The sequence below is a fragment of the Haematobia irritans genome, chromosome 4, assembly GCF_050003625.1.
Source record: "Haematobia irritans isolate KBUSLIRL chromosome 4, ASM5000362v1, whole genome shotgun sequence".
NCBI classification, from domain to species: domain Eukaryota; kingdom Metazoa; phylum Arthropoda; class Insecta; order Diptera; family Muscidae; genus Haematobia; species Haematobia irritans.
Window position 1 is genome coordinate 56,300,509 of NC_134400.1, and position 72,089 is coordinate 56,372,597.

Here is a 72,089-nt window from a genome sequence, read left to right on the forward strand (position 1 = left end):
ATCCGATCCGGCTGAAATTTGGTACATGGTGTTGGTATATGGTCTCTAACAACCATGCAAAAATTGGTCCACATCGGTTCATAATTATATATAGCCCCCATATAAACCGATCCCCAGATTTGGCTTGCGGAGCCTAAAAGAGAAGCAAATTTCATCCGATCCGGCTGAAATTTGGTACATGGTGTTAGTATATGGTCTCTAACAACCATGCAAAAATTGGTCCACATCGGTCCATAATTATATATAGCCCCCATATAAACCGATCCCCAGATTTGGCTTGCGGAGCCTCAAAGAGAAGAAAATTTTATCCGATTCGGTTGAAATTTGGTACATGATGTTGGTATATGATCTCTAACAACCATGCAAAAATTGGTCCATATCGGTCCTTAATTATATATAGCCCCCATATAAACCGATCCCCAGATTTGGCTTGTGGAGCCTCTAAGAGAAGCATATTTCATCCGATACGGCTGAAATTTGGTACATGGTGTTGGTATATGGTCTCTAACAATCATGCAAAAATTGGTCCACATCGATCCATAATTATATATAGCGCCCATATAAACCGATCCCCAGATTTGGCATGCGGAGCCTCAAAGAGAAGCAAATTTCATCCGATCCGGCTGAAATTCGGTACATGATGTTGGTATATGGTCTCTAACAACCATGCAAAAATTGGTCCACATCGGTCCATAATTATATATAGACACCATATAAACCGATCTCCAGATTTGGCTTGCGAAGCCTCAAAGAGAAGCAAATTGCATCCGATCCGGCTGAAATTTGGTACATGGTGTTGGTATATGATATTTAACAAGCGTGTCAGAATTGGTCAATATCGGTCCACAATTATATATAGCCCCCATATAAAACGTTCTCCAGATTTGACCTCCGGAGCCTCTTGGAGGAGCAAAATTCATCCGATCCGGTTCAAATTAGGAACGTGGTGTTAGTATATGGTCGCTAACAACCATACCAAAATTGGTGCAATCACACAAAAATTGGTCCATATCGGTTCATAATCATGGTTGCCACTAGAGCCAAAAATAGTCTACCAAAATTTTATTTCTATAGAAAATTTTGTCAAAATTTTATTTCTAGAGAAAATTTTGTTAAAATTTTATTCGGTTCATAATAAAATTTTCATCATTGTCAAAATGTTATTTCTATAGAAAATTTTGTTCAAATTTTATTCGGTTCATAATCATGGTTGCCACTCGAGCCCAAAATAATCTACCAAGATTTTATTTCTATAGAAAATTTTGTGAAAATTTTATTTCTATAGAAAATTTTGTTAAAATTTTATTTTTGTAGAAAATTTTGTCAAAATTTTATGTCTATTTTGTCAAACTGAATTATATACGTATTGGATCGCTCTTTTTTGATTTAATATATACCACGTATGGACTTACATACAATTTAGAAGATGGTGTTAGGAGGTTTTAAGATACCTTGCCATCGGCAATCGTTACAGCAACTTAAGTAATTCGATTGTGGATGGCAGTGTTTAGAAGAAGTTTCTACGCAATCCATGATGGAGGGTACATAAGCTTCGGCCTGGCCGAACTTACGGCCGTATATACTTGTTTAACTTAAGTTTAATAGTGTTTTTTTCAGTCCATAATCAGTTTTTCAATATAATATACTAAGGTTATTTGCTTATAGATCTTTTGTAATTATTTTTTTCATGAAACCTAATATTTTAATTACATAATATTTATTTAATTGTACATTATGATTTTAAACTTCCCATGCTGAAATATGAGACTTTCGTGGTCTTGTGCATGGGAAAGCCAATAAAGGAAGAAAGAAAAAGAAAAAATCGTACATTTTTAGCTCAAGAAATGATTTTTCTAATGAAAAATGGACAAAAAACTAAAAATATAAGGATATCTCAAAAACTGTTTCATTAAAAAATTTTTAACCTCTATTTTCGAATTCAGTGGATGAAAATACATAAAAAGCAACCTCTAATCAAATACACGTTTGCTAATTCAGCAGCATTTGTTTGCTATTTTAGTTATTGGCACCTTTTTCTGTAATACAAATAATGTTGAAGAAATTATTCACTTTTATAAATTGTTTAAATTTTACCTTTCGCCTGCACGGAGAATCGAACCGAGGACCATACAGTTTGTAAGCCAACACACTATCCACTGGGCTACGTAGCTGTTATAGTCACCAGTAGATAATTATCGTTATAAGTTACATTTATATAGCATAGTTTGCAGCGCCCACGAGCCCATGCAAACATAACATTATTTAACAGAAACATACATTTGTTTGCCACGTGGAGCATGTCTGCCTTGCATACAAAGGGTCGTGGGTTCAATCCCTGCTCCGACCGAACATTTTTTTATTTTTTTTTAATTTACACATTTATATTTATACTATATTAAATTTTTTTAAATGAAACTTCGAAATGTGTGTTATTAAAGATTTATAGTCACTAACAGTGCTTGATATAAACGAAATTGACTGATTTTTGGATAAAATATTATTTTTATTGCAAAAATAACAATTTTTTAATAAAAAACTGTTTTTGTACAAAACTTTAAAATTTGGAAGGAATTCAAATACTAACAAAAGAAGAACGTGGAGTCGAGTATAAACATACATACATAATTTTATAATATAAACATAAATTCATTTAGGAGTGAACAGTTTTTTACTAGCATTTAACACCATCGCTCTAAAATTCCTTTTATTTTTCTTTAATAATTCATTTTAAAGAAAATAAACTTTTTAAATTGTTTTAGCTGTAAAACTCGAACTTAATGCCCGCTTTTATATTTGATGGTGTCCGTCAACTCCTCGTGGACTACTTTTTAATGAAGAGGAATTAAAGTTAGTTTTTTTACATTTTACTGTGTAATTTTTCACTATTTCCTCCTTATTTCATGTCCCAACTCTAAAAAGAGTATAGTGCCCTTTCGTTATTTTTATGAAGACCCCTGATTTATTTTAACGAAAAATTGTGCCCATAATGCCAAAATGATAAACAAAACACATGTTCACACATGCATAAAATTCTGCTCTCAAGGCGAAAACATATGCAGTTTGTTTTTCAAATGTCTATTCTCTTGGTTCCGAATGTCTATTCTCTTTATTCAAATTGAATAATATTTAGACTTAAGCATATCAAATTTTTAGCCTTATCATAAAACAGTTTTCCGAAACAACATAAAAGCGGTTTCACAGAAATTGTTCTTTTTTCATTCTCTCACTTTGTTATGTTGATATCTTTCGTCAACCCTCCCGGTTTCCATCTCTATTTCTTTCTCTATACTCTCTTTTTGTCGCTCTCTGAATAAAATATCACAACATATATATGTTTACTCGAAATTTGTTAATTTATATATGTTTACATTCACACATATTATTTTTATGAAACATTCATGTCCCAAACATAATATATTCTAACATATTAACATAGATGTCCCAAACATTTAGTGTTAGTTTAGGAACATTACATGTTCGCACTTAAATATATTGTGGTTTAAAATCGTGCCCGAAACACATTTTGTTTATATCGGAACATATGAAAAACATATTTTTCTAACAGTGTACATGCTACTGCTGTCCCTTTTTCAGCAAACAAAATCTGCTGTTTTAGCAAACATTTTTGCTATTATGAGTAACAAAATTTTTTGGGTGTATATATTTTTAAGGAGCCAATTGGTAACGTAAACTTTTTTACGTGTAGCATACTCTCTCTGTCTCTCTTTCTAAACACATGTATGTTTATAAGCAATTTCTATTTTAATATATGTTTGCATCCACACATATAATATTTAAAAAAATGTCATGCCCCAAACACCAAATGTCTACCATATTAACATATATGTCGTAAAGAAGTTATACTAGTTCATGAACATTGTATTCCAATTCAATTCAAGTCTTCTTTATTTTCATGTTTAAAGAAAATAAAGAAGACTTGAATATATATATATATATATATATATATATATATATATATATATATATATATATATATATATATATATATATATATATATATATATATATATATATATATATATATATATATATATATATATATATATATATATATATATATAGATATATATATATATATATATATATATATATATATATATATATATATATATATATATATATATATATATATACTAGCGTAACCCGGCCCGCTTCGCTGCGCTTTCCAAAGCGTATTTGTAGGAATATTTTGCGTTAACTTAGTGAACCACATCCTTCGCGCTGAAAACAAATTCGAAAAGATTTCAATTCTTTCAAACAAATTCGGCTGCGTGCTTTTTCGTTTATAGGTACAAATACGACGGATATGCATATGTAAAACGGTTCGTCTTAAAAAATGTCGGGGAGAGGGTGTACCCTTTCCTCTAAATGTTTTAAATAATGTTCTGTATTCAAGTAGTTGGACAATCTTCTATATTTCTTGTGAATTTTAAGTGTGGGTTGTCAAGGAAAGCTATCCTTCTCCTCAACATATCTGAAAATTAAGCACTATATTATAATAACATACAAAAAATTACTGTTTCCCATCCAATAAATCGGAAAAAGCAAAAGTAGTAAAAAATTTTACCACATTAACATTTGTTAAAATGTTGGAAAATGATGCGTTGGCTGCCAATTTCACGTAAATTTAAGTTCTTTACTAAAAAAAAGTCTGGCAGAAGCCTGTGCATAAAATATGTCATAAAATTATGTACCGAGTTCCCATTTACAGAAAACCCTCTACTTTCAATTTAAGAAAAAAAAAAACGGACAAAAGGGAACCCTCTTCCACCTCTGCTCTACTCCGACCTGATATCGGACTATCATATACCCTATATTAATTTCACAAACTATTCAATGGTCCCTATAAATTCTATCGAAGTAAATCGACAAAGTTTATTTGAATTTTCCCCTTCCCCAACCAGATATCGAAAAATCATATACTATTTTAAAAATCATGTATACATTTAATCACCTCCTCCCACGTTCCCTGTAAATTTCAAGTAGATCGGAGATGTTTAAATTTTGCTCTATTGTTTTAAAGGGACGTCACTTTCCCCGATACAATATCGACAAACACCGTAGTGAAGCACCCTTAACTTTCCCTGAAAATTCTTGAAACTTTCTTTCAAGTGTGGAGAAAGGAAGGTTGCCTCTTCGTTCATAACCTTCCTCCACTGCCTTTGTTAATTTCAAGAAAACTTAAGAATTTTTCTTTTATAGCTTTAGAGGAGGACCTCCTCTCCGACCAAATGTCGAAAAGTGATGTAGAGTATCTTTTGTAAACGTCCCAGAAAATGTCAAGCAAATTATAAGCCTAAAGGGTCGACCTCTCTTCCATTCAAATATCACAAAATCAGGTATCAACTATTACGGTTGACGGAGGTTATGATCTCTCCCCAGTCCTCTGTAAATTTCAAGTAACTCGGTAAAGTTTAATTGTTTCTCTGTATGTACTTAAGAGAAGCGGATGTCTCCCTATGCCCTTTTATTTTTAGTAAAAAAATCAGGAACCTGATATAAATTTCATAACCCATTTTTTCCGTAAAATTTCAGTCGGGGGAGTTTAGTTTTGTTTGAACTTAAAAAAATCGGGCAAAGGGGTGGTCCCCCTCCCCGACCAAATATCGAAAAATAATGTAGCGGATTTTTGTCTACATGCCAACCCCAACATTCAATGAAAATTTCAAGCAAATCGCATAATTTTGTTCCAAGTTTCAAAAAGTAGGGCAAGGTGGAGGTCCCCCTCCCCATCCACATATGAAATCATCGGGTACCCCATATTAATTCCATAACCTCACCACATGTTCTCTGTAAGTCTCAGATAATTTAGAGAATATTAGTTTTTTTCACTGTACTTTAAAAAAAGTCGAAAAAAGGAGAGGCCCCCCTCCGCCACCAAATATCGAAATAAAAAGTAGCGGATATTTGTCTAGATGCCAACCCCAATCTTCAACGAAAATTTCAAGCAAATCGGTCAACTTTGGTCCAATTTTCAAAAAGTCCGACAAAGGGGAGGTCCCCCTCCGCGACCAGGTGTCAAAAAATGAGGTACCCTATTTTCACCACATGAACGCCCCCTACGATCACTGAAACTTTCAAGTAAATCGTTTCAGCCGTTTCGGAGCCAACTCGGTACATACAAACAAACAAACAAACAAATAAACAAACATAGATTGAATTTTATATATATATATATATATATATATATATATATATATATATATATATATATATATATATATATATATATATATATATATATATATATATATATATATATTAATATATACATCTATATATATATATATATATATATATATATATATATATATATATATATATATATATTGATTAAAGTATCTTTGGTCGAGAGTAAAATTTTCGTTGCAATACATGACACCGACGTTGAGATCTAAATGTCTATAAAATCGAGTTTCACTTTCCTGAGCTTTTTGTAAGTCTGCATTATAAGAATGTGCAGTAATCTTATTAAGAATTTCCTGGCTTGCATACATCCAACTGACTTTATTAGAAGTTTATATGTTATTTATGGAAATATTATGGTTAAGAAGTTGTCTTCTAAAATCCTTAAACCAGCTTATATCTAATTCAACGAGCTTTGTTGCAAGGATATGTGGTAATCTGTGGTCGTCAAGATCAAACATCAGTTTTCCAAATATGACAAAATAATCAAATCAAAATAGGAATTTCCCCAAATCTCAGCCCCATAGCGATGTATTGCCCGGCATACCGATAGGAACAGCTTCCATTTCGCCTTCAGAGGGAATGATGATTTTACAATGAAGTTACTCCATGTTGAGTTTATAGACAATTTGGCTGCAACTTTGTCTTGTCAATGTGTTTTTTAAAAGTCATTTTGGGCGTCAAAATGAGTCCATGTTATTTATATTCGTTTACTATTCTAATAGATTCCCCCCATAAATGACAATTTTTCGTTGTTCGCCAGACAACCCCCTTTCCTAACCACCATGATCTTAGATTTGGATTGATTAACTTCCATGCCCCATTTTAAACAATATGTTTGTAGGTTGTTTATCATCTGTTGCAATGTACTTGGGTGTTCTGCCAGTATTACTATATCGTCCGCATACATAAGGAGACGTATATGGATGTTATCTATGAAAAGACATGCTTCGAGTTGATCATTGGTGACAGAATTGGTGACAGCAAGCAGTCTTGTTTAACTCCCGTGACAATTGCGAAGTACTCTGAGTATTCTGTACCTGTCCATACAGCCGACATCGTACTTTTATATATCTGTTCCAGAAATCTTACAATTTTCCAAAAAGGCCAATCTCGTGCAATTTATATATCATTGTATGCTTACACACTGAAAAAAATATTGTCGTGAGGTCAAAGATTTCATGTCTTTAAAATACGAATACAAATTTTGCTTAGCATAGAAGACGCATTTCTCTAAAATAAAGTTATTTTCCTTGTCCAAAAGTCGATAAACTTTTCAATGAAGTCGTATTGTCCTTATAATTAAGTGATTTGACTTAAAAATGGGTATCTTAAAATGAAAGAAAAAATTTATAGCCTAAGGTCAACTTGACTTTAATAATTCAGAAAAATTCTTTAAATTTAATGAAATTGTCTTTAAATTTGTTGTCTTTTTGCATCTTGATTACAAAGCAAAAAATCATTCAAATATAGGACAAGTTTTTCAACACTTTATTTTAAAGACGTTTTTTACTTGAAGCATAGCATAATTTCTACTGGAATTCGAGTCTTAATTTGGAAAATAAAGTTGCCGTTAACTCGTTTTTAAAGGTCTTTGATAGCATATAAAGAAAAAAAGCTGAGAAAGCGAAAAATTAAAATTTGCTTCCTAGAAGCAAGTACACAAAACCTAAATTTAAAAGAGAATTGTGTCTTAAAAGTATCCTTACTTGTATTCTCCGCTTCTTTGGCTCGGAATCAATACCAATTTTTTTAAAGTAAAGACAAAATCTTTGGAACCGAGTATGCTTTATTTTTCAGTGCAATTAAAAATAATGTGCTAAGAATTTGACTTCCTAATATAGTCAAAGGCTATAACAAAGTAGTCTTTTTCGTCCGTGAAGACTGGTATTCACTACTGCTCAATCGGAAATGAATCTCCCCCCGCCCCCTTCACGACTGATAGTCCACACTATGGAACAGGGTATTATAAGTTAGTGCATATGTTTGCAACACCCAGAAGGAGACGAGATAGATAGATAGAAATAGCTTCTATATATAGCTTTCGCTCGATTTAGACTCATATGGCCCCAGAGTCCAAAGTTTTACTCAGAGTTACGGGAAATTTTGAGCATAGTATAGCATTGATATTATAACCATGCATGCATTTGGTAGAAATCAGTTCAGATTTAGATATAGCTCCAATTTACACTCGCCCGATTTACACTCATATGACCAGAAAGGTTATAGTTTTACTTCGATTTACGTGAAATTTTGCACAGATGGTAGAATTGTCATTCTAAATTTGCATGCCAAGTCCGATTCAAATCGGTTCGGATTTAGATATAGCTTTCGCCCGATTTAGACTCATATGGCCCCAGAGGCTACATTTTTACTCCGATTTACGTGAAATTTTGCACAGGCAATAGAATTAACATTCTAGCTATGCTCCCATATATACCTTTCATTAGCATTTTGACTACACGGATGAAAAAGACTGTTTTTCATATGTTTGGCTATAAACATTATATGTTTGGAAAAAAAAATTTTAAACACAATATTTTTGAGTGCAAGCATATAATGTTCATAAACTAGCATAACATGTTTGGGACATATATGTTAATATGTTAGAACATATTATGTTTGGGACATAAAATGTTTTTAAATATAATATGCTTGGATGCAAACATATATTAATTTAGAAATAGCCTATAAACATATATGTGTTTAGTAGCTTGGAGCGCTATTTAACAGGGAGCGATATTGAATTAAGTTGGTGGTTGTTGCTTGTTATTACAAAATTAACATTTTATTTTTCCTTGGGCAATTGATCAGCTACTTTTACTGTGTGGTCCGCTGTTCGAATCCCCGTCCGGCAAAAGGTAAAATTAAAATAAAAAAAATCATAAAATTGAATAATTTCTTCTACAATGTTTGTATTACAGAAAAAGGTGCTAAGAACTAAAAAATCTCGTGGAAGTGAGAAAGATGTGGGGTAATATACAATTAGGCAGAAACAAAATTTTGAGCATTCAGGTCGAAAACCTATGTTGTTAGCACCTATATTACCTGTTTATTTTCATAATTCATTATGATTGTAAATATATAAATAAATAAATAAAATTTTGAGCACAATATTGTTTGGGAGAATTTTTTTAAGCATATAATATTTTTGGGTGCAAAATGCTTCCAAACATATTATATGTTCACATAATAACATATTGTTTTTTGGAAGACAACATTATTGAATTTGGATGCAAAAATACAAAATGTTTGGAAATTGACATATATTTTTTAGACCAATATGCTTTCAAACATATTATATATTGGAAGAGATCAAACATATAAATCTTTGGGCAATAGCCAAAAATGTATATGCTTGAAGCAAAATATGTTTGGGAGTATATGTTACAGAAGCAATTTTTTGTGAGCGTGTATGTATGCCATAATCGGATTTAAATATAGCTCCCCTATATATGTTTTCCGATATGGGTAAAAATGGCCAAAATACACACATTTTCTTTGTAAAATTGCCACTTCTAAGTCGAAAACTCAAAATGACTCAAAATGTTCTATACTTCTAATACGTATCTATCAAAGTTGCCTAAAACTTGCTATAGATTTAAATATTTCCCATATATTTTTAGCAACATTGTGTTCCACCCCAGGGCATTAGCCGACTTAAATTTTATGTCTACACCCTCAAAAAAAATCGCCTCTTTAACATATGTTCCAAACATATTTTGCAGGAAGCACATATATTATTGGATACTGCCGAAACATTAACATATTTGTTTTATGTGAACATATTATATGTTTGGAAGCATTTTGAGTCCAAAAATATTATATGCTTGGAAGAATTTTCCCAAAGACGATTGTGCTCATTCCCTAACATACTCGTAATTCTCACTTCCACGAAATATTTTAGTTCTTGGCACCTTTTTCTGTAATACAAATAATGTTGAAGAAATTATTCACTTTTATAAATTATTTAAATTTTACCTTTCGCCTGCACGGAGAATCGAACCGAGGACCATACAGTTTGTAAGCCAACACACTATCCACTGGGCTACGTAGCTGTTATAGTCACCAGCATGCAAAGGGTCGTGGGTTCAATCCCTGCTCCGACCGAACACCATTGTTTTTATACCCTCCATCATAGGATGGGGGTATATTAACTTTGTCATTCCGTTTGTAACACATCGAAATATTGCTCTAAGACCCCATAAAGTATATATATTCTGGGTCGTGGTGAAATTCTGAGTCGATCTAAGCATGTCCGTCCGTCCGTCCGTCCGTCCGTCCGTCCGTCTGTTGAAATCACGCTAACTTCCGAACGAAACAAGCTATCGACTTGAAACTTGGCACAAGTAGTTGTTATCGATGTAGGTCGGATGGTATTGAAAATGGGCCATATCGGTCCACTTTTACGTATAGCCCCCATATAAAGGGACCCTCAGATTTGGGTTGTGGAGCCTCTAACAGAAGCATATTTCATCCGATCCGGCTGAAATTTGGTACATGGTGTTGATATATGGTCTCTAACAACCATGCAAAAATTGGTCCATATCGGTTCATAATTATATATAGCCCCCATATAAACCGATCCCCAGATTTGGCTTGTGGAGCCTCTAAGATAAGCATATTTAATCCGATCCGGCTGAAATTTGGTACATGGTGTTAGTATATGGTCTCTAACAATCATGCAAAAATTGGTCGACATCGGTCCATAATTATATATAGCCCCCTTATAAACCGATCCCCAGATTTGGCTTGCGGAGCCTCAGAGAGAAGCAAATTTCATCCGATCCAGCTGAAATTTGGTACATGATGTTGGTATATGGTCTCTAACAACCATGCAAAAATTGGTCCACATCGGTCCATAATTATATATAGCCCCCATATAAACCGATCCCCAGATTTGGTTTGTGGAGCCTCTAAGAGAAGCATATTTCATCCGATCCGGCTGAAATTTGGTACATGGTGTTGGTGTATGGTCTCTAACAACCATGCAAAAATTGGTCCATATCGGTCCATAATTATATATAGCCCCCATATAAACCGATCCCCAGATTTGGCTTGTGGAGCCTCTAAGAGAAGCATATTTCATCCGATCCGGCTGAAATTTGGTACATGGTGTTGGTATATGGTCTCTAACAATCATGCAAAAATTGGTCCACATCGGTCCATAATTATATATAGCCCCCATATAAACCGATCTCCAGATTTGGCTTGTGAAGCCTCAAAGAGAAGTAAATTGCATCCGATCCAGCTGACATTTGGTACATGGTATTGGTATATGGTCTCTAGCAACCGTGCAAAAATTGGTCCACATCGGTCCATAATTATATATAGCGCACATATAAACCGATCCCCAGATTTGGGTTGCGGAACCTCTAAGAGAAGCAAATTTCATCCGATCCGGCTGAAATTTGGTACATGGTATTGGTATATGGTCTATAGCAACCGTGCAAAAATTGGTCCATATCGGTCCATAATTATATATAGCCCCCATATAAAACGTTCTCCAGATTTGACCTCCGGAGCCTCTTGGAGGAGCAAAATTCATCCGATCAGGTTCAAATTAGGAATGTGGTGTTAGTATATGGTCGCTAACAACCATACCAAAATTGGTCCAATCACACAAAAATTGGTCCATATCGGTTCATAATCATGGTTGCCACTCGAGCCAAAAATAATCTACCAAGATTTTATTTCTATAGAAAATTTTGTCAAAAGTTTATTTCTATAGAAAATTTTGTTAAAATTTTATTTCTGTAGACGTTTATGTCAAAATTTTCTTTCTATAGAAAATTTTGTGAAAATTTTTATTTCTATAGAAAATTTTGTGAAAATTTTATTTCTATAGAAAATTTTGTTAAAATTTTATTTCTGTAGAAAATTTTGTTAAAATTTTATTTCTGTAGAAAATTTTGTCAAAATTTTATGTCTACTTTGTCAAACTGAATTATATACGTATTGGATCGATCTTTTTTGATTTAATATATACCACGTATGGACTTACATACAATTTAGAAGATGGTGTTAGGAGGTTTTAAGATACCTTGCCATCGGCAATCGTTACAGCAACTTAAGTAATTCGATTGTGGATGGCAGTGTTTAGAAGAAGTTTCTACGCAATCCATGATGGAGGGTACATAAGCTTCGGCCTGGCCGAACTTACGGCCGTATATACTTGTTTTTTTTTTTTTAATTTACGCATTTATATTTATACTATATTAAATTTTTATAATGAAACTTCGAAATGTGGGTTATTAAAGATTTATAGTCAGTAACAGTGCTTGATATAAACGAAATTGACTGATTTTTGGATAACATATTATTTTTTTATTGCAAAATAACAATTTTGTAACAAAAACCTGTTTTTGGTACAAAACTTTAAAATTTGGAAGGAATTCAAAAACTCTAACAAAAGAAGAATGTGGAGTCGAGTATAAACATACATATATAATTTTATAATATAAACATAAATTTATTTAGGCGTGAACAGTTTTTTTTTACTAGCATTTAACACCATCGCTCTAAAATGCCTTTTATTTTTCTTTAATAATTCATTTTAAAGAAAATAAACTTTTTAAATTGTTTTAGCTGCAAAAATCGAATTTAATGCTCGCTTTTATATTTGAAGGTGTCCGTCAACTCCTCGTGGACTACTTATTAATAAAGAGGAACTAAACTTTGTTTTTATACATTTTACTGTGTAATTTTTCACTATTTCCTCCTTATTTCATTTTATTGTTCCAACTGTAAAAAGAGTATAGTGCCCTTTCGTTATTTTTATGAAGACCCCTGATTCCTTTTAACGAACCAAGAAAAAAATTGTGCCCATAATGCCAAAATGATAAACAAAACACATGTCCACACATACATTAAATGCTGCTCTCACGGCGAAAACACATGCTGTTTTTTTTAATGTCTATTCTCTTGATTCCGAATGTCTATTCTCTTTATTCAAATTAAATAATATTTAGACTTAAGCATATCAAATTTTTGGCGTTATCATAAACCAGTTTTACAAAACAACATACAAGCGGTTTCATAGAAATTGTTCTCTTTTCATTCTTTCGCTGTGTTATGTTGATATCTTTTGTCAACTCTCCCGGTTTCCATCTCTATTTCTTTCTCTATACTCTCTCTGTCGCTTTGAATAAAATATCACAACATATGTATGTTTAGTCGAAATTTGTAAATTTATACATGTTTGCATTCACACATATGATTTTTATGAAACATTCATGTCCCAAACATAATATATTCTAATATATTAACATAGATGTCCCAAACTTTTAGTGTTAGTTTAGGAACATTGCATGTTTGCACTTAAATATATTGTGTTTTAAAATTGTGCCCGAAACACATTTTGTTTATATCGGAACATATGAAAAACATATTTTTCTAAGAGTGTAGAGATTTTGTAGAGGTCTAACAAAATTTAGTCCAAATCGGGTCAGATTTAAATATATTTATGTATGTTATATGGGAACATAACCCTTTCCCACCCAACACAACTTGAGATGGTATCAAAAATTTAGATTTACAATGTGGTGCAGGGTATATTATAGTCGGCCCGGCCGACTTTAGACTTTCGCTACTTGTTTTTTTTTCGTTTTAGTCTAACTTGATCGTCGTTTATAAAAAAAAAAAAACATTTCACAATAGGAAATTGGGCATTACAAGTAGTAAATATTATTATATTTATTTTGTTATATGTGTATTGCAATTTCTTAATATTCCAGGGATTTTGTATTGTAACTATTGAAGAAACTATAATCGAAGTTCCCAAAGTTGTTGTATTCTTCCTTTGTATATTTTTCGAATATGTCATTGTGGTAGATCGCAACGTCCTTAAGGAACATATTTGGTACGAAGAAGTCGTATTCATCTATTTTACGATCAAAAGGATAATGCAATGGTTTGTTGTCGGTAAAGCGACCGCCAAATCCAAATCCACAATAATAAGAGGTCTTATTGTCTATCGCTTGGTCCACAGGAACTTCGAAAGGACTTATCATAAAGAACATTCTCATAGGCATACCATTCTTCCAGCCGTGGGGTAATAGCAAACGGTTAGGGAACAAACAGTTCGAATCCTTATTGTCAACAAACCAATCGGATTTTCCATCATAGGCCATCATAATATCGTGATACAACTCAGTGTATGTGGTATGATCCTTTCGTGTCCAATAGATATCTTCGGAGCTGTGGCTTATTACATTGCGACCAGTAGTTAAGTCAACAACAAATTTGTCAATGGAAAAGAAGTTTTCTCGTTCCTTGCCGATGGGAATAACACGTCCGTATTCATCATATTTGGGGGCAATGAAAACCCTAACGAATCCTTTTTGAGGTTTATTCGATTCAATGGTTAAATTAAAATGGAAAGGTTTATGATTCAAACGCGTGCCAATAGGGTTTTGTCCCAAACGAAATTGCCATCTACGAAGGTCATTTTATCGTTCAACAAATTGCTCACATCAAAATCTACCAAATCAAAATAAGTGGACAAATGACTGACGCTAACATCCTTGATTTCAACACCCTGGAATAAGAGTTCGTCCACGGCATAGGGTTGGAGATAGTCCTTGAAATGGAAGAACATCTGGGAAATCTTCTTGTGGAATATATAGAATAAAGGATCCCTCATCATGGTTTCAAAGTTCAATAACACATGTGGCTTCAATCCCCCATTGTGTTGGTCTACATCGGAGAGATACATGTGGCTAAGGACATAGTAGTAATTGAAGAAATATTTGTCGAAAACATCAATATTGCCTTGGACTAAATTTCCTATATGTTCAATTGCATTGGGGCTTCGAAGATCGATGATCTCACCATCAGATGTTTTGTAGTAGCCCAAGTCGATGATATTGTAAATACGTTGGAATGCACTGTGAATCTTATTAACCACATCGAGATTGGCATAGGTCTTGAGTTCATAGTAGTTTGGACGCTGACTGTAACCAATTCCATTGTAGGCAACCAACCGAGGATTGTATCCATAATCGATTTCCTTGATCCAAAATAATTGCGGAATTTCTCCCAAACCATGAGACAAACGTTCCATATAGTAACGAGCCAGGGTTTTTTGAATTTGATAAATCCAGAATTCACCACGACGGTGATTGGCTAAATTGAAATTGTCACCACTAAGGAAAAACGATTGATCCAAATTCATATAGAACCAGTATGCATTCAAGCCCAAATCCTCGGTGAAATATGATAGCGCGGAATGTCTGTTTTGGAAGTCAGTGTCGCGAGTGTAGTCAACAGGCATCCACCACATTTTTACGTCCTTCAACATTGAGTTCATTTTTTGTTCCTCATTGAATGCGAAAATGTTTCCTCGTAACGTGATGTTCTCTTCAGTGTACCAATATTCTCCAAGGCCCATTAACTTCCACCACTGCCACATCTTCCAATCTTTCTTATAGAAATAACTATTATTGTGGCTGATTGCGTATTTGTTGTCCTTAGAGTAAATGTCGTGGAAGAGTTCCTTCTCATACATGGTATATCTGCTCCAGACATTGAAATCAAATTTCTCTGCAGCATAGATGAACTTGCTGTTCAAGAATGATTGTGGAAGAACTTCGTAGGGGAAAGGTAGTTGCAAGCCTTGACAATCTTCCCTATGGATAACTGCCATGGTAAGGGCATACATAAATATACCCTCATTAGCATGCATACGAGCCCAACAGACATTGTGCTGAAAAATTTCCCAATCTTTAGCATAGAAGAAAAATTTGAAGAGACTCAAAGCTTCCTTATGATGCGAGAGTACCAAGGCACCAAAGAACTCTCCTTTGGGTAGAAGTGTACCCATTTTAGAGGTTTTCCAGAATTGTTCCATTTTATAGTCATAATGCTGCAAAGAAAACAAAAATATCCGGTTAATGTCAGCACTAAATTTAAAAAAATATACTTTCCTCTAAAAGGAAGCTTTAGATGAATAAAATACGCTTTCACGACAAACTAATTTCTTACGGTCATTTCCATGTAGCTGCCAGTTAACAGAAAGTAAATTACAAATACATATTTCATATTTCACCGATGGAATTACATACCATCCGGTCATTATATCCGAAAGTGTTGACGAATGCGATTTTTCGGAAAACCAATAGATTTGCTGATTGCATTTTTCGCCTCTGCGCTTTTTATTACGTTTTTATGTTCCACGCACATTTTAAAGGATACGACTTTATGTTTTTTTATACCCTCCATCATAGGATGGGGGTATATTAACTTTGTCATTCCGTTTGTAACACATCGAAATATTGCTCTAAGACCCCATAAAGTATATATATTCTGGGTCGTGGTGAAATTCTGAGTCGATCTGAGCATGTCCGTCTGTTGAAATCACGCTAACTTCCGAACGAAACAAGCTATCGACTTGAAACTTTGCACAAGTAGTTGTTATTGATGTAGGTCGGACGGTATTGCAAATGGGCCATATCGGTCCACTTTTACGTATTGCCCCCATATAAACGGAACCCCAAATTTGGCTTGCGAATACTCTAAGAGAAGCAAATTTCATCCGATCCGGCTGAAATTTGGGACATGGTGTTCCATAATTATATATAGCCCCTATATAAACCGATCACCAGATTTGACCTCCGGAGCCTGTTGGAAAACCAAAATTCATCTGATTCAATTGATATTTGGTACGTGGTGTTAATATATGGCCTCAAACATCCATGCAAAAATTGGCCAAAATCGGTCCATAAACATATATAGCCCCCATATAAACCGATCCCGAGATTTGGTTTTGGAGCCTCTTGGAGGAACAAATTTCATCCGAGTCAGTTGAAATTTGGTACATTGTGCTAGTATATGGCCGTTAACAAGAATGCCTAACTAGGTCTATATCGGTCTATAGTTATATATAGTCCTCAGATAAATCGTTCCCTAATCACACAAAAATTGGTCCATATCAAGTTCATAATTGTATATAGCCCCCATATAAGCGACCCCCATATATCAATTCTGGCAATACCGTGCAAAAGTCCATATCGATTCGTAATTATTTGTAGACTTATCTAACCATACCTTTTTTGTCTAATATATATCACGTATGGACTAACTCACAATTTAGAAAGCGATTTAAGATACCACAACTCAAGTAATTCGATTGTGGATGATAGTCTTTCGTAGAAGTTTCTACGCAATCCATGGTGGAGGGTGCATAAGATTCGGCCTGGCCGAACTTACGGCCATATATACTTGTTTTTTATACCCTTCACCACTACTGTGGTACAGGGTATAATAAGTTTGTGCATTTGTATGTAACGCCAAGAAATAGTGGTCATAGACCCATCTTTTAGTATACCGATCGGCTTAGAATTAAATTCTGAGTCGATTTAGCGATGTCCGTCTGTCTGTCCGTCTGTCTGTATATGTAATTTTGTGCACAAAGTACAGCTCGCAATTTAAGTCCGATCGTCCTCAAATTTGGCAGAGGGCCGTTTCTTGGGACAGAGACAATCGCTATTGGTTTTGGAAAAAATCGGTTCAGATTTAGATATAGCTGCCATCATTAGCGTAGCTAGACAATTTTCCTAGGGGGGGCTATAGCCCCCCTAGCTAAAACTTTATAGACTGAACTTATAGGTTCAACTAATGTTTTATTTCATAAAATTGAATAAAAAAATAGACAGCAAAATAACGATTTATAAAAAAGCAACTGAAAGTACCCTACGGGGAAATTGGTGCAAACCGCCACTGACGGACCTATCACAGAACTGGTACCTGTGCTCCAGTTAGTTGCAATTTTCACATTTACGGCCATTATCATGTAGCTCCGTTAGGCTTTAACTGCCAGTTAACAGAAAGTAAATTGCAAATATCTTCTCTCCAGTTAACTTTAAATGAAAAATTTTCGTCAGTTAAGTTCCTAACTGACATATGGAATATATATGCAAGGTGACAGCTTCGTCCATAATCCGGTTTAAAAGTTGGTTAGTTAACGGAACACTAACGGAGCTTTTTGAAAATGGGGGTTAAAATTATCAGAATAATGGGAAAAAATGGGAAATAAAATTATCAGAATAACCTTTTGTTCGACGTATTTCAAAAGTTTTTTTTCATTTCGGGTTCGATTAGGAGCCCAAATTGAAAGAGATTTCTAAGAGTTTGTCCGAGACTGGTTCCTGAGGACCTGTTTATGGGTTGCTCCTGCTAAATTGTCCCAGGACGTGTCCTTTGGGATGAGTCCAAGACGCGTCCTAAAATGTAAGTTTACTCCGTCAATGACAAACCCATGTTAAAGTGGACGGTCCATTCCATACGTTTTGATCAGAACTGGGACTGGTCCATACACACCAGGGACTAGTCCTGTACCAGTTCTGAGGTTGATCCATTTCCCGTAGGGTAGTTCCACACTTTTCCCAGCAAAAAATTGGGAGTTGTTCTAAAGGCACAACTTTAAAAGCACTTCCAAAAATGTCTTCACAAAGAAGTTAACTATTTTAACTACACGGGAAGTTTTTTTACTTCATTTTTTTATATTTTAATACGTAATTTTTTGTTTTCTTTTTTCAAATAGTTTAAAAAAAGAGTAAGAATAAATAAAATGGTACAAATTATTCAAATTTTGCCACAAAAATGCTAAATCCATTATAGAAAAATCGATAATATTTGAAAATATTCGAGGGAAAACGTTTCAAACAAGCGTTAGAATGCATTAAAAATCATAAAAAAGAATAAAAATTATTTATTTGAGAAAATATCACAAAATTTTTAATTCACATTCAAAACCCTGAATTCGGATCACACCTTAAGAAGTGATGCAAATTCATTGCAACGGTTGTTGAAACGGCCGACATTCGTTCATATTACATTCATCGCTTCTCCGCCAATTTTGTACCACTTCCAGACCCAAAAAGAACATTTTCTACCACAACCCAAGTAATTCGATTGTGCATGAAAGTCTTTAGTGGAACTTTGTGCGTTGTACGAGTATATACTTGTTTAATTTTTATAAAAATGTAAAATCGTAAATAGGTTTTCAAATTCTGGGGGGGCTAAAATTTTTCTGGGGGGGTCTAAGCCCCCTCCCCAGAGGCCTTCCTACGCTTATGGCTGCCATATATATTTATCCCCGATCTGGTCATAATTGGCGTGTTTATCAACCGATGTTCTTCAAATTCAGTACATCCGAATATTTTATGAGTCTCGAAAAACTTGCAAAATATCAGCTAAATCGGTTCAGATTTAGATAACTCCCATATATATCTTTCGTCCGATTTAGACTCATATGACCACAGAGGCCAAAGGTTACTACCGATTTTCGTGAAATTTTGCATTAAGAGTAGAATTGACATTCTACCAATGCTTGGTAAATTTGATTGAAATCGGTTCAGATTTAGATATAGCTCCCATATATATCTCTCGTCCGATTTAGACTCATATGACCACAGAGGCCAAAGTTTACTACCGATTTACGTGAAATTTTGCATAAAGAGTAGAAGTGACATTCTACCAATGCTTGGTAAATTTGATTGAAATCGGTTCAGAGTTAGATATAGCTCCCATATATATCTTTCGTCCGATTTGCACTTATATGGCCTCAAAAGCCAGAGTTTTGCCATGATTTAGTTCAAATTTTGCACAAGGAGTACGTTTAATAGTGTCGATAAGTGTACCAAATTTGGTTGAAATCGGTTCAAATTTAGATATAGCTCCCATATATATCTTTCGTCCGATTTGAACTTATATGGTCTCAAAAGCCAGAGTTTTGTCGTGATTTGGTTAAAATTTTGCACAAGGAGTACGTTTAATAGTATCGGTAAGTGTGCCACATTTGGTTGAAATCGGCCCAGATTTAGATTCAGCTCCCATATATATTTTTCGCCCGATTTATACTCAAATGACCACGGGGGCCAAAGTTAAACTCCCATTTAGGTGAAATTTTGCAGAGATAAACGAATTATTATTCTAACTATGCATGTCGAATTTAGTCGAAATCGGTTCAGATTATATATAGCTCCCGTTATATGTACACCAGAGTTGCGAAAATATGGTAGACTATTTTAGACCCATTTTCAATGGGATTTTCCTCCAATTGACTGCATAGTTTCCACGGAGAATATATTTAATATGATATTTAAGTGTGTCAAGTTTGATCTAATTTGGTTCAGAATTAGATAAAGCCTCCATATATTCGTTTTTCCTGTTTATACAAATATGGCCAAAATTCCCACACTTTACACAAAATTCTGTGATAATTTCCCCATATCTTAGTCATATCCTACACACTGTAATGTCAGACTTTCCACAGAACGGTTGAGTTTTAAATAAGGCTCCAAGTCGCCCGACTTGACCAAATAATATATCACAACCTACACTTGACCACATATCTTGGCAAGATCTAACCAATATCCCTGTAAAATCGTCACTGCTGAGTAGCAAAAATTGTAAATGTTACTCAAATTGTCCTATATCCCGAATACATAAGTATCGCCTCATAAATCGCAAATGCTCTTTTGAACAATTGCCTCAAAATTTCTATCGCTTCATATTTCCCATATTTTTTTTATTAACATTGTGTTTCATTCCAGGGCGTTAGCCGATTTCAATTTTAATCCTAGAGATTTTGTAGAAGTACAAAAAATTGTCTCCATTATAAGTATTTGTATCTGGAAATGCAAACCTTTATATAGCTCCCAGCAAATTTGAAGTAGTTGAGATGGTAACACAAATGTTGGTCTACATGGTGGTAAGGGTATAATATAGTCGGCCCCGCCCGACTTTAGTCTTTACTTACTTGTTTTTTACTAAAATTGTGTTCCAACCTAGTGCATTAGCCAACTTAAATTTTGAGTCTATAGGGTTTGTAAAAGTCTATCAAATTCTGTCCAAATCGAGTGATATTTAAATGTATGTATTTGGGACAAACCTTTATCTATAGGATGTGATATGGTATCGAAAATTTAGATCTACAAAGTGGTGCAGGGTATAATATAGTCGGCCCCGCCCGACTTTAGACTTTCCTTACTTGTTTTTTTTTTTAACTTCCTCAATAATTTCTCGTCCATAATTAGATTGTTTTTCGTTTGTTGATTTGTTTACGTCTTGTTTAGTTTTGTCAATGCACCTGACGCATTGAAAAGTTAAAAGTTCGTCAACTTCATGCATCACGTCCGTTACGTCCGTCAAAAAATAGTAGTTCCCAAATTTTAACTTTTTTGACAATACGTACGCATATAACGTACACAGGCGAACACAAAATTGTTCTTTCAGTCGTGGTTTATTTCTCTTCAAGTGGACACCACACCCATATGTTAGCGTTATTAGTCATTAATAGGGTATCACTTTTTTAAGAAAGATTTTACTCAGGGAAGAGTTTCATGTACGAGTATTGTCTATTTCAAATTCTACGACAGACTTTCGATAAAATTTGGATAAACATTTTAATAAAATTCTTTTGAAGAGTAGGACCTGTGGAAGTTTCCTTACTAGCACAAAAAAAAGAAACAAACTTAATTTAGAGGAGGGGCCCCTCTCTAACGTTCCCCGTAAATTTCAATAAATCAGCGAAGTTTCAAGAAAATATGAATACTTTCAAAAAACAAAGCAAGGAGGAGGTGTAACTTCTCGACGAGATATCGAAAAATCACGTGTCCTATGTTCACATTCCCTGTAAATTTCAAGTAAGTCGAAGAAGTTTATATTTTGTTCTATTGTTTTAATAAAGGGACGTCATTTTCCCCGATCAAATATCGAAAAACAAATCAGAGTTTCTTTTGTACAGATACAACCCTTAACATCCTGGGAATTTCAAGAAAATCGGGTAACTTTTCTTCAAGTTTAAAAATGTCCGGCAAGGGGAGGTCCCCCTCCCAGACCTAATATCGAAAATCAAGTAGCGTCTTGACAACTCTTTAACCTTGAAAATTTCAAGTAAATCGGAGAAGTTTAGTTTTTTCATTGTACTTTAAAAAATGTCGGGCAAAAGGGAGGTACACTTTGTCCGACTTTTTTTACCCGAAAAATACATAGTTCATAGTTCATATATATATATATATATATATATATATATATATATATATATATATATATATATATATATATATATATATATATATATATATATATATATATATATATATATATATATATATATATATATAATTAACTCATTCACTTGTACTGTATTTTCCTAGCTTAACCGGAAAATACAAAAAAAAACATAGTTCGTTTTTTATATACACCCTCAATAAAAATCGCTTCCGTACACTGAAAAAAATATTGTCGTGAGGTCAAAGATTTCATGTCTTTAAAATACAAAAATGAATCAAATAAAAAGAAAACTTAGTTGAACCTGTTCAAGAGCCTTTGCAGGATATACTGAAGTTTTTTATACCCTCCACCATAGGATGGGGGGTATATTAACTTTGTCATTCCGTTTGTAACACATCGAAATATTGCTCTAAGACCCCATAAAGTATATATATTCTGGGTCGTGGTGAAATTCTGAGTCGATCTGAGCATGTCCGTCCGTCCGTCCGTCCGTCTGTTGAAATCACGCTAACTTCCGAACGAAACAAGCTATCGACTTGAAACTTGGCACAAGTGGTTGCTATTGATGTAGGTCAGATGGTATTGCAAATGGGCCATATCGGTCCACTTTTACGTATAGCACCCATATAAACGGACCCCCAAATTTGGCTTGTGATTGCTCTAAGACAAGCACATTTCTTCCGATCCGGCTGAAATTTGGTACATGGTGTTAGTATATGGTCTCTAACAACCATGCAAAACTTGGTCCACATCGGTCCATAATTATATATAGCCCCCATATAAACCGATCCCCCGATTTGGTTTGCGAGGCCTCTAAGAGAAGCAAATTTCATCCGATCCGGCTGAAATTTGGTACATGGTGTTAGTATTTATATGGTCTCTAACAACCATGCAAAACTTGGTCCACATCGGTCCATAATTATATATAGCCCCCATATAAACCGATCACCAGATTTGACCTCCGGAGCCTCTTGGAAGACCAAAATTCATCTGATTCAGTTGGAATTTGGTACGTGGTGTTAATATATGGCCTCAAACTCCCATGCAAAAATTGGTCGAAATAGGTCCATAATTATATATAGGCCCCATATAAACCGATCCCCAGATTTGACCTCCAGAGCCCTTTGGAAGGGCAAAATTCTTCCCATTCGGTTGAAATTTGGTTCGTGATGTTAGTATATGGTATCCAACAACCATGCAGGAATTGGTTCCTATCAGCCCATAATTATATATAGCTCCCATATAAACCGTTCCTCAGATTTGACCTCCGGTGCCTTTTGGAGAAGCAAAATTCATCCGATCTGCTTGAAATTTGGTACGTGGTGATCGTATATGATATTTAACAACCATGCCAAAAGTGGTCCATATCAGTCCATAATCATATATAGCCCCATATAAACCGATCCCGAGATTTGGTTTTGGAGCCCCTTGGAGGAGCAAATTTCATCCGAGTGAGTTGAAATTTGGTACATTGTGCTAGTCGTTAACAACCATGCCTAACTAGGTCCATATTGGTCTATAGTTATATATATCCCTCAGATAAATCGATTTCCAATCACACAAAAATTGGTCCACATCAAGTACATAATTGTATATAGCCCTCATATAAGCGACCCCCATATTTCAATTCTGGCTCTCTACGTACCGTGGAAAAAGTCCATATCGATTCGTAATTATTTGTAGACTTAACTATACATAACTTTTTTGTCTAATATATACCACGTATGGACTAACTCACATTACAGGGTTAATATACCAGAAAAATAGAATGACAATTCGATAAATGAGATCTGTATCCTAATTTTAATTTTATAGATCCTAGATTTAAAGCCAGATATGTCGCAAAAAAATCTCCTTATTTTAAAGAACCCGCATCTTTGGTTCGGAATCAATACCAAAATCCTTGAAGGAAGATCAAAATCTTTGGATCCAAGTAAACTTTTTTTTGAGTGTAGGTCTCTCTTTTAAAAGGCATATATTTTTATAGGCAATTTCTAAATAAATATTTGTTTGCAATCACACATATTATATAACAAGTAAGTAAAGTAGAAAGTCGGGCGGGTCCGACTATATCATACCCTAAACCACCCCTAGTGATGTAGAATACATAAGCATTTGTGGGGCAACATTGATATAGGTCTGGACGATATCTTAAAACGTGAAAATGCAACGTATATAACCTAGCAAATAAATTTGTATTACCACCACGATTGCCACAGTTGGTAGAGTTCAACCAAAAATAGTAATTTTTTTTGTTGAATCTCTATAGAAATAATATTTTGGAAAAAGTTTCTATAAACAAATTTTTTTGAGAAATTTTTCTATAGCAATAAAATTTTGATAATAAATTCTATAGAAATAAAATTTTGAGAAAAAATTCCACAGAAATAACATTTGAGAAAAAGCTTTATAGAATAATATTTTGAAAAAAAAAATTCTATGGAAATACAATTTTGACAAAATTTTCTATAGAAATAAAATGTTGACAAATTTTCTACTGGAATAAAGTTTTCACAAAAAATTTCTATTGAAATATTTGGTTGGTAGATTTGTGGTAATTTGTAGTAATTTGTGGTAATCTTCAAATTTTGTTAGATTTTTTTTTTGGCACGAGTGGTAACTGTTGTTACCACACATTGTTAAAGATCAATCCTTGTCGGCTTCTAATTTCCTCCTCTAGAGCTACCAAAATGTAAAAATTATTACAAATTGTGTTGAGTGAAAATGTCCCTTCATTGTGACCCTAGGTCCCCATAAGATGCTAAATATTAGAAAAAAAAAACTACATATAGGGAATTTTCCCTACTTCTAGCAACACTGTCTGTAACATAGTTGATATTGCACCACGGAGTTAGTATGCCACTAATATTGAGACCATTATTAAAAAAGAGAAAATCGCTCAATTAGTGTGGGTAATAAATCCAAATTTGTATAAATCGACCAATATTCTTATGTAAGAGATACAAGTACGTATAAATACACTCAAAAAAAGTTTACTTGGATCCAAAGATTTTGACCTTCCCTTAAGGATTTTGGTATTGATTCCGAGCCAAAGATGCGGCTTCTTTAAAATAAAGACATCTTTGACGGACCTCCCTGTCTTTAAATCTAGGATAAATAAAATTAAAATTAGATACAGATCTCATTCATCGAATTTGTATCCTCTTTTTGCGATATATTAATAAAGGTATTTATGTACAAAAAAATTCCATTTTAAAATCCAAATTATGACAGGTACTTCAAAGTAAAAACAGTTTTCTTAATGTAAAAAAAACTTTAAACCAAAGATGCAAATCCTTAAAATAAGTCTTAGCCTATATTTGAAGCGATTTTATCTTAAATCTAAAAATACAATATGTCAGTTGTGTTAAAGGCGATTTCTTTAAATTAAAAATGTTTTCTTTATTTGAAGGAAAATTTGCCTTACTTCAAAGATCTACAACTTCAGCAGAGAGAAGGAAAATTTCAAAATTTATGTCCTAAGTTTAATGAAAAAAATTTTGAAGCAAGGATTATAAACTTTCATTTAATTAAAATGTCACTATTTTAAAGAATTTCGTCCTTAACTTTGGGTAAATTTCGATTCCTAAAATTTAAGTTGCATAATCTTCCATATTAGGTAAATAGGCTAGTACATCAAAATTTGAAATTTGAGTAACATTGGTTAATAAATAAAAGTATTATGGCCAAATTTGGGAAAATCGAGCGATGCATATATATGGAAGCTATATGTAAATCTGAACCAATTTGAATAATATTTTACGGGCTTGATTAATACCATAAAAGGTTACCTTGTGCAAAATTTGAGTAAGATCAGTTAAGAAATGAGGCCATTATGGTCAAACATAAGGTTATTAGGGGCAAATTTTTCAAAATCGGGCAATACATATATAGGAGCTATATCTACACATACCGTTAGTACTATAGAGGACTGGATCTAGCCAACTTTGAGGAAGATCGGATAATAAATAAGGGTTCTATGGCCAAATTTGGGAAAATCGGGCTATACATATATATGGCAGCTATATCTCAATCTGAACCGATTTCGATGATTTGTTGCACATACAGTTAGTGCTATAGAAGATTACATTTAGCCAACTTTGAGTAAGATCGGTTGATAAATAAGGATTTTATGGCCAAATTTAGAAAAATCGGGCGATACATATATATGGGAGCTATATTTAAATCTGAACCGATTTCGATGAAATTTTGCAGACTTAAAGGGTGATGCAGAAGATTATTTTGTGCTTAATTTGACGACGATCGCTTAATAAAAAAGTGCAATGTGACCCCATTTGTCGAAATCCGGCGAAACATATATATGAGAGCTATATCTAAATTTGAACCGATTTCTTCCAAATTCAATAGCGTTCGTCCTTGTGTCCAACAAAAAAAAAACTCCCTGTACCAAATTTCATCAAAATCGGTTAATAATTGCGACCGGAATCCTGTGAACAACAAATACATGGACAAACGGACGGACGGACACCAAGCGCTAGATCGACTCAGGAGGTGATCTTGAGTCGATCGGTATATATTTTATGGGGTCTAAAATCAATATTTCTGGTAGGCACATTTGTGGTTTATATGTGTGGTTTAGAGTATAAAAACAATGCTATGTCCGATTTTATACTAGTTTATGAACATTATATGCTTGCACATAAAAATAATGTGCTAAAAATTTGAGTTCCAAAATTAAATTTTTACACCGAAACATATGAAAAACAGTCTTTTTCGTCCGTGTAAATATAGATAGATAATTAATTTTTTCATTTGTTAAAGAAAATTTCGTAGTTTGTTGAAAAAAATTGGAGTTTGAAATTACAAAAATGTCTTTAGGGCCACACGATGGACGCAAGTGTGGTAATAAATTTAAAGAAATTCTTAGGAATTCAGTAAATCTTTATAATTTTGGTTTGTCTTTTTTAGTTCATTTATCTAACGTACACAAAAAATATTTAAAGGATCCTTTTCTATATTGTGGGAATTTGAACTCAAACATAATCATTTATATTTTATTTTTCTTCTTGTTTCAGTTAAAATTAGTCAAAAGTTCGATTTGGGGTTAAGTTCTTTAATATATTATAATTATTAACATTTATAATTAATTCGTTTTTTCTTAAAAAAATTCCTTTTTTTATTTTATTTTTAAAATCAAAAAAAAAAATTTTTTTTGATGTAAGGCAGAAGACACTTTTTGTATACTTCTCAAAAATAGTAATAATGAACCACGTTGTTAATATGTTAATTTTAGTTAATTTTTGATTTTACGAGAAGGAAGAATTTCGAAAAAAATTCTCGATATTTTAACAAGGCATTACGGACATCTCAAAAAGTGGAATACATTTTTGTTCAAATTCTGCACGTTTTTCCCATAAAACAGTTTACAATTTTAAGTGTTTGTTAAAAAACTGCCGGTCTCACTAGATGTAAAATTCAAATAACAATATTGCCACGTTATATAAATGCTGATTAATATTCACTATGTAAAATGGATTTTAAGTCATGACGATCATTTGCAAACGTAAAAACCGGTTTCGCAAAACTTCATATTCTTTTACAACTTACACTGTAATATGATGGATCAACAATCAATTGTCCACCCAATTTAATCCATTCCTCGAACATTAAAGGATCTTCTATGCGATAGACAATCTCAAGTAGAAACTTTTGTTTTTCCAAAAAATTCCGATCAGCAATTCTACCACCATAGGTTGCAACGGCACTCACTATCCCTATACATGCTAATAATGCGATGACAATTTTCATTGTGACAACCAGATTAGACAAAACACCTGAACAACTGTGGGTAGCAGAGAATACCTTTTATAGATCTACTCTTATCATTAGCATGAGACCCTTTGTGCCCCATTCATCATCAGCTTAAAAATGTTTTATACTTATCATAAATTTGCCAATGAATCTAATGGTTTATGTTGCATCTTGTCATAAATGCATAATGGTTTTAAAACCATTTTTTTTTTGCAAAAAATTGATTTTTTTCTTCAAGATCGACTTAATTCGATTTTTGATCTTGATAAAAATCAACATTTTATATTGGCCAAACCTAAAACAGATTTGGCGATTTTCGCTATACTCGTTACTACACTGAAAAAAATATTTACGTGAAATTAATGATTACACAATCTCAATTTTAGGATGCGCAATTTACATACTATTAAGGACAATTTTTTTTAAAACAATGAAGTTTTAACTAAAAAAAATTTATAATCAAAAATTTTTTTCATTAAATTTAGGACACACATTTTGAAAATTTGCGTCCCTTCGTTGTCTTTAAGCTAAGGCAAATTTTTCTTAAAGTAAAGAAACACATTTTTGATTTAAAGAAATCGTCCTTATATTAACTGAAATACTGAATCTTTAAATTTAAGATAAAAACGCTTCAAATATAAGCTAAGACTTATTTTGGGGATTTAGCATCCTTGATTTAAAGTTTTTTTGGAATTAAGAAAATATTTGTTACTTCGAAGTATCCGTCATAATTTGGATTTTTTAAACTGGCATTTGTTTGTACGTGAATAGCTTTATAAATATAGCGGAAAAATAGAATGAAATTTCGATAAATTAGATCTATATCCTAATTTTAATTTTATAGTTCCTAGATTTAAAGCCAGATAGGTCGCAAAAACTTTTCTTTCCTTCTTTAAAAACCCGCATCTTCGGCACGGAATCAATGCCAAAATCCTTAAAGGAAGTTCAAAATCTTTGGATCCAATTAAACTTTTTTTCAGTGTAATAGCAAGTTCGATTCTACCAGATTGTATAAGTTTCTCGAAATTTTTTTCAAAATTTAAATGAATTCTTCTATATCTGTGGACCCTTACAATATTATGGATTAGATTTAAGATAAAAACATTCATCATTTTAGTGAAAAATCATTGATGGAAAAAGTAGTGTAAAACTACGGCAACACTTTTTCATTGAAACGAAATCAAAACTGAAGTGAAGGTGAAAGAGAGGGCGATCTCCCTCTTGCTTGACATCCGCCCGTGACTGAAGTGAAGGTGAAAGAGAGGGCGATCTCTCCCTTGCTTGACATCCGCCCTCGACTCTTTAAAAAAAAAAAAACAAGTAAGGAAAGTCTACACCCTCAAAAAAAATCGCTTCTTTAACATATGTTCCAAACATATTTTGCAGGAAGCACATATATTATTGCATACTGCGGAAACATTAATATGTTTGTTTTATGTGAACATATTATATGTTTGGAAGCATTTTGAGCCAAAAATATTATATGCTTGGAAGAATTTTTCCCAAACACGATTGTGCTCATTCCCTAACATACTCGTAATTTTCACTTCCACGAAATTTTTTAGTTATTGGCACCTTTTTCTGTAATACAAATAATGTTGAAGAAATTATTCACTTTTATAAATTTTTTAAATTTTACCTTTCGCCTGCACGGAGAATCGAACCGAGGACCATACAGTTTGTAAGCCAACACACTATCCACTGGGCTACGTAGCTGTTATAGTCGCCAGTAGATAATTATCGTTTTAAGTTACATTTATATAGCATAGTTTGCAGCGCCCACGAGCCCATGCAAACATAACATTATTTAACAGAAACATACATTTGTTTGCCACGTGGAGCAGTGGTTAGCATGTCTGCCTTGCATGCAAAGGGTCGTGAGTTCAATCCCTGCTCCGACCGAACATTTTTTTTTTTTTTTTTTTTTTTTTTAATTTACACATTTATATTTATACTATATTATTTTTTTTTTAATTTATTTATTTATTTAAGTCTATGGATATACAAAAATCCTTACAGACTAGCTCGTAAACTAAAAGTAGTAAGATTCTAGTACTTCATTAAATTTTTTCAAAGACTTTGATAAGTCTAAATTAAGTTTAGCATTTACAGCATTATATTCAAAAAGCGAACGCGTAATGGGCTCATTTCTGGAATAGTTTGTAGTATGAGTAGAGATATAAAAAGTTTCCTCATATCTAAGAATATGAATAGGTACCTTAAATTTTATAAGACTTAAAAGAAAAGAAGAATCTATTAAACCAGACACTAGCTTAAATATAAATAAAACAGAACAACGAGACCGATTATTGACCAATGTATCTAGATGAATAAGTTTGCACCGAGATTCATATGAAGGTAAAGGTGATTGAAAATTAAGAGAAGCAAGACAAGCCTTCAAAAATTTCTTTTGAATTCTTTCAATGCGGTTAACATGAACCGAATAGAAAGGATTCCAAACCATGGAAGCATATTCAAGCCTAGACCGAACAAAAGAAATATATAGCAATTTCAGTGTGTACGGATTTGTGAAATCTTTAGCATTTCTCATAACGAAAGCTAAGAGAGAATATGACTTAGGAACAATGTAATCAATGTGCAAGTTAAACGTGAACTTCGAATCAAAAACCACTCCCAAGTCCAAAGTACTTTCAACTCTGCGTAATAAAATGTTATTAATACTATACTCTGATTCAATGGTCAATAGACGCCTAGAAAAACGAATGTACGAGCATTTTCTAATATTCAGTTTCAAGCGATTCATTTCACACCAACTATATAGGCGATTAATATCGTCCTGAAGTTGAGATATGTGATTACTGCAATTAATGGCCGAAAAAACCTTCAAATCGTCCGCATACAAAAGAACATTTCCAAAACGAAAACAAGAACTGATATCATCAATGAATAAAACAAAAAGAAGTGGGCCCAAAACACTACCCTGGGGAACACCAGAGGGAGCATAATAAGGCTTAGAATGAAAATTCCCAATAGAAACATAACAACTTCTGTTCTTAAGGTATGAATCAAACCAATTAAGAATGAAACTTCGAAATGTGCGTTATTATTGATTTATAGTCAGTAACAGTGCTTGATATAAACGAAATTGACTGATTTTTGGATAAAACATTATTTTTTATTGCAAAAATAACAATCTTGTAATAAAAAACTGTTTTTGTACAAAACATTAAAATTTGGAAGGAATTCAAAAACTAACAAAAGAAGAACGTGGAGTCGAGTATAAACATACATACATAATTTTATAATATAAACATAAATTTATTTAGGAGTGAACAGTTTTTTACTAGCATTTAACACCATCGCTCTAAAATTCCTTTTATTTTTCTTTAATAATTCATTTTAAAGAAAATAAACTTTTTAAATTGTTTTAGCTGTAAAACTCGAACTTAATGCCCGCTTTTATATTTGATGGTGTCCGTCAACTCCTCGTGGACTACTTTTTAATAAAGAGGAACTAAAGTTTGTTTTTTTTTTACATTTTACTGTGTAATTTTTCACTATTTCCTCATTATTTCATTTTACTGTCCCAACTCTAAAAGGAGTATAGTGCCCTTTCGTTATTTTTATGAAGACCCCTGATTTCTTTTAGCGAACCAAGAAAAAAATTGTGCCCATAATGCCAAAATGATAAACAAAACACATGTCCACACATACATAAAATGCTGCTCTCAAGGCGAAAACATAAGCTGTTTGTTTTTCAAATGTCTATTCTCTTGGTTCAGAATGTATATTCTCTTTATTCAAATTAAATAATATTTAGACTTAAAAATATCAAATTTTTGGCCTTATCATAAAACAGTTTTCCGAAACAACATACAAGCGGTTTCACAGAAATTGTTCTCTTTTGACTCTTTTGCTGTGTTATATTGATATCTTTCGTCAACTCTCCCGGTTTCCATCTCTATTTCTCTCTATACTCTCTCTGTCGCTTTGAATAAAATATCACAACATATGTATGTTTAGTCGAAATTTTGTAAATTTATATATGTTTGTATTCACACATATGATTTTTATGAAACATTCATGCCCCAAACATAATATATTCTAACATATTAACATAGATGTCCCAAACATTTAGTGCTAGTTTAGGAACATTACATGTTCGCACTTAAATATATTGTGGTTTAAAATCGTGCCCGAAACACATTTTGTTTATATCGGAACATATGAAAAACATATTTTTCTAACAGTGTAGTCGGGCGGGGCCGACTATATTATACCCTGCACCACTTTGTAAATCTAAATTTTCGATACCATATCACATCCTATATATAAAGGTTTGTCCCAAATACATACATTTAAATATCACTCGATTTGGACAGAATTTGATAGACTTCTACAAAATCTATAGACTCAAAATTTAAGTTGGCTAATGCACTAGGGTGGAATACAATTTAAGTAAAAAAATATGGGAAACATTTAAATCTGAAGCAATTTTAAGGAAACTTCGCAAAAGTTTATTTATGATTTATCGCTCGATATATAGTATTAGAAGTTTAGGAAAATTAGAGTAATTTTTACAACTCTTCGACTAAACAGTGGCGATTTTACAAGGAAAATGTTGGTATTTTGACCATTTTTGTCGAAATCAGAAAAACATATATATGGGAGCTAAATCTAAATCTGAACCGATTTCAACCAAATTTGGCACGCATAGCTACAATGCTAATTCTACTCCCTGTGCAAAATTTCAACTAAATGGGAGTTAAAAATTGGCCTCTGTGGTCATATGAGTGTGAATTGGGCGAAAGCTATATATGGGAGATATATCTAAATCTGAACCGATTTCAACCAAATTTGGCAGGCATAACTACAATGCTAATTCTACTTCCTGTGCAAAATTTCAACTAAATCGGAGTTAAAAATTGGCCTCTGTGGTCATATGAGTGTAAATCGGGCGAAAGCTATATATAGGAGCTATATCTAAATCTGAACCGATTTCAACCAAATTTGGCACGCATAGCTACAATGCTAATTATACTCCCTGTGCAAAATTTCAACTAAATCGGAGCAAAAAATTGGCCTCTGTGGTCATTTGAGTGTAAATCGGCCGAAAGCTATATATGGGAGCTATATCTAAATCTGAACCGATTTCAACCAAATTTGACACGCATAGCTACAATGCTAATTTTACTCCCTGTGCAAAATTTCAACTAAAGCGGAGCAAAAAATTGGCCTCTGTGGCAAATGAGTGTAAATCGGGCGAAAGCTATATATGGGAGCTATATCTAAATCTGAACCGATTTGGCTGATATTTTGCAAGTTTTTCGAGACTCATAAAATATTCGGATGTACGGAATTTGAGAAAGATCGGTTGATATACACGCCAATTATGACCAGATCGGTGAAAAGTATATATGGCAGCTATATTTAAATCTGAACCGATTTTTTCCAAACTCAATAGGGATCGTCTTTGAGCCGAAACAGGACCCTATACCAAATTTTAGGACAATCGGACTAAAACTGCGAGCTGTACTTTGCACACAAAAATACATCAACAGACAGACAGACGGACAGACAGACAGACGGACGGACATCGCTAAATCGACTCAGAATTTAATTCTAAGACGATCGGTATACTAAACGATGGGTCTCAGACTTTTCCTTCTTGGTGTTACATACAAATGCACAAACTTATTATACCCTGTACCACAGTAGTGGTGAAGGGTATAAAAAATGTCAATTTTCTTTTCTTCTGTATTCCCATTTCTTCACAATGGTCAATAAAATCTGTAGTTCAGTTTTTAATATTTCATTTTTTTAATTGAAAGAAACCCGGACCATACAGTTGAAAAAAGATTTTTAATTTTCTGATGCCTGAGTGGTAAGGATAACTGTCCCTTGCAGGGCACCTTAAAAATTCTATTAAGTTGTGAAATTGGAAGTAATGGTTTATTCCATTTTGCAATTCCATTACGCAATATTAAGGACCAATTTCTTTAAAATAATGAATTTTTAATTAAAAGAAAGATTGTATTATTCTTCAACAAAAAAAACAAGTATGAACGGCCGTAAGTTCGGCCAGGCCGAATCTTATGTACCCTCCACCATGGATTGCGTAGAAACTTCTACGAAAGACTGTCATACACAATCGAATTACTTGGGTTGTGGTATCTTAAATCGTTTTCTAAATTGTGAGTTAGTCCACACGTGGTATATATTAGACCAAAAGGTATGTAAGTCTACAAATAATTACGAATCGATATGGACTTTTGCACAGTACGTAGGGAGCCAGGATTGAAATATGGGGGTCGCTTATATGGGGGCTAAATATATACAATTATGAACTTGATATGGACCAATTTTTGTGTGATTGGGGATCGATTTATCTGAGGGCTATATATAACTATAGACCGATATGGACCTAGTTAGGCATGGTTGTTAACGGCCATATACTAGCACAATGTACCAAATTTCAATTGACTCGGAGGAAATTTACTCCTCCAAGAGGCTCCAAAACCAAATCTCGGGATCGGTTTATATGGGGGCTATATATGATTATGGACTGATATGGACCACTTTTGGCATGGATGTTAAATATCAGATACTACCACCACGTACCAAATTTCAACGAGATCGGATGAATTTTGCTTCTCCACAAGGCAACAGAGGTCAAACCTGGGGATCGGTTTATATGGGGGCTATATATAATTATGTACTGATATGAACCAATTCATGCATGGTTGTTGGATACCATATACTAACATCACGTACCAAATTTCAACCGAATCCGATGAATTTTGCTCTTCCAAGGGGCTCCGGAGGTCAAATCTGGAGATCGCTTTATATGGGGGCTATACATAATTATGGACCGATTTCGACCAATTTTTGCATGGGTGTTTGAGGCCATATATTAACACCACGTACCAAATATCAACTGAATCAGATGAATTTTGGTCTTCCAAGAGGCTCCGGAGGTCAAATCTGGCGATCGGTTTATATGGAGCTATATATAATTATGCACCGATGTGGACCAATTTTTGCATGGTTGTTAGAGACCATATACTAACACCATGTACCAAATTTCAGCCGGATCGGATGAAATTTTCTTCTCTTAGAGGCTCCGCAAGCCAAATCTGGGGATAGGTTTGTATGGGGGCTATATATAATTATGGACCGATGTGGACCAATTTTTGCATGGTTGTTAAAGACCACATACTAACACAATGTACCAAATTTCAGCCGGACCGGATGAAATTTGCTTCCCTTAGAGGGTCTGCAAGCCAAATTTGGGGGTCCGTTTATATGGGGGCTATACGTAAAAGTGGACCGATATGGCCCATTTGCAATACCGACCTACATCAATAACAACTACTTGTTCCGTGATTTCAACAGACGGACGGACGGACATGCTCAGATCGACTCAGAATTTCACCACGACCCAGAATATATATACTTTATGGGGTCTTAGAGCAATATTTCGATGTGTTACAAACGGAATGACAAAGTTAATATACCCCCCATCCTATGGTGGAGGGTATAAAAAGAATTGTGCCTTAAATTTGTCTTTGCTTCAATTATCCGCTTCTTTGACTCGGAATCAATACAATACGAAATCAATAAAATCATTAAATCTCAAGAGTTATTATTTATAATACGAACTTTTACCGTTCTTTAGCTTTTGAAAAAGAATAATAAGCGCCAGTACTATCGCTTAATAGATGTTTTAAAAATAATTATATCAGAGCTGTCTAGAAGCTAATCAAAAGCGGGTCTGCTGAAATAGTGCTCCATATTTTGCTGCGGCGTCGATCGTCTGATGGACATCAATGGAGAGAAAGTGCACCATAGAAATTTTACAACGGGTCCAGATATTGGAAGAATGGACGGAAACACGAAACATGACGAACCATCGAAGGATAATAGGGAAGTCGATGGGTGATCTGGTGGATGTTTTTAAGATGTTTTATTTTTAAGTTTTTGATCAAATTTTTGTGGTTATTATGAAAACGTGTTTTTTGTAAATGATTCGAATTTTAAATATTAACGATTTAGCCTGCACCATCATGAGAGAACTTAATCACAATGGACTTTGATAGTATGACCGAACACGAAAATTAAAACTTTTATAGATTTCATTTCAAATTTTCACATCTATAACAATTTTTGTCAATATTTCATTTCTATAGCCAACATTTTCGCTTTAAAGAAAGTTTTTTTCCAAAATTTTCGTTTTTATAGAAAATTTTGCCAAAAATTTAGTTTGTTTCGAATTTATTTCGGCATAAGCCGGCTATCAATGTAAAACCTTTTTTCGGAGGGTTCAAGTGTGGTTTTTGTTGGGTTTAATAAACTGCCTGAATTTATTCTGATAATTGGTTGATAGTTTTGCTGCAAGTAGAGGATGCTGATGAGGAATGTGGTAATTCCGAAACGTGCGTCCATCCAACCATCTTGCAGTCTATAGGGCTTTGCCCAAATAAATTTGACAAACATTCTTTTCCTCTGTTGGTTAAGCTACTCTTGTAGTTTAGTCAATGTATGGTTTTAAGCTGAAATAAAAAACAACAAAAATTTATTTCTATAGAATTTTTTGCCAAAACCTTTTTTATAGAATTTTTTGCCAAAATTTAATTTTTATAGAAAATTTTGCTAAAATTTTATTTCAATTGATTTTTTTGGCAAAATTTTTATCTATAGAATTTTTTGCCAAAATGTTTTTTCTTTAAAAAATTTTGGCAAAATTTTAATTTTATAGAAAATTTTTCCAAAATTTTATTTTTATAGAAAATTTTGCCAAAATTTTATTTTATACAAAATTTTTACAAAATTTTATTTCTATAAACTTTATTGCCAAATTTTCATTTCTATAGATAATTGTCATAATTTTATTATATTTTATTATATTGTCATAATTTTATTATATGGAAAAATTTATCAACATTTTATTTCTAAAGAAATTGATGTACCTCTTAGTTGGAGAGGAATATTTTGAAAAATCTACCAAAATAATAAGAATTCTACCATTCTACCAAATAGTAAAACATCTACCAGTTTTGGTAGAATTCTACCAACTCTGACCACAGTGCTCGCAAAACAACAGGATCCGCATCATATGGGTGCCGGGACATGCCGGAATGAAGGAAAAGTAAAGGCTATGCTACACTGAAAAAACAGAGAACCCACCAGGAAGAAAACTTTCGGTTAATTTTAGAAAATTTTGAATATTTGTAGAAAATTTTAACTAAACAGTATTACAAACGTTGGTATCACGCCGATGTCAAAAATAAGTAAATATTTTTCGACAAATTCAAGAGAATTTTTTAGACATAACTAAGTTCTTTTACTTATTAAAGAAAATTTTGTAGTTTGAAGGAAAAACTTGGAGTTAAAAATTGCAAGAATGTCTTTAGTGACATACGAAGTTCATGATGGACGCATTTTTGGTAAAATTTACAAATTTAAAGAAATTCTGAACTATTTTGTGGAAGACACGAATTTAGTTAATCTTTATGCTTCATTTGAGTATATTTTTTTCCTCGGTTTTAGTTAATCTAACTAACGTACACAAAAAATTATTAGAGTAAAGGAAACTTTCTCCAAACATAAGACTTCCATGAACTAAAATAAAGTTAAATTGGCTTTAGTGAAATAGAGAAAATTTGTTAGACATAATTAATTTTTTTCACTTGTTAAAGAAATTTTTTTAGTTTTAAAGAAAAAATTGGAGTTCAAAATTGCAAGAATGTCTTTAGTGACATACGAAATTCATGATGGGCCCATTTGTAATAAAATTGACAAATTTAAAGAAATAATGAACTTTTTTGTGAGAAGTACGAATTTAGTAAAACTTTTTACTTCATTTGTGTATAATTTTTTCCCATTTTTTAGTTCATTTAACTAAGAGAAAAGGAAACTTTTTCCAAACATAATAATTCCATGAACTAAAATTAAGTTAAATTGGATTTAGTGAAATAGTGAGTTCACTTTTTTTTTGAGTGTACATATTTCAATCTGAATAATCCAGTTTGCCAAGCTAAGGTATCGGGAATATGTATGAAGCAAACGAATATTTGCAAATACGTAGATACGTCTGTATTGAATTAAGGCCACAATTTTGATTTTAAATGGTCCTCGAGAAATCACTTTTTGAGGGATAATGGTGGATGTATTCTAACATATTGATTGACCTTTAACATCTAACATAATAATATTGCTGATATGAATGAGAATTCAAAATGTATGCGGAGAAAGCTATGACATGAGATCGAAATTTTGGAAAAGATTATTGCAATAAAAACGTTTCTGCATTGCGATAAGAATCCCCCTATATAAAGTCTTGACAGTTGCAATTTCTTCAATAGTCTTTAGTCAATGGACTAAAACTAGTGCAGTTGGGAAAAAATTTTCGCCATGAAATTAACTCTAATTTTCTTGGGCTACATCAGCCTGGTTGTGGCGTCTACCAATGTGTCATCTATCAGTGAAGTCAAAATTGCCAATAAAGAATATTTGGAAAAGGAAAAATTTCTGCTGGAAATTGTTTATCGCGTAGAGGACCCACTTATGTTTGAAGAATGGATTAAATTAGGCAATGAATTCGTGGTGAACAAATCTTTCTATACGGTAATAATTAAATGAAATTGTTTGTCATTTTCACCCCTTTAAAAATCATTCTATTTCATTACAATACAGTACTATGACTATCACATGGATAAATTCTGGGAATCATACAAAAAGGGAGTTCTATTGCCAAAAGGTGAATTCTTTGGGGCATTGGTGAAATCGCATCAAAAACAAGCCTGGGGTCTTTTCAACTTTTTCTATTATGCTAAGGATTGGGAAACTTTTGTTCATAATGTTTGCTGGGCTCGTATGCATGTCAACGAAGGAATGTTTGTGTACGCCCTCACTTTGGCGGTCTTCCATCGCGATGACTTCCGTGGCCTAATACTTCCCTCGGTATATGAAATTCTTCCACAGCACTTTTTCAACAGCAAATTAGTTTACTCAGCTGAAAAGTTCGATTACGATGTTTGGAGCAAATACATCATGTATGAGAAGGAGATCCATGATGTCTATTCGAAGGACAATGAATACGATATGCCAAATAAATATTTTTACATGAAGGACTGGAAGATGTGGCAATGGTGGAAATTGATGGGTCTTGAGGAGAATTGGTATGCTGAAGAGAAATTTATGCTGCGTGAAAATATCTATGAATTCCATGATGAGAAGATGTGGCAGACTATGATGCAGAATGTGAAAATGTGGTGGACACCAGTTGATTACACACGAGATATAGACATTTACAACAAGCAATCCATTCTATCCTATTTCACCGAAGATGTTGGCTGGAACACTTACTGGTATTACATGAATATGGACCAGGCTTTCTTCATGGATCGCAAGACCTTTGGTTTGAATGAACGTCGTGGAGAAGTTTGGATTTACAATGTGCAAAAGCTAATGCCTCGATACTATATGGAATGTTTGTCTCATGGATTTGGAGAAATTCCCGAGTTCCACTGGATGAAATCCATCGAATATGGTTACAATCCTCAATTGATTGCCTACAATGGACTAGGCTATAGCCAACGCCAGAATTACTATGAATTCCAAACCTTTGCCAATCTACAGACATTCAACAAAATCCACAATGCATTCCAGCGAATTGAAGATATCATTGAAATGGGTTATTATAAGACTTACGATGGCCAGATCATTAATCTGCGTAAACCGAATGCTATCGAATATATAGGAAACTTAATGCAGGCCAACATTGATGTTTTTGATAAATATTTCTTCAATTACTACTATTTGCTGAGTCACATGGAACTCTCCAATGTCCAGCATAGTGATGTGGAGATTAAGCCAAATGTCCTACTTAACTATGAGACCATGATGCGCGATCCCTTGTTCTATATGTTCCACAAAAAAATTGTCAATGTTTTCTTCCAATTTAAGAATCACCTAAAGCCTTATACCACGGAGGAGCTCTCCTTCCCAGGCGTTGCAATAAAGGAGGTGCATGTTAGTGAATTGGCCACACATTTCGATTTGGTAGATTTTGATGTCACCAATTTGTTAAATGACGAAATGACATTCATCGATGGAAACTTTGTTTGGGACAAAACCCTATTGGCCCGTCAAATGCGTCTCAATCATAAGCCCTTCAACATCAGTTTAGCCATTGAGTCAGAAAAACACCAAAAGGCATTTGTACGCATCTTTATTGCCCCCAAATATGATCAATACGGGCAAACTATATCCATTGTAGACAATCGTGAGAATTTCTTTACCCTTGATAAGTTTGTTGTTGATCTGAACGTGGGCAAAAATATTATCACTCACAGTTCGAACGATTTCTATTGGACTTACAAGGATCGTCTAACCTATACTGAACTATATAACTACGTTATGATGGCATATGAGGGACAATATGATTTCCCACTGGATCTCAGTGAATCTCACTGTTTATTCCCAGACCGTCTACTATTGCCAAGGGGCTGGAAACAGGGTATGCCCATGACCATGTTCATTATGGTTAGTCCCTTTGAGTCTTCATCGGAGTATACAAGCGACCCAATTCAAACTTCATATTCTTGTGGATTTGGTTATGGCGGCCATTATACTGACAACCATCCCCTATTTTATCCCTTCGATCGTGAAATCGATGAGTATGGATTCTTTGTTCCAAACATGTATTTCAAGGATGTTGAAATATACCATCACGATCAGTTTGAATATTACATTGAGAACGAATACAAGGATTTTGGAAAATTCGACTACTCATTCTCGAATGATTATTACACTAAATATTACTAAATACTAAATCACTGACTAAGATTATGTAGTTAAGACAATTTTTCGTATATAGCATTTTCACTTCAAATGAATCTTTTTTTTAATCAAATGAAACCGTATAAAATATTTGTTTTGTTTAGAATATCATCGTTACAACATTGCCATCTGCACATTTTTGACATTTACAGAGTTTTGTAAACAAAATCCGATCACAATTTCAGTTTCTGAACCTCAAAAAAATAAATGAACCCACCGAAAAAAATTGGGTTTATTTGAGAAAGTGTTGTCTAAACTAATTGCAACATCCCTGCCAGCATTTCAAAGTTCCATTTCATCCTCATCGCTATCACAGACTCGTAAGTGACACTAAACAATCGCCAACTGTGATGAGGGAAGCGTATTAAAAAGTACGAAATGTACACGTAAGTATTTCGCCATCACTATTGTTACAAGAGCCATTTTATATTTTGTGAAACACCAAGCATATTGTAATTTATATAAATAAAAATGAAAAATGAAGTGCTGAAAACATATTTATTATGCTTAAAATTTGTAAGGTATATTGGTGAACAATATATAGTTTTTCAGATATTTTTCCAGACACGCTACCTTCATCGAGAATAAACACACTGGCTGAGACGATGCAACCAGTAACTTGATACTTGTAACTCAACATCATTCTTTTATTAATGCACAAATTGCTAAATGTGATGTAATAGTCGTATAAATGTTATGAATATAAGAGATTATAAGAATTTATAAATGTTTAATCAAATTAATAAACATCTAAACAATCGTGTTTTACTTAACCACAATGATTCCTTAACAACTATCTTAAAATGCCCTTTTTCTGATAGTTTGAAGGTGCTCTTATTGGCGTCGTTCTAAATTTATCTAAAAAAGGCACCTAATAATTGCACTCATGCTATACTTTTTTGTAGTAACTTGGCGTGGTACAACTTCTCAATAGGATTTGCGAGGATTCTCAGAAGCGCCATCAAATTCAAAAACTGTTGGCAGGGATGATACACATAAGTTAATACTTCATACTTCTTCAATCATTATTGAGGTTTTGATTTCAGCTTAAAACCAAGTATGATTATCAAATTTATTTGTGCATAGACATACAATTATGATCAGTAACAACTAAAGGGTTAAAAAAATAAACTATATAAATCATTATCTTCACCCAGAAAAAAGTGCCTTCGAAACTAAAGGAAAAAATTTTCATCAATATAGTTTATCCATTTTTTTCCATCAAGGTAAATTTTTGTGAAAAATAATAAAATTTACTCGTTTCAGTAAAAAAATCCTAAACTGTAAGCAGTTAGGAATAGTTCATTAACTAGAATAAGGCATGGAATTTTACTCATACTATTTTCTTCGCTGGGTATAAGAATTTACTACTGAAAAAGAAAATTTTATTTACCGATAACAAAGCATTCGTAAAAATAAACAAAAACCGAACTAAAACCAAGTTTCCTCAAAATTAGTAAAATTTCTTATAAAATGATAATTGCGACTTCCTTTATAATAGAAAGTTTTTCATACATACGAACAACACTTGGCATAGAAAAATATTTTAGTTCATTCGTACTAAGAAGTATGCAATCCTTTCAAAACTTAAGGAAACACACTTGTTAGAATATAGGAAATTTTCCTAAATTTCTATTGTCTACCTGTAATCGATACCTGTCATCGTAATCGATGTGTTTGCGCGTGGGTGTAATCGATATGTTTGCGCGTCGGTTGTTTTTTCTAGTTGGAATCGCGTTGTTTTGGTATACGGAGAGATTGTTAAAAAATAATATGGTAAAATAATATAATAAATAGCAAATAAAATATATAAAATATTTGTTATTTTAAATTAGTGAGAAAATTTTTCGTTTTTTGAAAATAACAATCAATGTCGTGATGGTGTATAAAGGAAGAAAACACCAGCAGAATAACAACCCTTTCATTTGTCTTCATTTTGGAATCTTCAAATATCAGGTAATATTCAGTGACGCTAACCTTTTGTAACAAAAATGTTTTATGATTTTTTATATTTGTAGGTATTGAAATTGTAAAAGGAGGACAAAATCGTTAGGCAGCAACTTATTAAAAGTGAAAAGTACAAGAAGAAGAAAAAGTGGGTTTTACAGTTGATAATATCACACGGAAATTGGAAATAGTGGAATAATAAACTAATATTTCAAAGAGATTCGATGCTGTTGATTCTTAATAAATATATTCAATATATTTTTATTGAAGATAAAGTTGCTTATAGAAATAAATAAAATTGTATTTAAAAACGAAGGTAAGCAGTTCTAATTATGAAGTAAAAGTTTTACCACAAATGTGTAAGATTTGTCCAAATGAATGAAAAAATTTCAATAAAATCATTCCATATATGAATTCAAATTAGTTAAATTTTTTCATTCTGTAGTATAGTGGTACATAAATATAGGAAAATGTTAACTAATATATGGAATACATTATTCCTAATTTCTACGAAAATCACATCGTTCAAACAAATAAAAATGGCTTTGGCGCTATACGAAGTTCAACTTTCTTCACAATGAGTTCATTTTAACTTAAAGAAGGGGTCACTTTTTTCTGGGTGTTCCTTATCATAGTAATAATGTCAGCATGTTCCTTCTAATATTTAGATGCGCCTAGATTTCCAATAAATCAGCAGCCTGTAAGCTAAATTAGTTTTTATGAAAGTAAACAGAATAATTCGAATTTAAACCATGCTTTGTACATATCTGTCATCTTGCCTATATATTCCATATGCCAGTTAGGAACATAACTGCTAAAAAATTTTCAGTTAAAGTTAACCGGAGAAAAGATATTTTCATTTTTCTCTCTGTTAACTGGCAGTTAAAGCCTAACGGAGGTACATGAAAATGGCAGCAAAAGTTAATTTTGTTCAATTAAAAGTTATTTTTATTAAACATTACCTGCAAAGAATATCAAGTTCCAGGTTGCATATTTATAATCTTCTTTTGCAGTTGTAGTCGTTAAGCATAAAAATGTGTACTAAGGAGCTCGGTAATTTAATTTTAGTAACAATTCCTTTTCAAAATTCCTTTCAAACAGAAAAATGTAGGTAAAACAAAAATGCAATTTAAGGCCAACGCTACTTCGCAACTTCAAGGTGAATCTTCCAACAAGCCCATGCTGCTCTTGATTTTAAGAAAACTAGGAATGAAAAAAATTTATAATTTTAAAAGATCAATACGGTACCAACCTTTTGATTGCAAACATGTTCTTATATTCTTATATATTTGATAAAATGATGGAGTTGATTGGAAATTTTCACGAAATAAAATTGGTCTCTAAAAGAAATTAATAAAAAATATATTATTTTAATCCGTTTAATGTAAACAGGCTTCAATGGAAAACGGTATTCACATTTCTTCAAACGTAGATTGTTTTTCATTTTTACAATACCACAAAACACAAACACAAGTAATTTCAAATGCGTTCTGTCATATATTTTTCCAAACCTTTACTACGTGGCCATTTGTTGTTGAATACTTTATTTATTTCAACCAGTGCTGCCGCTACTACTTCAATCGAAGTATTTTGCTTCATTTTCACAAAATTTACTTCGTCACTCCTTCTTCCAAAAATCTGCTTCACTTTTTGTTCTGCCTCAAATTTTAAAATTTTTCCCCATATTACCTAATTGTTTTTCCTATACCTTTAATTACGAGGAATATAGCGGTTTTAATCATTGAATTATTAACCGATGTGGACCAATTTTTGCATAGTTGTTAGAGACCATATACTTACACCATGTACCAAATTTCAGCCGGATCGGATGAAATTTGGTTCTCTTAGAGGCTCCGCAAGCCAAATCGGGGGATCAGTTAATATGGGGGCTATATATAATTATGGACCGATGTGGACTTATTTTTGCATGGTTGTTAGAGATCATATGCTGAAACCATGTACCAAATTTCAGCTGGATCGGATGAAATTTGCTTCTCTTAGAGTCCCCGCAAGCAAATTTGGGGGTCCGTTTATATGGGGGCTATACGTAAAAGTGGACCGATATGACCCATTTGCAATACCATCCGACCTACATCAATAACAACAACTTGTACCAAGTTCGAAGTCGATAGCTTCTTTCGTTCGGAAGTTAGCGTTTTTCAACAGACGGACGAACATGCTCAGATCGACTCAGAATTTCACCACGATCCAGAAAATATATACTTTATGGGGTCTTAGAGCAATATGTTACAAACGGAATGACAAAGTTAATATACCCCCCATCCTATTGTGGAGGGTATAATAAAATGAATTCTATTGTTTGTTTTCAAAAATGTATGCTACTTCAATTTTATTCAATGTACTCCACTTTTTTCCAAAATCTACTTCACTCAATTTGTCACTAGCGGCAGCACTGATTTCAACCCCTTGCTATGATGATTTGTTGTTGCGTTCAAAATATTTATGCACACATTTTGAATGTCGCCAATCATGTTTTTCAATTTACGCGAAAAACAAAAACCCCAACTGTTCGTTACAATTTACTTCCACAGACTGATCTCTCCATCATACATTGTTGAATAAATACCCATTCTCTGAAAAATTTCGGTGATAATTTTTTGTGTGTAGCATTAAATGTTTGGGGCACATATGTTAGAATATGTTTAGGACAAGAAAGTTCCATAAAAATAATATGTGTGAATATAAACATATATAAATTTACAAATTTCGAGTAAACATATATATGTTGTGATATTTTATTCAGTGAGCGACTGAGAGGAGAGAGAGAGTATAGAGAAAGAACCCGAGAGGGTTGACGAAAGATATCAACATAACACAGCGAGAGAATCAAAAGAGAGCAATTTTTGTGAAACTTCTTGTATGTTGTTTCGGAAAACTGTTTCAAATATGTTATTTGACAATGAAAAATTGTTTATATTTTCCTAAAAAATAAAAAAAGAGATTTTGTATTACACGCTCACAAAAAATCGCTTCTGTAACATATACTCCCAAACATATTTTGCTTCAAGCATATACATTTTTGGGTATTGCCCAAACATTTATATGTTTGATCTCTTCCAATATATAATATGTTTGAAAGCATATTGGTCTAAACAATATATGTTTGGGTAGTCTAAGTTCCAAACATTTTGTATTTTTGCATCCAAATTCAATAATGTTGTCTTCCAAAAAACAATATGTTATTATGTGAACATATAATATTGTTACGAATTTGATAATTTAGATATAAGTTTATTTAAATTAGTTTCCGTTAATTTAAAATTTAAAATTGTAACGATAAAATTTCGCTATCACTTGTTGGAATCATCTATTCATTTTCTAGTATTTTCCTGAATTTCTTTTATGTTCTTTTGTTTGCTTACCGAAATGTTAGTTCTTACTCTCTCATAGAATAACAACCCCTTTGCTTTGTTATTTTGCTTTCTCATTTCATCTCATTGTCTATTGTCATTGTTGTTGTACTGCGAGCATATATCTATGTGAGTGTGTGTATGTGTTTGGCAGCCACCAGACGAATTACTTAATGGTCGTAGATCCTTCTAGCATTGTCTAAGAATGTTCTGGCGTTGCCAGAATATTGTAGTGCTACCAGAATGTTCTCGTATTGCCACACCGTCATATATAAAAGCGCTCGCATGCTGCTTGCGAGTCAGTCTTAGGTTAGGTTAAAGTGGCAGCCCGATTAAGATTCAGGCTCACTTAGACTATTCAGTCCATTGTGATACCACATTAACTAAAAGTACCTATTACATATGGGCACTTCTAGTTTTAACCGCTGAACCTTCCTGATTATTTTTCTTTGTTGAACCAACCAGATTGTTCCAAAAACATTAGTAGACTGCTTAAGTTAACGTTTTCCAGATCCGCCAGTAATCTGAAGCTATATGCTCCTAAAAGTTGCTTGCGCTTTACACAAAATGCAGGACACTCACACAAGAGGTGTTTATTTGATTCTTTTTCCTCCGCATCATGACAGCTCATACAATAGTCATTATACTTCGCGCCAATAGTTTTTGCAAAATCGCCTATCAGGCAGCGACCCGTTATAGCAGATACCAGGAGTGATATCTGACGTCTCGAGAACATTAGCATATCTAGTGTGCGGTTTAAGTTGAAATGGGGCCATATTTGCTTGGTGTCGTTACAACCCTTGCAATTCTCCCATCGAACATTTGCCATCCTAACAGCCTTCTCACGCAGCATGAGCTTGCAGGTAGCTAGGGGCATACCAACAAATTCCAGTTCCCCTGGAATATGTAAGGTAGTCCCTAGCCTTGCCAACTCATCCGCTTCGCAGTTCCCCGGTATGTTCCTATGGCCAGGCACCCATATTAGGTGAATATTGTACTGCTCAGCCATCTCATTGAGAGATTTGCGGCAGTCGATGGCCGTTTTCGAGTTGAGGAACACAGAGTCCAAGGATTTTATTGCAGGTTGACTGTCTGAGTATATATTAATGCCAATATTTGTTGGAACATTACTTCTCAGCCACTTCGCCACCTCTCTTATTGCTAATATTTCTGCCTGAAAAACACTACAGTGATTAGGTAATCTTTTCGCTATTCGAATTTCCAGATCTTTAGAATATACTCCGAACCCCACTTGTCCATTCAATTTGGAGCCATCAGTATAGAAATCTATATATCCTTCACTCCCCGGGGTCCGTGCACACCACGCCTCACTGTTGGGAATTAGAGTTTCAAACTTTTTGTCGAAAAGTGGTTTTGCCAGGGTATAATCCACTACGTTAGGCACATCTGGCATTATTTTGAGGACCGAACTATGACCGTACATTTTTTCCGACCACAGCGATAGCTCGCGCAACCGCACAGCCGTTGTTGCAGCTGACTGTTTGGCCAAAATGTCTAAAGGCAATAGATGTAGCATGACATTAAGGGAGTCTGTTCCTGTCTTACTAAATGCGCCTGAGATACATAAGCTCGCCATACGCTGAACTTTATCTAAACAAGTCGGTTTCTGAAGTGCCGGCCACCAGACTACAACACCATATAGCATTATAGGTCTAACTACTGCAGTGTATAGCCAATGCACAATTTTTGGTTTTAGTCCCCACTTTTTCCCTATTGCCTTTTTGCACGAGTACAAAGCTACCGTGGCTTTTCTCGCCCTCTCTTCAATATTAAGCCTAAAATTCAGCTTCCTGTCCAAAATAACGCCAAGGTATTTTGCACACTCACCAAAGGGAATTTCAGTACCCCCTAAGGAAATGGGCCTAACCGTGGGAGTTTTACGATCTTTGCAGTACATGACTAGTTCTGTCTTTGCTGGATTTACACCAAGACCATTATCTTTCGCCCATTTCTCAGTCATCCGGAGAGCTCTCTGTATAATATCTCTGATTGTGGATGGGAATTTTCCCCTGACTGCTAGCGCCACATCATCTGCGTATGCCACCACTTTTATCCTTTCTTTTTCTAGGGAAACCAGAAGGTTGTTTATAGCAACATTCCAAAGAAGAGGTGATAGAACTCCTCCTTGGGGAGTGCCTCTGTTCACATACCTTTGTATGTTTGCTTGCCCTAGTGTGGCTGAAATACGTCTCTTTATTAGAAGTTCGTCTAACAGCCTAAGTATACCTGGATCAACATTCAGAGTTGTCAGTCCATTTAATATCGAGCTCGGATGGACATTATTGAACGCCCCTTCGATGTCTAGAAACGCCACGATTGTGTATTCTTTGACAGATAGTGAGCTTTCAATAAAGCTGACTAGTTCATGCAATGCGGTCTCAGTAGACCTGCCCTTCGAGTATGCATGCTGTCGTTTCGAGAGCAAACTTGAATCCACGCTAGTTCTAAGATACATGTCTATCATCCTCTCCAGGGTCTTAAGTAGGAATGAGGATAAGCTGATTGGTCGGAAATCCTTCGCACTCGAGTGAGAGGCTTTTCCTGCTTTAGGTATGAAGACGACTTTTGTTTCCCTCCACTTTTCTGGAATATATGCTAAGTTTACACATCGTTTATATATCACCGTCAACCAGGGGATAACTCTTTCAGCCACTGCCTGTAACTCCGCCGGAGTAATTCCATCAGGTCCGGGGGATTTGAATGGTCCAAAGCTATTTAAAGCCCATTTTATTCTAGATTCCGACACAATTTCCTCGATAGGAAATGATCGCTGAGCCTCTGTTACACCGCCGGAACATGGTTCAACCGTCTGATTTCCAGGGAAGTGTGTGTCCAAAAGTACCTCCAACGTCTCCTCACTGGACGTTGTCCAATTTCCCTCCGATGTTTTAATGAAACCCGGAGCGGTGTTAGTGGATGCTAGTACCTTCCGTAGTCTGGAAGCCTCTGACGTATTCTCAATACTGCTACAGTAATCATCCCAAGAGTCCTGCTGAGACCCTCTCAGTTCTCGTTTATATTCTCTCAGATTCATCTTGTAAGTGTCCCAATCCTCCGGAGCTCTTGTGGACTTTGCTTTGTTAAAGAGCTTCCTGCAGGATTTCCTCATATTACTTAACTCCGTAGTCCACCATGGCGGCCGATTTTTTCCCCTTGGCTTTCCTCTAGGGCAAGCAGCTTTCAGTGAAATGTTGAAGGCCTTAGTAATCCGCTCCACTGCGTGTTCGATATCTTGCACAGTGCCCATATTTGTCTCCGGCATTTCCGGTATCATCGAATTGAACGATTCCCTATACCTATTCCAATCAGCTTTCCTAACATTTGGCGGAAATATGGTCTTTGAAGTACGAACAGCCAATCTGAAACTGATGTAGCGATGATCTGAGAAGCTATGTTCCCTCAAAACTTGCCACTCAGATATCTTATCATTCAGTTCCGGAGAGGTCAACGTTACGTCCAAAACCTCTTGTCTGTTCCTGGTGACGAAGGTTGGTGCATCTCCCTTATTGCAAACTACCAGGTTAGTACGCAAAATAAACTCTATTAGCGACTCTCCCCTTGCATTAGTATCACTACTTCCCCAAATACTATGATGTGCATTTGCATCGCATCCCATAATGAGTTTTGTCTTTGTTTTTAGTGACTCCTCAACTAAGGTCTTAACGGCACAGGGTGGCATCTCCCTATCATGTCCCATGTAGACCGAAGATACCCAATATTTGCATGTGGATATCTCTAGACTGGCTACGACAGTGTCTGCATTGCTCAATGAAGGAAGCAGAAACAAGTTTAGTTCGTTTTTAGCAATTATACATGCTCGATTTATATCGGTACCGGTATTATGCAAAAGTTTGAAACCCGGAGTGCTTAATTCACAGATCTTGTTCTTATATATGTATGGTTCTTGAATAAGAACTATATCTATGTCTCCTTTCATCAGGAGAACTTTTAAGGCAGCACAAGCGGCCTTACAATGGTGAAGATTTATCTGGAGGAACCGTAGAACCATCCCAATTTTCAACCACCGTCACATCAGCCGCTTCAATTGAGTCATCAAGGGCTTCCTCTTCACAGATCTCGGTGACTCTCGCAACAATCCGCGGTTCAGTTTTGGTGAGGCTTGAGCCTGTAGAAACTTCCCGCATATGATTTTCGCCATAGTCTGCAGGTTTTATGTCTCCTTCGGCTTCGCTAGGAGATTTTTCCACTGCTGACTCTACCGGAGGCTTGTCCGTTTCGGAATCCTTTGGCTGATCGCTTTTGTATACCTTCATATGGATATCATGAAAGCCATAACTTACGCGTCCTTGGGTCTGGGCTAGATGTGGCAGCGACTCTATGTTTAATATAAACACCGCATGTCGTCTTGGTCCATCCACCTCATCCAAACGACCAACCTTCCAATCGGCGGTTGGAAGATCTGGGTTACATTCTTTTAGTCTCTCTAGTATTGACTCAGGATCAGGAGGGTTTGCCGGTATCCATGCATGTGCTCTAGGTTTAGCCGGTATGTCTTTTTTATCGACTAACTCCAAAGCGGCTCCTTCCCAAACTTCACCAATTAGCATCAATGCAGCTTTAAAGCAATCCATAGACCTCTGGTCTGCAAAAGCTATTAACTTATATCGTCCTTGATACCATCCAGCATCTTGCCGTCGAGGACTTGGTCCGGGAAACTTTTTTCGCACCTCTGAGTAGACACCAGACATCGCGTTCTCAATTTCCCCCCATTTTTGCCTTGGAATCATACCGTCCAATGCTCCTTTATTAATAATAGCCATCACAAGGCTGTCTTTTGCAACTGAGGCAAACGATCTTTGATCCCGTTTAGAGGATGGCAGCTCATCCGGTGATCGTTCCCTTTTTCCAGCTTCAAGAATTCCTTGAGCCCATTTTAAGGAATCGCTTTGCTTAGCCGACAACGTGCTTGGGTCGACTGATCCTAATTTCTTTAGGATAAACAAAGCATTTCTTCGTTCCTTGAATCTCTTTCGAGAGGGATTGCCTCCTTTTGATGTCGTCACCTTAGAAAAGGTTCGACTTGCCAAAGTGTCACCGCCAGTCGACCCGTCTACAGGTCGACTAATTGGGCCTGACTCTTGGTCGATGCCCAAATTTATAACTTCAGTCGTTACCCGTCCACTGGGCCCTGAAGTTAGCAACCCAGTGGATGGCTTTGAATTTCGCTGCATGGTGGTTTATTATTTCCACCACACGTGAAATTCGTAATAAGTACTTATTACGATGAAATACTCCGCTATTAAAAAAACACGTCCGTTCAGTTCGACGGTTGAAGAACAAACTCAGTCTTAATTAAAGCGTCAAACGAATAACTTCAGTGTGAACGAATTGTAAAGTGTGAAGTCATAGTAAATAAATTGTAGATTGTCGTTATTTAAAAGAACTGTGTTTTAATTGTCGGGTAATAAAAAAACGCCTAAATATAAAAACGTAACAATTGGTGTCGGAAGTGAAATAACGGAAAAAAATCTACAATGAAGTTTAATGAGCTTCGTGTGGAAGACTTAAAAAAGGAATTGAGCAAACTGGAGCTGCCGACAACAGGAAACAAGGCTCAATTACAAAAGCGACTACTGGAAGAGTTCGAGCGGCGCAGTATTGATATCGAAACACATGAGTTCGATTATAAGGAAGATCTTGACGAATCAGTAGTAGCCAGCGCCTTGGAAACTCCATCTGTAGCTTCTAATGTTGTTGATTACACATCGATGGTCAATATTTTGAGCAAAATGATGGAAGAAAATTCTCTAAAAATGCAAGAGAATTCTAGAAAAATGATGGAAGCTAATTCTAGAAAATTGGAAGAAAAATTCGACGAAAATTCTAGAATGGTAGACGAAAAATTACAACAAATTTCTGAAGGCATTGAGAAACGTGTGGACCATATAGAAAATCAAATTGTGGAATTGGATAAGAAAGTTCTTTCCGTGGATGAGAAAATTATGGTTCATGATGAGAAGTTTCTGCACATCGAGAAAAAAATGTCAGAGCTGGAAATTAAAGGTGGTCCAGTGCGCGTCATCGAGGGCTCAAAAATCAAAACTCCTGTTTTCGATGGCTCAACGTCATTTGATGTCTTCAAATTCCAATTCGAAATGGTTGCTTCTAGAAATTTGTGGAATGACGATGATAAAGCAATTGAACTTCTATTGGCATTAAAGGGCAATGCTGCTGATGTGATACAAAGCATTCCCGCTGTTTCTAGAAATAACTATAATGAAGTAATAGCGGCGCTTCAACGCAAGTATGGTGGAGAGCACAAGCAAGACATCTTTAGAATGGAATTAAGAGGTAGAGTCCAGAAATCAAACGAGACTCTACAAGACTTTGCAACAGAAGTTGAGCGGTTGGTGCTACTGACATACCCAGGAGAGAGTCACCCACTTGTGGACCGCATCAAAATTGAGACCTTTGTGAATGGCATTCGAGACCCAGACATAAAATGTGCAACATATGCGTCACAAAAGGCTACATTCGCAGAAACAGTAACATTTGCACTTGCGCAAGAAACTGCGAGATTGCTGGTACGGCCTCAAATTCACAAAGTACGCAGAGTAGAGACCGAGTGTGAAGAATCGAAATCTATCATTGACTCGATGAAAGAGGCAATGTAGCAGGTAATGCAAGAATTGAAACAGGATGCAACTAAATCCCGAATCAAATGCTATAACTGTGATAAGACGGGACATCTAGCTCGAGAATGCAAAGCACGACGCAAACGGTCAAGATCCACATCACCATCTCCATTAAACAATAACCATAAGAAGGTGACCCCACAGTCAAGTGAGTCACCTTTAAACTAAATCGAGCTAGTTCAGCGGGGCAAGAGCTGGCTCCCACAGACGATGGCCCCACCATCTCCATAGCAATAGTTCAACAGAAAAATAACAATTTAACTATTGCGGGTGTTATTAATGGCGACAAGCGTACTTTGACGTTGGATACTGGTGCATCAAAGTCTATCATTAGATCTGATTTAGTAAAAGGAAAAGTTACACCACTGATTGGAGTCAAGCTACGCACGGCTACAGGGGAACCCGCAACCGTATATGGAAAGGTCACCGTAAAATTAACTATTGCTAACAAATCCGTTACTTATGATTTCATTGTGGCCGATATAGTAGACGAAGTTATAATTGGAGCGGATTTCATGATTGCTTTTGGTCTCAATTTGGATATGAAGCGTCGTGTAATGACATGGTGCGATGCCGAAATAACGGTAAACGTGGGATACGACGAGAATACACCTGTCAGACGTTTGACAACGAGCCAGTCAGAGTCTATACCACCGAATGCCGAAGCAATTATATGGGTTTCTATGGATGGAGATTGTGAAGTCGGCCAATTGTGGGTTGTTGAACCAGCAGAAAACAAAAGCAACAACATCTTGATAGCAAATGCCCTGGTAACAACGAACGAAGAGAGACTAATACCAGTTCGTGTCTTGAACTTGTCTGACAATCATGAGCAAATTGTAAAATTTTCTGATATTGGAAAATGTACACCAGCCGAGGCAATAGTCAATTTGGAAGGCAACTCATCAAAGACACATGTAGCAGTGAGAAAACATCTAGAAGGGTATTTCGAGGCTTGGACACGTCATCTATCGCCGTCAGAGAGAAATAAAGCCAAGCAATTGTTGTGGAAAAACGCCTCTGCTTTTGCTTCTGAAAAGGGAAATCAAGGAAGAACATCTGTAGTGAAACATGAAATTAAAACCGCAGAAGAAAGGCCCATAAAACAGGCACCACGAAGTGTTCCCCTGGCAAAAAGAGACGAAGTTCAAAAGCTCATAAAGGAAATGGCGGAGAGTGGAGTGATCGAGCCATCATCAAGTCCTTGGTGTTCCCCAGTTGTGCTGGTCAAAAAGAAAGATGGAAGTACCCGATTCTGCGTGGACTATAGAAAACTGAATGATGTCACCAAAAAGGACAGTTATCCGCTTCCACGCATTGATGACACGTTGGACACACTAGCAGGAACAACATGGTTTTCTACGCTTGATTTGCAGAGTGGATATTGGCAAGTAGAGATCGCCGAGAAAGACAAGGAAAAGACGGCTTTTGGCGTTAATGGCGGTCTCTGGCAATTCAATGTAATGCCGTTCGGGCTCTGCAACGCTCCGGCTACCTTCGAAAGATTGATGGAGCGGGTACTGAAGGGGTTGCACTGGAAGTCGTGCTTGATATACTTGGACGACATCATAGTGAGGCATTTGACGAGCACCTTAAGAACTTGAAAGACGTTATCCAGCAATTGTCAGCCGCTGGTCTACGCCTTAACGCAAAGAAATGCTCCCTTTTCCAGCGGGAAGTTAAATACCTGGGTCATCATGTGACTGCAGAGGGCATATCCACCGATGAAGACAAAATCCAAGCTGTCAGAGATTGGCCACGACCCCGAAATCTCCACGAATTAAGAAGTTTCCTTGGGTTATGTACATATTACCGACGATTCGTCCCAAACTTCGCCAGCATCGCCGCTAGTCTCCACAAATTGACGCAAAAAGGTCAGAAGTTCCAGTGGAGCGACGAACAGGAGGATTCATTCCAACATTTAAAAGAACTTTTATGTTCAGCTCCTGTTCTAGCGTATCCTATTCCGGGCGAAAAATTTGTTTTGGATACAGATGCTAGCGCGCATGGTATTGGAGGTGTGCTATCCCAACAGATAGACGGCAAGGAGAAGGTCATCGGATATTTCAGCCAAACGTTGTCCAAGCCCGAAAAGAACTACTGTGTAACGCGACGAGAGCTGCTAGCCGTCATAGAGAGTGTAAAACATTATCATAAATATTTGTATGGACAACACTTCTTGCTCAGGACTGATCACTCAGCTCTACGATGGTTGCTCCAATTCAAGAATCCGGAAGCTCAACTGGCACGTTGGATCGAGAGGCTCCAAAGCTATGATTTCAGTGTCGAGCATAGAAAAGGTGGAAAACACGGTAACGCTGACGCTTTGTCACGTCGATCTTGCAGTATAGAATGCAAGCACTGCTCGAAGGCTGAACACAAGGAGGAGATTGTTGATATTCGGCTGTTACACGTCGAATCTGGAGTGGACTGGCCAACAGAACAGCGTAAAGATCCCATTTTGAACAAAATTATTTCGGCAAAGGAAGAGAACAAGAAGCCCAGTAAGAAAGACATCGCAGCCGAAAGTCCACTTATGAAATCATACTGGGCTCAATGGGATAGTTTAGTTCTAGTCAATGGATCCCTGCAACGTAAATGGGAAAGCGAAGATGGCAAGAGCAGCCGAAATTTGATCATCGTTCCAGATTCCAAAATAAGAGATGTTTTGGCGGAGTTCCATAATGGTCCCAGTGGAGGTCATCTGGGAATAACCAAAACCGCCGAGAAAGTGAAGCAACGATTCTACTGGGTTGGATGCCAGAAATCAATTGCTGAATGGGTAGCCAATTGCGAGAAGTGCATGAAGGCGAAAGGTCCAACAAGGAAAAGTCGAGGCCCTATGCAAGAATATAGACCAGGAGCCCCGTTTGAAAGAATAGCAATGGACGTGGCAGGCCCTTTCCCAGTAAGTGATTCTGGAAACCGTTATGTCCTTGTGGTCATGGATTACTTCAGCAAATGGCCGGAGGTGTATGCAATTCCAAACCAAGAAGCAAAAACGATTGTGGATGTTGTCAACAAAAACTGGATATGTCGCTACGGTGTGCCGTCCGAGATTCACTCAGACCAGGGAAGAAATTTTGAATCGGCCATATTCAAAGAGATGTGTGAATCCCTTGGTATCAAGAAAACGAGGACTACACCATTACATCCGCAATCCGATGGCATGGTAGAAAGGTTTAATCGCACTCTGGAGGAACATCTTCGAAAAGTAGTGGACAACGGCCAGAGGGACTGGGACGAGCATATACCAAAGTTTTTGCTGTCGTATAGATCTGCCATTCATGATTCCACCTCTCGAACACCTGCCAATGTTCTATTCGGAACTGAGTTGAAGTTGCCTGGTGATCTGATATTCGGTGCTAAACCTAATGAGCTCGCCATGGAAGAAAACAGAAACGACATCCCAAACACTTTCGGTGAAGTTCACGAATCAGTGCGCAACAAAATAAAAATGGTCAGCAACAGAATGAAGGCGAGATACGATCGTGCTGTAAATACTGAGGGCTTCCAAGAAGAAGAATTGGTTCTGCTATTTAACCCGCAACGAAAGAAAGGATTGTGTCCTAAACTGCAAACACAGTGGGAAGGCCCATACAAGGTCATCAAGAAGATCAATGATGTTGTATACCGGATTCAGAAGGACGACAGCCCTAGATCAAAGATGAAAGTTGTACATCTGGAACGATTGGCTCCTTACGGAACAGGTTCTGTGCCTGTTCGGGACGAACAGGCTTAAGCGGGAGGCAGTGTTACGAATTTGATAATTTAGATATAAGTTTATTTAAATTAGTTTCCGTTAATTTAAAATTTAAAATTGTAACGATAAAATTTCGCTATCACTTGTTGGAATCATCTATTCATTTTCTAGTATTTTCCTGAATTTCTTTTATGTTCTTTTGTTTGCTTACCGAAATGTTAGTTCTTACTCTCTCATAGAATAACAACCCCTTTGCTTTGTTATTTTGCTTTCTCATTTCATCTCATTGTCTATTGTCATTGTTGTTGTACTGCGAGCATATATCTATGTGAGTGTGTGTATGTGTTTGGCAGCCACCAGACGAATTACTTAATGGTCGTAGATCCTTCTAGCATTGTCTAAGAATGTTCTGGCGTTGCCAGAATATTGTAGTGCTACCAGAATGTTCTCGTATTGCCACACCGTCATATATAAAAGCGCTCGCATGCTGCTTGCGAGTCAGTCTTAATTAAAGCGTCAAACGAATAACTTCAGTGTGAACGAATTGTAAAGTGTGAAGTCATAGTAAATAAATTGTAGATTGTCGTTATTTAAAAGAACTGTGTTTTAATTGTCGGGTAATAAAAAAACGCCTAAATATAAAAACGTAACAATATGTTTGGAAGCATTTTGCACCCAAAAATATTATATGCTTAAAAAAATTCTCCCAAACAATATTGTGCTCAAAATTTTATTTATTTATTTATTTATTTATATATTTACAATCATAATGAATTATGAAAATAAACAGGTAATATAGGTGCTAACAACATAGGTTTTCGACCTGAATGCTCAAAATTTTGTTTCTGCCCAATTGTATATTCCCCGACATCTTTCTCACTTCCACGAGATTTTTTAGTTCTTAGCACCTTTTTCTGTAATACAAACATTGTAGAAGAAATTATTAAATTTTATGATTTTTTTATTTTAATTTTACCTTTTGCCGGACGGGGATTCGAACAGCGGACCACACAGTTTGTAAGGATCAAAGAAGTAGCTGATCAATTGCCCAAGGAAAAATAAAATGCTAATTTTTTAATAACAAGCAACAACCACCAACTTAATTCAATATCGCTCCCTGTTAAATAGCGCTCCAAGCTACTAAACATATATGTTTATAGGCTATTTCTAAATTAATATATGTTTGCATCCAAGCATATTATATTTACAAATATTTTATGTCCCAAACATAATATGTTCTAACATATTAACATATATGTCCCAAACATGTTATGCTAGTTTATGAACATTATATGCTTGCACTCAAAAATATTGTGTTTAAAAAATGTGTTCCAAACATATAATGTTTATAGCCAAACATATGAAAAACAGTATTTTTCATCCGTGTAGGGACATCAATTTAAAATGCACCAAAAAATTGTTAGTGCTTCGTTAATTAGTATTTTTCAAAAGCCTTTATCGTTAAAGTTGAAGTTTGGAATCTGGTCCGCTGAACATGGTCAGTATAGGTTCTCCTTTTATACACGGGTGAAAAAGACTGTTTTTCATATGTTTGGCTATAAACATTATATGTTTGGAACACAAATTTTTAAACACAATATTTTTGAGTGCAAGCATATAATGTTCATAAACTAGCATAACATGTTTGGGACATATATGTTAATATGTTAGAACATATTATGTTTGGGACATAAAATGTTTGTAAATATAATATGCTTGGATGCAAACATATATTAATTTAGAAATAGCCTATAAACATATATGTGTTTAGTAGCGTGGAGCGCTATTTAACAGGGAGCGATATTGAATTAAGTTGGTGGTTGTTGCTTGTTATTACAAAGTTAACATTTTATTTTTCCTTGGGCAATTGATCAGCTACTTCTTTGATCCTTACAAACTGTGTGGTCCGCTGTTCGAATCCCCGTCCGGCAAAAGGTAAAATTAAAATTAAAAAAATCATACAATTGAATAATTTCTTCTACAATGTTTGTATTACAGAAAAAAGGTGCTAAGAACTAAAAAATCTCGTGGAAGTGAGAAAGATGTGGGGGAATATACAATTGGACAGAAACAAAATTTTGAGCATTCAGGTCGAAAACCTATGTTGTTAGCACCTATATTACCTGTTTATTTTCATAATTCATTATGATTGTAAATATATAAATAAATAAATAAAATTTTGAGAATTTTTTTTAAGCATATAATAATTTTGGGTGCAAAATGCTTCCAAACATATTATATGTTCATATAATAACATATTGTTTTTTGGAAGACAACATTATTGAATTTGGATGCAAAAATACAAAATGTTTGGAACTTAGACTACCCAAACATATATTGTTTAGACCAATATGCTTTCAAACATAGTATATATTGGAAGAGATCAAACATATAAATGTTTGGGCAATACCCAAAAATGTATATGCTTGAAGCAAAATATGTTTGGGAGTATATGTTACAGAAGCGATTTTTTGTGAGCGTGTAGATACCCAAATATGTTTTAAAGCGATGTTTTAATTAGTTTATGTAGGTCCTAGGACGTGAGTAAAATTTTACGTTCCTATGCATTAACGACCGGAATATAAATATGTATTAAACCTATAATGCCCGCAAATGGTTTCTGGATACCCAATTCCACGAGTCAGTTCAAAAATACGCATCCTGAACTGTTAAAGATTTTAATGCAGATTTATTGTGCTCTGATGTAAAATGATTCAACATGATGCCTTATCTATATGAAACCCAAGTGAAAAAGGACATGGATGGTAGGTTCTTATTTACATTTAAAAACTCCACACTAAATTTTAACGCTTTCTACATGTGAAAGGGCTATTATTGCTACATCTTCATGATAGTCCACTATATACATATACTCGGAATGATGAATTCAAAGTTACCTGTGATTCAATCCGCGTTGCCCGTTCAGTCTACAATCAATGCTGTATGCTACATGAGCTTCATCTTAAAACATCGTGGATACTTAAATATTTAAAGGAATCGTTTATTTTGATTGATACTAATGTATTGTATTTATAAATATACTATTTTTATTTACTCTCTAACAGGCTAACATTAAATATAATAAAATAAAAGAAACGAAAATCGCGGAAACAACATTAATTTGCAATTCGGTTGTGGCTGCTATTTAGGTTGGGTGATACCAAAGATAATAAAAGAGGAAGATGGGATATTGGCTTGCGTCATACCAAATGTTGCATTTACCAGATTAGTTTAATACATGTTTGTAATCTTTTAGTTGTTTTTCGTTTTTATTTTTTAAATGAAAAATGTAATTTTCTTAATGAAACAATGTTAAATTTTAGGCAACAACAAAAAAATTACATTTTCCCCTTTATGGAAATTTATTTCGTGCTCTTAATTTCTTTTTATTTGCATTTTAATGCTATGTCAATACTTGTCGTATACGCGTTTGGTTCGAGTATTAAACTAATGTGGTAAATGGTTTGATGTGCTCAGTAGCCAATCTCCCATCTTCCTCTTTTATTATCTTTACTTCGATCTGCATAGAAAAAACAAAAACAATTGCATTGGTTGTAAGCAAAAACAATAGAAAAGGAAGATTGGAAAATGGGCGACGTCATACCAAAAGTTGCATTTACGGTGTTCGATACATACACGTTCGTTCATTTTTAATTTGCAATATTTTTTGTTAAAAACTCATAAATGATGTTAAATTTTGTGTAAATTATAATGAGAAACTTTTGACCGATTATTCTACGTCATTCCCTGATATAAATTTCTTTTTATTCTTAGTTTAATTTGTGGAACAAAAAATCATAAACGACACGTTTGCATCGAACGTCGTCAATGGTTTGATACCCTCTGTTGCCATTTTCCCATCTTCATCTTCCATTGTTTTTGGTTGTAAGCATTGGTTTGCCAATAGGCATCAATAGTAAAGTGTTATACAGTTGCCGTTCAACTTGCTATACACACGTACGCACACAGGTGATACATGCAACATACGTTCGAACTGCATACACGTTGGTTTAATAGCGTGGGTCGCTTACGGCGCTAAATTATAAAAATAATTTTTTGCAAGTTCAATTGAGAGAAGTATTTATTGTTGATTCCTAAGGATATCGGTCGTTTACTATTATCGTTCGTGTTACGTGGTAGTGTACCCTACGGTCGGTCGATATAAACAATAAAATAACAGTATTTTATATATATTATATTATTATACCCTCCATAATAGGATGGGGGTATATTAACTTTGTCATTCCGTTTGTAACACATCGAAATATTGCTCTAAACCCCCATAAAGTATATATATTCTGGGTCGTGGTGAAATTCTGAGTCGATCTAAGCATGTCCGTCCGTCTGTTGAAATTACGCTAACTTCCGAACGAAACAAGCTATCGACTTCAAACTTGGCACAAGTAGTTGTTATCGATGTAGGTCGGATGGTATTGAAAATGGGCCATATCGGTCCACTTTTACGTATAGCCCCCATATAAAGGGACCCTCAGATTTGGCTTGTGGAGCCTCTAACAGAAGCATATTTCATCCGATCCGGCTGAAATTTGGTATATGGTGTTGGTATATGGTTTCTAACAACCATGCAAAATTTGGTCCACATCGGTCCATAATTGTATATAGCCCCCATATAAACCGATCCCCAGATTTGGCTTGCGGAGCCTAAAAGAGAAGCAAATTTCATCCGATCCGGCTGAAATTTGGTACATGATGTTGGTATATGGTCTCTAACAACCATGCAAAAATTGGTCCACATCGGTCCTTAATTATATATAGCCCCCATATAAACCGATCCCCAGATTTGGCTTGCGGAGCCTCTAAGAGAAGCATATTTCATCCGATCCGGCTGAAATTTGGTACATGGTGTTGGTATATGGTCTCTAACAACCTTGCAAAAATTGGTCCACATCGGTCCATAATTATATATAGACCCCATATAAACCGATCTCCAGATTTGGCTTGCGAAGCCTCAAAGAGAAGCAAATTGCATCCGATCCGGCTGAAATTTGGTACATGGTATTGGTATATGGTCTCTAACAACCGTGCAAAAATTGGTCCACATCAGTCCATAATTATATATAGCGCCCATATAAACCGATCCTCAGATTTGGGTTGCGGAGCCTCAAAGAGAAGCAAATTTCATCCGATCCGCCTTAAATTTGGTACATGATATTGGTATATGGTCTCTAACAACCATGCAAAAATTGGTCCACATCGGTTCATAATTATATATAGCCCCCACATAAACCGATCCCAAGATTTTGCTTGCGAAGTCTCCAAGAGAAGCAAATTTCATCCAATCCGGTTGTAATTTGGAACATGGTGTTAGTATATGATCTTTAACAACCGTGCCAGAATTGGTTCATATCGGTCCATAATTATATATAGCCCCCATATAAAACTTTCTCCAGATTTTGTTAAAATTTTTGTCAAAATTTTATGTCTACTTTGTCAAATTGAATTATATACGTATTGGATCGATCTTTTTTGATTTAATATATACCACGTATGGACTTACATACAATTTAGAAGATGGTGTTAGGAGGTTTTAAGATACCTTGCCATCGGCAAGCGTTACCGCAAGTTAAGTAATTCGATTGTGGATGGCAGTGTTTAGAAGAACCCAGCAAAAACTCTCATTACCCGGTAATCTTGAAGGTAAGCCTATTTTAAAATTAATAACCACTTATTAATCGGCATCGCTTCGGATTACATTTACATACGCATGTCCTAGAAGGAAAGTACTTCTCCCCAGGCATACTTTCGGCCATAAAATAAGTAGTGCATTTAAAGCATATAATCACCTAATATGTAATGACTTATTCGTAGATACACCAAAGTTTGCAAAATAGCCACTTATTGTCTCAGCCAACCAAATCTCGAAAATATTGATTTCTGTCGCCGATTACAATGGATCAAAATATGGCGAGTGATGCTGTAATAGGAGAACTACTTGAATAGAAACGAATATTGTATAAATAAACAAAAAACTAATAAATAATCTAAATAAGATTACACGCAAATTAATTTCACACTTAAAATAGAAATAGATGTAGGTTGTTTTAGGGAGTTGGATTCGTGAATTACGTTATAATATATCCAATAGCCAATTCACATAAGGTTCGAATCTACTAAAAGTGGATTTTAAGTTTCTTTTTTATAAGGCAAATGGCATTTGAAATTTAGTTTAAGCGCATTTTGGAAGTGTAATGTGAATGAGGTATAAAAAAGCATTTATTTAAAACATAATATGATAATGTCATTAAACACAATTATTATGAAATATTTGTGATAAAAATTTCTTAACGGAAAATTTTTCAGAATTACCGTCATATTACATATTATTTTTGATTTTTTATTTAAGCGCTCGATTATGTGAATAATTATACCTAATGGTACCATCATTTGTTCTATTTTATAAGTTCGTTAACTTCAACTGCCTAAAAATTTGAGAATAACAATTCGAAAATTACCGACAAGTATTTATTTTTGTCATTACAAGTTAGTCATTATAACTCGCCGCAATGTAATGCAACGTGCAATGACAGCTTTACTCCTGGTAATGTCAATTGTAATGAGATGTGGTTACCTAGTTTTTGCTGGGAAGTTTCTACGCAATCCATGATGGAGGGTACATAAGCTTCGGCCTGGCCGAACTTACGGCCGTATATACTTGTTTTAATATTGACATATTTGAGTTTCCACGAAACCTTTTGATTTTTATATTATTGTTGTTGCTGGACCTTACCGTTTGGTAGCGTGCATCTTACAGTCCGTGCACCCTACAATCGGTCAAGTTGACATTTTACAATTTAAAGTTCACGACTTTTTATTGTTTTGTAATTTTCCATTTGGCAAGTGATATTCACGATACACTTGCACAAATTTTGTGTATCTACGTACACTGGGAGAAATTTTGGATAATATATACACTGAGAGAACCTCTCTCGTAATATATAAAGTTTTCAATTTTTTCGATAATTCGCCACGCGAAAATCATTCTTTGTATTCTACGATACACTGAAAATATTTTTTGTATTCACGATACACTTGCAAAAATCTTTTGGTACACAGGGTACAATGGGAAAAATATTGTAATATTTTCCAAATAAAGATTTTGCATATATTTCGCCACGCGAAAAAGGGTTTCTTGTATTTACGATACACTTGAAGAAACTTTACGTGTTTTGATACACTTAGAGAAATTTTTCGCCAATTTTTACAAAAAGTTAAAATACTTATTATTTACCTTACAGAGCTAAATTTAACTGGTATTTCCAATACACTGTAAGGAAATTGGTGTATCGACGTTACACTGTAAAAATTGGTTGTACTCCGTACACTGTGAGAAATTTTCTGATCTAATTTTTTGTGTTTTGTGGTAATTACGCTACCTTGTTCACATTTGTGGTACTTCCGGTACACTGCGCAAAATATTGTGTGTTGACGATACACATTTCGCATGCACTGGGAAAAAACTGCATTTTCATTTGTGTGACGACAAATCGAAGTAGCGTTTGGATCGATTTATACTCTTTTCGAGAGGTTTGGTCATCACGTGTCTATTTTTTCGCCCTTTAAGTTTGCCAGTACTTTGTCATAATGACTACTACACCACTGACTGCTTTCACAAGAGCAACTGATGCAGTAGTCCGATTTGAAACGAAGTTTCACAGTTTGCGAGACGATGATCTAACCGCCTATAGACTAGAATGTCATGGTTCCGAGGCTAAGTCGTTGTGGGAAAAAGTTAAGAACTTATTCGACGAATGTCTTGACTTTGTGTCCACCCAGAGCAACGCCACCGAGGCAGTCGCCGCTGCTGACAGCAAATATGATGTGGCTTATAATTGTTATCTGAACGTTATGGAATCAATCCAACGTAAATTGGATGCACTACTTGCACCATTTAAGCATTCTGATAAATCGCCTCGGTTGGAGGACCAAACATCACTTTTGAATGTTTCTCATAGGTCCGATGAGTCACGCGGCTCTTCCATCAGCTCTAGGGGAGACAATAGTTCCTCCCACAGTCTCCATCTACCGCCTTGTGATATAGATGTTTTTGACGGCGATTTTCTCAATTGGCCGACATTTAGAGATTTCTTCACAGCGGTATACATTAACAATAACCGACTTAGCGATATTGAGAAATTATGTCATTTGCTCAAGAAGACCAGTGGTGAAGCTTCGCTCTTGCGTGGAAGGCGCTAAAGGGTACTTATGATAATACCAGCCTATTGGTGAACCATCAACTCAAGTTGTTATTTGATTTGCCAGTCTTGGAAGCTGAGACCAGTTCAGGACTGAAGAAGTTACAACGTGGTATCTCGAAATGCATTTCGACAATGTCCATCTACGATGTGGCTACTGACGATTGGGATCCCATCCTCGTCTTTTTATGCCTTCAGAGGTTGCCGAAATGTACTGTTACACTTTGGGAACAGGGTATTAAGGACAAGTCTGCTTTGTCTTCTTGGTCAGATTTGGACTTCTTTCTCACGGAAAGAATCCAGACATTGACATGTCTTCGCGATATCCGCGGCATTGATGCCAGGCCTCCGGCCAACAAAAGAATTCGCTCGCATTTCACGAATGCGAAGGCGACTCGTTCCCCAACAAGTACGCCTCCTTCCTCCCAATCCTCTCCTGACAGATTATGCGTTCTCTGTCGACGACAGCATCACCTCAGAACGTGTTCTAGGTTTCATAATCTTTCAGTTCTTGAGAGGATGAATATTGTTAAGCGCCATCAGTGCTGCGAGAATTGTCTGTCCCGCAGACATGTTGCAGCTAATTGCCCCAGCGCATATGATTGCGGTAAATGTAGTAGAAGACACCACACTCTTTTGCATAGGGATATATCAGATAGCCCTAGAACTACTCCGGTCGTTTCTGCATCCGTTACACGGGATACCGGGGTAGCATCAGTGGATACCGATCAGCCTTCTACATCGACTGGCATTGTGTCAGGGACGTCGAGTAGACAGGTATTCCATACTTCACGTATTGAAAATTTATTATTAGGAACTGCAATGGTGAATATCGTTCACCAGGGTATCACGTATCCTGCTAGGGCCTTAATAGATCCCGCTTCGGAATCATCCTTTATTACGGAAGGATTGCGGCACCGACTTGGATTGAGTACGTCTTCGACTTCGGCTACAATTTCTGGTGTGAATCAAAGTGTTTCGATCACGTCGAGAGAACTTTGTTCACTTTGCATTGGTACCCCACTAGATGAGTCGCTCCTACTGGAGACTACAGCGTACGTTCTTCCGAACATTTCCGGCAACCTGCCTTTTTTTTCTCTACATCGTGACATTGTGTCTAGTATGCCAAATCTACGTTTGGCCGACCCCAATTTATTTGTTTGTTGTCCTGTTGACCTTCTATTGGGCGCAGATCTTTATCCGAAAATTTTATTGCACGGTACTCGGACGAATATTTTGGGATCGCTACTAGCGCAAAACACAGTCTTCGGCTGGGTTGTCACGGGTCCTATCCCTTCCTCGAATATTTCTGTCTACACGACTACTGTGGACCTCCCCAAGGAAAATGGTCTTCACGAGACACTTCTCCGATTTTGGGAACTCGAAGAGCTTCCCCGACGTCCTCTCTTATCTGATTTAGATAAGTTTTGCGAGGAAAATTATAAAACGACAACCCGACGGTATTCGGAGTGAAGATACTCTTCCTCTTGAAACTTATTTCTTCGGACAAATCGGAAACCAAGGACGGCCTGTCTGACACAATTTCTTCGAAATTAGGCATCCCTCTTGTGAAAACCAAGAATTAAGACGATTCACCACGACTTTGTCCGGGGGTATATACAGTTATACCATATGAGGCCAGTTTAGGTTACGCCTACAAATGAAAATTTGTTATCTGCCTTATCGCCGGTCATCCACCGATAGAAAGACAATTTGACTTCGATTGGTTTTCACTGCCTTGAATGATCAATCAGACTTGTTTCTCCTCGTTTTGAGGTGGAGGTTGTATAAATTCGTATACAATTGCGATATCACGCAGATGTATCGCCATATATATGTTGACCAGTCCTAGACATTTCCGCATTGAATACAGTTAAGATATTCTCTGCAAAATATTATCCGGAACTTTTAGTTACAGACAGTGACTTGGACAACTTTTGCATTTGGTTGACGGCACGGAGAATGTTTCCTCTTTATGTACAAGTCCTACGGAAGTGCATGTACATTGACGACGTATTGACCATATTTTGAATAATGTTTCTGCCATTCTGGGCGACAATGTTGCAACAGCAACGAATGAAAAACCGTTGACGACGGCTTCTGGAGTTCCTCCAGGAGAATTATTTGTGGCTTCGCCACCCTTTTCGGCACCAGTCGAAAGAACCAAGTCTCGAGTATATCGACATATACGCATGGCATCATTCACTTGATTGCAAAGAATTCGGGCCGATGCGCCTTAAACGAAGACTGCAGACCGTAGTGCTTCACAAAATGAGACCACAAATACACTCTAGCCCCGGTCACCCATGGGCCCAACTCACAAAGTTTGGGTGGGTTATATCGGGTCCATTTACGATCGCGTGCTTAACGAGCACATTTGTAAATAATAATATGTTTTGGAAAAAATGAAACATGAAACGGAAAATATAACAAGAAAAAACAGAATTGAACTGAAATAAAATGCTCTCTTTTTGTAAACTGAAATGTACATTCTGTATACTTTCACTATTTCATTATTGAACATGTAAATATTATTTAACTTATTTTTCAATTTTGCAACATGGCTGGATGTTGCAAGGCGGGCGGCAATGTTTAAGTTCAAATGCCGTTTTCTTAGCTTTTGTTAAATCATATAATCATTTTCAAGTGTAATCCATCCGTTAGGATTTGTCTACACCTTCTCTGCCTTTCGGTACGAAAATAAGGACATTTTCTAACGTCAATGACATTTTTACTTTGAGACTCTCTCGCTTCTACGAAGGTAAATATTGTATTACGAGCAATAATTTATTAAATAAAGCCTATACATTTTGGTTCAAATTCTAAACCAGTGCCTTTTTATTTCTTTTCTACTTTTATGCCACTCATTCAATATTTTTTTCAAAAAAGTTATAATTTCTTATTGTTGTTTCAAATTTATTCTCAATTTTAGCGGATGAACTCGACCTTTATTCCCACCTTAAATGAGTAACATCAAAAAACACTACTTTTTATAAAACTTTCAAAAAAAGTGTGGCTACATTTGTATAAATAGTGGGCCACTTATATCATACTCCGATTAACTTTACTTGCACACAATATAGAAGAACAATGTAAACTATCAGTTACAGAAGACTATTTTAAAAACTAACTAAAGAGAAGTTATGCGATAAATTTGGAATCAAGGTAATTTTCTGTAGATATGGCGAATCGCTTTAATTTTTTAAATTGATGCATTTTTCATGGAGAAATTTGCATTTTTCTAAAATTATTAACGTTGTTGTCGTTCTTGTGTTGTAATTTGAGAGTGAGAGCGAGAGAGTTGTTGTTTGGTTTGTTGTAGCGTGTGGGTGTAGTTTTTCTATGCTGGCTTGGGGAATTATGCTTGAGAGTCATTTGGAGAGCAGTGGCAGTGAGAAGAAAGTGAGTTAAAGCTATGGGAGTAATATAATTGTATTTTGTATACGTAAACGATGGTAATAGTTAGAGTGGGTGGGGGAGTGTGGTGGTTGTATTTATACCCTGCTCCACACTGTGGAACAGGGTATTATAAGTTAGTGCATATGTTTGCAACACCCAGAAGGAGACGAGATAGACACATGGTGTCTTTGGCAAAAATGCTCAGGGTGGGCTCTTGAGTCGATATAGCGATGTCCGTCTGTCCGTGAACACATTTTTGTAATCAAAGTCTAGGTCGCAGTTTTAGTCCAATCGAATTCAAATTTGGCACAAGTATGTGTTTTGGCTCAGAATAGATCCCTATTGATTTTGAAAGAAATCGGTTCAGATTTAGATATAGCTCCCATATATATATTTCGCCCGATATGGACTTATATGGCCCCAGAAGCCAGAGTTTTAACCTAATTTGCTTAAAATTTTGCACAAGAAGAACAATTAGTACTGTAGTCAAGTGTGCCAAATTTTATTGAAATCGGTTCAGATTTAGATATAGCTCCCATATATATCTTTCGCCTGATATGGACTAATACGGTCCCAGAAGCCAGAGTTTTACCCCGATTTGGTTGAAATTTTGCACAGGGAGTAGAATTAGCATTATTGCTATGCGTGTCAAATTTGGTTGAAATCGGTTCAGATTTAGATATAGCTCCCATATATATCTTTCGTCCGATTTACACTCATATGACCACAGAGGCCAATTTTTAACTCCGATTTAGTTGAAATTTTGTACAGGGAGTAGAATTAGCATTGTAGCTATGCGTGTCAAATTTGGTTGAAATCGGTTCAGATTTAGATATAGCTCCCGTATATAGCTTTCGCCCGATTTACACTCAAATGACCACAGAGGCCAATTTTTAACTCCGATTTAGTTGAAATTTTGCACAGGGAGTAGAATTAGCATTGTAGCTATGCGTGCCAAATTTGGTTGAAATCGGTTCAGATTTAGATTTAGCTCCCATATATATGTTTTTCTGATTTCGACAAAAATGGTCAAAATACCAACATTTTCCTTGTAAAATCGCCACTGCTTAGTCGAAAAGTTGTAAAAATGACTCTAATTTTCCTAAGCTTCTAATGCATATATATCGAGCGATAAATCATAAATAAACTTTTGCGAAGTTTTCTTAAAATTGCTCCAGATTTAAATGTTTCCCATATTTATACCCTTCACCACTACTGTGGTACAGGGTATAATAAGTTTGTGCATTTGTATGTAACGCCAAGAAGGAAAAGTCTGAGACCCATCGTTTAGTATACCGATCGTCTTAGAATTAAATTCTGAGTCGATTTAGCGATGTCCGTCTGTCTGTCTGTCTGTCTGTCCGTCTGTCTGTCTGTTGATGTATTTTTGTGTGCAAAGTACAGCTCGCAGTTTTAGCCCGATTGTTCTAAAATTTGGTATAGGGTCCTGTTTCGGCTCAAAGACGATCCCTATTGATTTTGGAAAAAATCGGTTCAGATTTAGATATAGCTGCCATATATATTTTTCACCGATCTGGTCATAATTGGCGTGTATATCAACCGATCTTCCTCAAATTCCGTACATCCAAATATTTTATGAGTCTCGAAAAACCTGCAAAATATCAGCCAAATCGGTTCAGATTTAGATATAGCTCCCATATATAGCTTTCGCCCGATTTACACTCATTTGCCCACAGAGCCCATTTTTTTGCTCCGATTTAGTTTAAATTTTGCACAGGGAGTATAATTAGCAATGTAGCTATGCGTGCCAAATTTGGTTGAAATCGGTTCAGATTTAGATATAGCTCGCATATATAGCTTTCGCCCGATTTACACTCATATGACCACAGAGGCCAATTTTTTGCTCCGATTTAGTTGAAATTTTGCACAGGGAGTAGAATTAGCATTGTAGCTATGCATGCCAAATTTGGTTGAAATCGGTTCAGATTTAGATATAGCTCCCATATATATGTTTTTCTGATTTCGACAAAAATGGTCAAAATACCAACATCGGTTCAGATTTAGATATAGCTCCCATATATATGTTTTTCTGATTTCGACAAAAATGGTCAAAATACCAACATTTTCCTTGTAAAATCGCCACTGCTTAGTGGAAAAGTTGTAAAAATGACTCTAATTTTCCTAAACTTCTAATACATATATATCGAGCGATAAATCATAAATAAACTTTTGCGAAGTTGTCTTAAAATTGCTCCAGATTTAAATGTTTCCCATATTTTTTTTACTAACATTGTGTTCCACCCTAGTGCATTAGCCGACTTAAATTTTGAGTCTATAGATTTTGTAGAAGTCTATCAAATTCTGTCCAGATCGAGTGATATTTAAATGTATGTATTTGGGACAAACCTTTATATATAGCCCAACACATTTGACGGATGTGATATGGTATCGAAAATTTAGATCTACAAAGTGGTGCAGGGTATAATATAGTCGGCCCCACCCGACTTTAGACTTTCCTTACTTGTTTTTTACTAACATTGTGTTCCACCCTAGTGCATTAGCCGACTTAAATTTTGAGTCTATAGATTTTGTAGAAGTCTATCAAATTCTGTTCAGATCGAGTGCTATTTAAATGTATGTATTTGGGACAAACCTTTATATATAGCCCCCAACATATTTGACGGATGTGATATGGTATCGAAAATTTAGATCTACAAAGTGGTGCAGGGTATAATATAGTCGGCCCCGCCCGACTTTAGACTTTCCTTACTTGTTTTTACGTGTTAATATGATCAGTAGTAAATTTTCAAAGTAATATTACTCCAATTTTGTTTAAGAAAATATAAAACAATAAATTACACTGCTTGGATTTAGTTTGTATGTGATGCAATATATGGATATGCGGCTGATATAATAATAACATATTTTGGATAACTGGAAAGTCATTGCATTACTATTTTTCCTTAATATTCAAAATTATCTTTTTACCAAAACTTTTGAAGTTTCCTTGAATCTGCAAACGAAGTTTTCATAAATAAAAAAAGATCTTTCTTATAAAATATTTGTGTAAATAATTATGTTTTTCCATAAAACCAACTTTTTTATCTTTGACGAATATATTTAATAAAAACAATGAACCCACCTGGAAGAAAATTTTTGGTTAATTTTAGAAAAATTTAATTAAACAGTATTAAAAACGCTGACATCACGCCGATATCACAAAAATGAGTAAATATTTGTCGACAAATTCAAGAACATATATTAGACATAATTAATTTTTTTACTGTTTAAAGAAAATTTTGTAGCTTGAAGAACAAAATTGAAATTAAAACTTGCAAGAATATTTTTAAAGTCATACGAAGTTTAAGATGGGCGCCTTTGTAGTACAATTTACATATTTAAAGAAATAAAGTCCCACTACATTGCAAACATGAAACTGGAGATGAAACAATTTTGATGTGGGAATTAGGAAAATTTACTAAAGATCGGTTTGCATGACTTAACTGTGGACAGATTGGTGACGTGGCACTATGAAATTTTAACTTATTTGTCCAAAATCAATAAATGTACCAAACTAAATATCTATTCCAAATTGAAGACAATCGGGCTTGAATACATGTATAGAAAGACGGAACAACGGACATATTTAATCCAATTTTGAATTTATTTCTTAGGATTCGATTTAATGCAATTAGCAATGTTTGTTTGGCTTTCGTTATACGGATACTGAGAAGACAATTTTAATAGGATATGTTGTTTTCAGATTAGGTTGCTTTCAGTACAGGAGCAATATAGAATACATATATACTAATCTCCTCGCTTCAAAATTAAAATGTATGGAAATTGCATTAAAAATTCATCATATTAGTATCTTTGAGAGTCTCTTTTATTTAATAACCTTTATTTTTTCACATTACCAAATATTTTGTAAATTGAATTCTAATTGTATTTAATTTCAAAACACATCATAGTGGCGAAAATATTTCTAATTGTTTTATTTAAAGTCTGTTGGTTTAAA

At 35.1% G+C, this 72,089-nt stretch overlaps 2 protein-coding genes and 1 pseudogene across 2 annotated transcripts; 2 read left to right on the top strand and 1 right to left on the bottom strand.

Moving 5' to 3' along the window:
* Positions 1 to 13,869: 13,869 nt before the first annotated feature.
* On the bottom strand, positions 13,870 to 27,993 carry LOC142235413 (larval serum protein 1 beta chain-like; annotated as a pseudogene).
* A 10,377-nt stretch (positions 27,994 to 38,370) lies between these two features.
* Positions 38,371 to 40,785, top strand: LOC142234562 (larval serum protein 1 beta chain-like). Its single transcript, XM_075305727.1, has 2 exons — positions 38,371 to 38,583; positions 38,653 to 40,785. The coding sequence occupies exons 1-2, from the start codon at positions 38,371 to 38,373 to the stop codon at positions 40,783 to 40,785; spliced, it is 2,346 nt and encodes a 781-aa protein (XP_075161842.1).
* A 24,061-nt stretch (positions 40,786 to 64,846) lies between these two features.
* Positions 64,847 to 66,184, top strand: LOC142235415 (uncharacterized). The gene has a single exon (XM_075306667.1). It carries the CDS (start codon positions 64,847 to 64,849, stop codon positions 66,182 to 66,184), a length of 1,338 nt encoding a protein of 445 aa, XP_075162782.1.
* Positions 66,185 to 72,089: the final 5,905 nt, after the last annotated feature.

Bases quoted from the DNA above. Each gene is read 5' to 3' on its own strand.
- LOC142234562 (XM_075305727.1), top strand. From the start codon at position 38,371: ATGAAATTAACTCTAATTTTCTTGGGCTACATCAGCCTGGTTGTGGCG. The intron at 38,584-38,652 runs GTAATAATTAAA...ATTACAATACAG, and splicing joins TGAACAAATCTTTCTATACG to TACTATGACTATCACATGGA.
- LOC142235415 (XM_075306667.1), top strand. From the start codon at position 64,847: ATGTCCATCTACGATGTGGCTACTGACGATTGGGATCCCATCCTCGTC.